Here is a 72,089-nt window from a genome sequence, read left to right on the forward strand (position 1 = left end):
GTGCTCAGTATCGAAGGATTTTTATTAAAGAATTATAAAAGCTAAAATGATATCAACTATATATCATTTAACGTATTGCATGTGCACGCACGTGCATGCACATGCAAGTAATCATGGCATGTTGTCCAAACCTTTAACATATCTTTATATCGTGAGAATAAAAAAAAAAATCATAGAAAACATAGATGTTATCGTTTTTCAAATATATTGGTCATTTTATGTATTGTGCGCGCGCACGTGCATGCATGTCCTTCATTCAATTTTTTGCAGTAGCATAATGTAGGAATCCATCATGCCTATTCATATTCTAAATTTCATCCTGTTTGGTAGAGAAGCAAAAAAGTTATAGGCGTTTAAAGTTTCAGCCAATCAAATTGCAGCACATGTGCATGCTCATGCTTTTATGATAATTTTAATATATCATGCTATAGATCTTCATAATGTATGATTATATTCAAAATTTCAAAGGATTTTATCCAGAAATAAGAAAAATGTTGAAATTTAAATTTAAATTAAACTCCGTTTGGGGAACATAATTATAGTTTTTCTTATTTAAAATACTACTCATTTTTAAAATTCATTTACCACATACATGTAGGAAAAAAAAAATAATGTGATTTAAACTATTACAAGTATTACAAGTATACATACTATTACTGATTGATGACGTTTCCTTTTCCTGTTGTAATCTCGACACTGTTGATTTAAACTCTTTTAGTATATCAGATTTCACAGTTGATAGTCCCTCTACAATTTCTGACGAATGAGAAATGACATTTCATTTTCAATTATAAAATAATACATGTAAATGCGTAAAAAATAAGAATAAATGACATGCACTGATCAAAAAAAAAAAAAAGGAGGAGGACTGTATCCACTCAGCTCCTGCTATTCGTGAATTATATATAAAAATAGTAAAACATGTAAAATATATCTTTTGAGTCCTTCTTTTCAACAATCTTTGGTTGCACTCTCCCTGCCGACTGCCTAAAATGATTTTTGTTTGTTTCTAGCATTCCAGGACACTGTAGTATTTTTTTAAAATTAATCTTATCAGGCCAACGTTGAAATTTTCGGGGAGGGAAAAAATATTTTCCAATCTACACAAAGTCGGAAGGGGAAAAACATAAATTTATAAATTTTAAAGATTGTCTGATGATCGTCTCCTAAAAATCACGGACCTCAATTTTGCTGACAGGAGTAGTCATACCGTTTAATAAATTGACCCACCCACCCCCCTTCCGAAATGGGTTTTTGCTACGTTTGGGAATAAGGTTTTAATGAAAAAGTTTCTTGGTTAGATATTGTGAATTAGAATAAACATCCGTACCCCCCCTCCCTCCACACACAAACCCTCACCCTCACACACACCACCGGTTGCTTTAAAGAAGACGTCGGTTTCTAGATAAACAGTATTTCATTGTTGTCTTTAAAGAAATGTAAAAATGTAAATTTATATAGATACAACAGATCCACTAACTCATAATTTTAAAGTCAATCAATAAAATTTGATTTTACTTGTGTTATCAAGGAAGTAAGAAACGATAGTAAAAAGGAAAACTAACCTGTTAATCTGGCTTCTAAAATTGACTGTCTTTCCTCTACATTTTCCAGTCTTACTAAAATTTCACAAGAGGCATAATTTTTTAGATATAATTCATCTAAAGCCATAAATTATGTACTATGTTACATTACGGCAGGGGATGCTTACTCATCCATGACACCTGATTCCATGCACCTCTGACGTTTTGGAAGTTCGTATTTGCCCTGCTCCTATTTTAATTTCTTCCATGGACTTTTGATCGTGAATACTGTTCGTTATCTCCATATATTTCATATGTTGAAATTGATCAACGTTTCCACGTGCAACCACATGAGACTGAGTAATAAAATGAAATCCCTCCTTGATGATAAATTAATTCATATAATATTACATTCTATTCTATTCATATTCTAGGAACCATCATTACAACAAAAAAAGGGGTACGAAAATAAAAAATTTTAATTATTTTCATTAAAGATAAAAAAAAATATTATTACAAAATAAGAGGAATTTAAGAGTGAAACACAAAATATTTGATTTGGATGTAGTCTTTATAAAAAAAAATACATTTCTGAATATAACCACTTTATTTTGTGTTATTGACGTGTTATATGTTAATCAGATTTCCATTTTAAATATTTGACGCTCACATTATCTTTAACCTACCTCTTTTAGCCTTTGCTTCCTCTGTCAATGTAAAAAAAAGAGATATACAAATTTAATTATATATCTGTCTATAGTTGAGATAATTAACATATTTTATTTTTATCCACTTTCCATATAATTATATAAAAAGGAGTATTAAAAATCATATATTTACCTTCAACCAGATCAATTCTCTCTGAAAATTAAAGGAAAGTCAAAATCAATGAATTAAAGGAAATTTTTTTTTTCTCCATTTAAGACAATACTTGATGGTCACATTTTGAAAGGTCTATTTATTATTCTTACCTCGTTTAACCTTCAATTCCCCTAAAAAGATATAAAATAGGATGTAAGTCAATATTAACAAAAAATAAAGCAAACATTTTCCTATATCTGTATGTAAAAGTAATTTTTAAAACTCTGTTGTTACGTGTAATGAATCAAGAACAAAATCAACAACAACAATGAAATTATTATGATTAAATTAGGAAATAGAATTTATCATTTTATTTACCTGAACATCTCCTAATTTGGGCCACATATTCCTTTGATTTGGTCGGGTTCAAATCACAGTCATATAAATGGTCTATTCCTCTCTCATATCTATCGCTACCGGTGACTTCCTTCTCAATCTCTACAACAGACGTCCTTAACTCTCTCCAGTAATCTTCAAACTCTACGTCATCAACAATACCATTGGTAGAGTGTCCAGAGATGGAATTTCGTAAGATACGGATCCTTTCTATGCATGCAGCCAAAGAAAAGTCCGATGGACGAGGTTGATTTCCCCAACCAGCAATATGTGTCGGAATGTTGCACAAATTACGCAAGATCTTGTAGAGTAATGATAAATCCAGATCTCTGGATCTTATTGGCGGAACACTACTGGAAGATAGATGTGGAGGATACAGCAAGTCCCTTTCCTGTGCATTTAATTTTCCAAGTTTTGATCTATTTTGGTCCAGTTCCGTTCTTAGTTTGACTGGCTTTATAAAATGAGTGAGAATATCTCTCATGACGTCACCACAGATTGTCACCAAGAACTGACAGAGTCGTGCGAAATTTTCTGTTGATTTCTTTGGGTCAAAGTTCAACACTGAGGGGCTAGGTGCATCTCCCATGATCCAACGTTTTCTTTGATACTTCGATCTCTGAAATATAGTTTAACTTAAAAGTTTTTCTTTTTTCACAATTTCAAGAATACCTTTTAAACTTTCAGTCATACAAAATAGAAACTATAATAAAGCCATTGATACATGGTATTAATATGAATCTATCTTTATATATGTGTATCAATTTTTGTGGTAAATGAAAAAAGTCATTGAAAAATCAAATGAAAGGATCACTTCATGTAATCAAAAATAATACCCTTTCATTAAAAAATACGTTTATAGAGCCAAAATAGCCTAAACATACACATAAAATTCTAATCGTTCAAACACTTATCATCTGAATTTGGCAGACATTCCGAGTCAAGAAGACACTAAGCTTTTAATTATCACTTGACAACTAGGACACATGTATTATACAAGGATGTTACATTTCTTAAACAAACAATTGAATAATTTAAAGACGATAAGATATTGCAGCTATCAATCTTGAGGCATTTGATCGTATAGGAAGTACTCATCTCTTATACGATGTTCTGAGGAAATGATGCTGATATTACCAGGATACAAAAAATATATTTAATCATTAATTCAAGACCATGAAAAAAATTATGGTAGTGCGTATTTAACCTCTGTTAAAAACAGATTCATAGCGATGTTTAATTTAATTTAGTTTATTTCCAACGATACAATACGATATATTAAGTTAAAAAAAATTAAAACGGTTATATTTTAGAATGGACAAATTGAGTACTTACATGTACAATATTGAATACTTTAAGTAACATTTGGGAAATTCATACCTCCATTGATTTCTGGGTGTTTCCAAACAAAGAAATGGGGTTTCTACTTTTGATCCACTCGGGACCTCTGATCGATATCATTTATTTGATGTAGGATATTGAAATAAGCCGAGGTTATTAAATCGGGGGTTTGCTTTCCATATATATGAAGGGGGAATGCTTTGCTTTTTTTTATTTTATTTATTTATTTTTTTTTTGTGTTAATGTTCTTGTTCATTTATCTTTTCATGCGTCTAAGGTTTTTTGTTTGATGAGCTATAATAAGCGCAAATAGGACAATTACTAAAGCGAATCATTTTTAGAATCAAACAAAAAGGTTTTCTTCGGAGGTCGTGTGTATCCAATGTGTCAGTTTTGGTAATCATTTCACGACTTATTATTGTAATTAACAATTCTTTAAGTATCTTATCATCGCATATTTGAATTTAAATGTACACCCGAGCTCCCGTGTTTCTGTCATTTAAAAATAAAAATTCTTTTTCCTTTTGATCGGAAAAGTCCATTATAAAATTAAATGGACCAAACACAGTAACAAGTGCTTTTTAAAATATGGTTAATGATATTTTGATTAGACAGATGCAGATATTGTTTAAATATTTTCAAAACATTTTTGATTTCTTAGAGAATATACACTGACAAATGAAAGCGTCAAATCGGAAAACTTTTAAATTTGTTTTTAAATTTATAAGGATTGAAATATTTGTCAAGGAAGAAGAGGTTAAAGTGATATGCCTTACGTATTGTGCTTAAAATTTCTTCAAATCATCACTCTCAAGGATGAGCGGAGCTTCAACAAATGTCTAAAGGAGTATATATGATAAGAGCCAATTTTGGCCCCCTAAAAATCAACATTTTAGAATGACATTCAGACATGTATAATTGATATTTATTTTGTAGAGGAGATTATATTAGAAATATTTCCAATATATTTTTCACATATATATACACTCACTAGCTGTAAATGACATTAGAAATAATGCTATTTTTGCTATATAGCAAAAAAAACCCCCAAAAATATGCCCTTTTCTTGATGTTTTTTCTTACGGGAAACATAGAGCGCAGTGTAGAACATACATAATTTTTCTGTCACTAATTAGTATTGGATAGATACATCTTTGGTAAAAATATAAATCTTGATCTAGACTGCGCTCTATATTTTCTGGAAGAAAAACTGTATGAAAATAAGCAGTTTTATACAAAATATGCTTAAATGGCGGGAAAATGTTATTTTTATGATGTCATATTTCTAAAATAACGGCATTTTGATCAAAATGAAAATGACCAATAAAGGTCGCATATATAGCTGTACAAATTAAAGCTATATATAAAGTAAAATTAAGATATTAATTTTAAGGGGCCAATTGAGACACTTACCATATATAGCTATGATATACAATCAAAAACACATAAAGAATATGTATAAGTAAATGATTTTTATAAATTTGTTAGATAAAATACCTTTACCTGTTCTTGATGTAGTGTATGTTTCACACTAACATTTGATTTTTGCCGACGTCCCTGAGTCAAACAGGGGCAAATCTCCCCCATATTATTTGACAAATAGAACACTTGTTGGATATAATCTTTCCATTTACAGCAAATACACAATTCAAGTCATATTTTGAATACGAAAACAAAAATTCCTGTTGTCAATTTGTGACATTTTATCACGTGGTAGATAAAGTCAACAGCTCTACAGGGGAAATAATGCTGATATTATTGTGGTTTAGAACTTGTTATTTTATTTTTAATTCAAAACCATGAAAGAATTGTTAATAAAAATCGCTTCAGTTCAAAATTGATTCATCGCCATGTTAGATATTTGCGGGCATTTTTGGTCTGATATGCTCGAAAAATCTGCCAAATGTTAAATATATTGATTACTATTACAAAAAAAAAATTATTTAGCATAATGCTAAATAACTATTACATTTTAAATAAACGAACGGAATACTTACAATATTGAATAATTTGAAACCAAATTCAAGTATTTCATGCCATCATTTACCTTGATTTTTTTATGCTTCCAAATATAGAAAGGGGGATTATTATTACTTTCGGTCCATTCGGCACATCTCGGAAGATTTTATGTAATATTAATTAGGGTACCCGAGGCAGCCAAGGAGACCGAAATATGATCGATCTGAGTTTTGTTTCCAAATATAGCAATTGGGAATTCCACTGCTTTCAATCGGTCGGGTGGTTGTGTTCGCAAGTGGCATAGCTGTTCATTAAAATTTTTCATGCGTATTAAATGATTTATCAGAGCTACTTAAGCTTAATTGTCTGCAGCTATTTTAGATTAAGGTTTAGTTCAATTTTTCTCTTAATTTTTTCAAAATACTTTAGTTTTCGGAACTTATATTGAACTAGTTTTTTTAAATTACTTAATACGCTCCATCTTGGCATCACTTCTTGTACATATTACGCAATGATTCTAAATAAACATCTAATCAATATATTTATTAATGCTGTCATTCAAGAATTATTAATTAGATAAAATTATTAATGAAATCAACGACTTTTCAATTCTATGTGCACTATCACGGCACTTCTTACTCACGCACAAGTAGATTCAAGGCTGCTGAGACACGCAATAAAATGACAAGCAAACTTAAAAAAAGAACAACCTTGATTTTTTATCTTTACAAACTTGATTAACATTTCATAATAGGCTGAGTGGAACTGTTTATGATAAAGAAAATACAACTGAAGCAGTTTATATATTATCATTTTTTTTTAACTTTGCAATGTTTTTTATTTTTTCTTAGTGATGAAAAAAAAAGTAAATCTTGTTGTATTGATACTTGTGAGCTTAAGTGCATATCCAATTTTAATTTGTCATGAAATCTGTTTTTTTATTTCTGTGTGTTGACCTCAAAACACGTACTTGCTGTATCTTCACCATGGCACCATCAGAGTTTTGACGTCATATGATGTCATAGATGACGTCAAAATTTCATTTTTTTTTAAATATTCCCTGAATGGACAGAAATTGACTGCCTATGTGATGAAAACTAATTTGGTCATTAATAATAATGAATTGTGTAGAGGACTGCTGGTACGTTGTTTATATCTCAGTTCAGTGAAGGGCCCGAGTGTTACTGTATTATTAGGTTGATAAACACGATCATCATGTAATAAACCAATACTCCATACTTCTCTGGTTTTGTTGTTCTTTGATGGTTTTTATTTTAGCTAAATGTTTTCATTGAACATTTTGAAAAATATTCTATAAAAACAGCGTGCTTAGTTTGGTGAGAAATCAAAAGGATGTACACTATGTGACGAACCAATAGTAGGCCTTTCAACTAATTTTTCAAGTTGCACATATGGTAAAAAACATTATATAGATAGATTTATACTTTATAGGTACATAAAATTATCAAAAAAGATAATAACTTATGCATACATTTAATTACACCATTAAAAAGTTTAATTATTTATAATTGACTACTTCGATGCTGTGTTTAAGGACAGGTAACTCAGGTGTGAAAAATGACCAACTAAGTGCCGATTTATGAGTTATCGTTTATAGGAATTACATATAGGCTGCTTCAGCATTGGTATTGTTATATAAATAAAAGGGTTCCTTACATTGTTTTGTACACAAAAAGTTTTGACCAAGAGAAAGAGAATGCCTTCACTCTACCTGAAATAACAGGGTCAAATGAATGGGGAACAGACTATATTCAATAGTTTTAACTCTCTTTGACGATTATTATGAAGAAGAAAATTTAATGTCATGTTTTTTGTGTTCGCGCTTTTTCGCTTCCTGTGTAAATATATATATTTTTACAAGTAAATGCAACAATGGATCATCTTATTTGTGTTACTAAGCACGACGGGGAACGACCAAGTATAAAAATTTAATTAGGTTAGAACTGAGAAGGAGGGTATATTTCACTTTTTATTTTAATTAAAAATTTTATTTATATGCAGTAAAACGGTGTCCCTAACAATACAGTAAATAAGTTTAACATTGGTGCTAAATTTTAAAACCACTGGATTCTGCTGAGAGCAAAGAAACACATGGGAAATGCTAAAAACTGCCTTGCGTGTAAACAGTTAGATACCCGAGCCTGCTCTAAACAAGTTTCGGCAGTGAGTTATCGTTCATAAAACCGACCCCTAGCGGCAGTTGAAAGGCCTACCAATAGGTATTGTACTGAACAATATAAAAAAGCACATTGTTGAGGATGGAATTTAACCGAAAAAAAAATTACCTTTAGCTATGAATGTTGACTGACAAGATCACTATTTCGCATCGTTTGACATCCATTGCTGAATGCATTTTTGTAAGATTGAGTATGAGTATATTGAATTCTTCCATTACACCAGCATAGCTGACTACTCCGAGAGATATTACGTGAAACAGTAAAACAGTGATCTACATTTTAGGTCACTTGAATCACAAAGGTATTCTACTGCTATCTCTTAGTTACGTTTCAAAAAATTTTAATCAGTATATAACATCAAGGAGAGATACGTACAAAATTAGGAATTTCATGGTCTACACCCTCTCGGGTCTTAGGGATGGGACAGAAAATCTTGAAAAAAAAATTTACTCCCGGTCTCCAAGCAGACAAACTGTTGGCTTTGATTTGAATAGCCACTGAGTCCTCGCAAAACTTATATTATTGTCACAGGGACAGAGGTTCTGGTGCTAGGGCGGGACTTGGTTGAACATATATACTAAAAATGTATGATTTTTTGATCATCTCTGATCCTCTGTATTTAGATAATAGAGAGAGCAAACAATTAGACAAGATATCTAATTAAAAGGAGCAAGGATGCTTCTTAAAATGATTTAGTTCGAGGCCCCTGTAATAGAGTGAAATAAATTAATTCTTTGAAAATCTTCTCTGCATGTTCCTGCATGGGTATAAACCTAAAGAACCAAGTTTAGGAATATGATAAGCAAGGACGATCCTTCCAAAATTGTTAAATTTATGACCACGGCAATATTTTTACTGTTCGTTATCTCCATATGTTTTATAGTGAATATCAATAAATTGACCTCACCTGCCCCTGGGCCGATAAACTAAGAAACATGGTTATAAAGAACAAGCATCGGTTTTTCTTACAAAATTGGAAACATTTGGCCCTAGAGTCAAGAGTTGAGTAGGTGGGACTCTTTTTATATTTTACAAAAATGCATTAATGCTTCGACAATCTTCTCCTTAACAATAAAGAAACAGACTAATCTATGTGCATAGTAATGAAGAACAAAGGTGCGTCTTCCAGAATTCTGAAGTGTGTGGCCTCAAGATCAGGAGTTCCTGAGGCTGTACTGATTTTGAAGTAAAAAAGTAATTTTTTATATTTACCTGCTTCTGGGTATTAAATAAACAGAATAAATGATAAATTGGGGTGAGAAAAAAGGCTTTTTACTTCAAAAAATGTGAATTTCATGATCTTTAGTTTAAAAAAGGAACCAAATTTAAAGTTGGAATATCAAACTCATGTGACATTCAAGGTCTGGAAGGCCTCGTGTTGAATTGTGCAAGTAAATATTTTCAAATTGTATAAAATGCATTTTTGGACACTGTGCAGCTCAATTAGGACTAAGCATTCATCCTTGTCATGAGCCTTAACGAAAAAGTAGGTCACAACGTCCTACTTTTGGAATGCCTTGACTACATTTAAATATTTCGGGTACTAAGTGGCTTAAAGGTTACCATGAATACTTTTTTTAATCTCTTTGTTGCATCTTGATAGTTAGGACAATAAGAGGATTAAAACTACTTATTTTTAGTTGACTCAATTGATTGAAAACAAAAAGAAGGTCTCACTTTTGGATTAAGGTAATATCTAAAAGAAAAAATCAGATGTTACGAATTTTGAAATCATCCATCCTTGTCATAAGATGTACCTTGGATTTTTTTCTAGTAAAAATCTGAATTTGAAAAAAAATGTAAATGTTAAAATATTTTCGTTTGTTATTTAGTTTAAAAATAATTTTTTTCGTACAACAAGTATATTTACTTTCAAAGTGTATTCAACAACGAGAAAATATTAAAAAAAACCGTTACATGTACTTCGACAATGGGCAAAATTTATAGAGTTTTGCAGCACAAATAGACTGGTTATAAACGACCGGTGTTCGACAAAACATGATAAGTAGATAATCATTTGTTTAGGAGCAATTTTTATATTTCAGTCTTAATTAATAAAGAATTATTACATGTAATATGTATTCTCTTCAAGAAATAAAGACTCTTCAAAATCTAAGAATGAAAACTAAAAGAAGTTTTAAAATTCTTGTTGAATTTATTTTGATCAAATAAAAAGCTTATTACCCATATATGTATTTAAAAGTGAACAATTATACAAGTAAACGGAGTCAACAAAATAGAAACATCAAAAGATCTTTAAATAGTGTTGATAAAGTTATTTTGTTCAAATAATACGCTCATTATTCAAACATGTATACTACAAAAATATGCAAAATATACAAGTAAACAGAGTTTACCAACAGAAATATCAAAGGGGATACAGGATACATCTAAATAGAAAGATATCAATTCAGTTATAAAATGGTATTAAATGACTTAACCTTAGTGATCTGTTCATACAAAAAAAAAACAGGCAACAGAAAAGCATAGAAAAAAAAATCATACATCAATTGAAAGCATGCAATGCTACAACCTAATATCAGAAAAAAAACTATGTTAAGGTATTAGGGGTGTAATAGCCCTGGCCTTGCGTATGACTAAATTAAGCATAGTTATAATGAACAACACTTTCGGCAATATTTCCCTTAGTTTCATGCAATTTTGTCCATACATATTTCTTATGTGCTCATTTATGTAACTGTACCCTCTTGCCAGTGGTGCACCCTTAATGGACAAAGGGCAGAGATGTAATTTTTCTAGTTAGTAAGAGAACAGTTTAATGTTTCATGTATTCAACTGTTACAATAAGCCCTAGGATTGTAGACATTCATTTTTTTTAGTTCAAAGTCATCATATATGATATATGAATACTTTTAATCGAGAGAACTTGTCTATTTTCAGTGACAATTTTAGCAATTACTGTTATAAAACCGTTTATAATATTCTGCCAAAGAAAAATATGGTAGGAATGATCAATAAGAAAACATTGTAAATTTTGTGTGACATGTATTTGTGATAATATAACATCAAAAAAGAATTAATCTATCCACAATATTTTTATATATTCTACAACAGAGTGATGTACCCCCTAAAAATGTAAGCCATTATTTTTTTGTTCATGGTATAGGGTAGGTTGTAATGAATGAACTAATGAGCTTGATCATATATAAACAAAAGATGATTGTCATACTCAACTCAATTCACTTTAGACTCATTTGTTCAGAAAATTGACCTCTTCTCACAGTGACCTTGACCTTGACTAGTGTTTGCAAAATAACCTACATTTTTTCAGTTCCCATGTGTATAAAATTCTTTATAGTTTATATTTATTTTACAAAGAAGGCTAAAATATACCTGACCAATCGTGAAACACTGATCAAAGGGTTTTAAAAACAATATTGGGCCTCACATATATGATAAAATAATAAAATATGTATAGCAGGGATGGGGTAATCGTAATCAGTAATCGTAATCAGCTGTTATCGATTAAAGTTTGTCAAGTAATCATGAGTAATCAGTAATCACCCATTTTTCTGATTACAAGTAATCGTAATTTAATCGATTACTCTGAAAAAAGTCCTGTAATCATGATTACTTTTCGATTACTTTATGATTACAATTATTAAATAAGAATTCAAGAAATAATAAATAATTTAGATGATATTCAGTGAGCAAAAGTTATTACATGTATAAAAATTATAAACTATTTTTTGCTAGATGTCTTCTTCTAATGCTTATAATCAGGTCCATTGTCCAGACAATGAGTAAATTCTGTCAGTTCCTAGCTATATTCATTTATGTTTCAAAATACTCTAGCAGCAGAGCAATTCGCCATATGGACTTGATAAATATTATTAAACTGGATGAAAATTACTACAGGATCATTTTAAAGTTTGATTTTTTTGGTTTCAATCAATAAACACGTGTGAAATACAAAAGTTTGTTTTTCCTTTAAATTTTTTTTTAATAAACATGTTTTTTTTAAATATCAAATATTCCTTTATTGAGATGTGTATTCTAAAAATCACTTTGTTTGATTTTCTGTGTACATACAAAGATATGTGAATTAATTAGTAATAAAACACTGGTATACTAAAGTTTGGTCAGGTTGGCTTATAACAATTACATGTATTGAATTATCCATGCCCTCCCAGTCAGTGTGTTAATTCTTGTAAAAACATCTAGTAATTGGCAGCTTAATTGAAAAGATCATCACTCATCAAGAAAGTGAATTACTTGTGTTACAGTTCTTTATCGAATCCCTTTAACTATAATTATGTCCAGTTTGATACATCAATTCTTTTTATTTCTATCTCAACAATAACACAGATATTAACTAGTATTAAAGATAGAAAACATTAACTTGATAAATCTTATGCATCTATATTACATGTAAGAAATGTATCACCAAACTTTTCTGTACCTAAAATATAAATGATACTTAAAAAGAGAAGACTGAATTAAAAACATTCTGTTGTTCATGAACATTAAACAAAAAAAAATTAATGTAATCTAAAGTAATCATAAGTAATCATGATTACATGGAGGAAAAGTAATCAGATGTAATTGATTACTTTAAAAAATGTCTGTAATCAGCTTGTAATCGATTACTTTTAAAATCCAAAGTAATTGTAATTTAATCGATTTCTTTTGAAAGCAATCGACCCCATCCCTGATGTATAGATATATATGTTAAATACCCCCCCCCCCCTTTTCCGACGCGGCTAAACTCATGCAAAAAATAAATAAATAAAAATCCCATACACATATAATTCACCCTGACCTTACCCAGAATAAATTATTTGTTCTCAAAACTGATATTATTTTTTGTTAAAGGTCTAAACATATAATTACATATTTTTACTGGTCGATCTATTTTGATCATCTCAGATATTTAACGTATGATAACATGGATAATTGAACTTGACATTAATGTATGTAGCATGATTAATGACGTTATATTTCCAAAATTGTATCCCTTTATGCCATATTCTTTTATGATCTATCACAGTCATAAACTCGATTAATATTTCGGCAAGTTTAAAAACTTTTTGGAAACATTGAATTTTTAGGGCAGGATAAAGCTATAGAACCATAACTTATATACATACGATTACTGATTGATGACGTATCCTTTTCCTGTTGTAATCTTTGCCCTATTGACTTCAATCCTTTCAGCATATCAGATTTAACAGTGGTTAGACCCTCTACTATTTCTGATGAGTAGCAAGTAGAGACAACGAAATTTCTTTTTAATCAGAAAATAATTATTACATAAAATATAAGAATTCATGACATGCATGGATCTAGAAAAAACTGGAGAACCGTATTCACTCCGCCCCTGGTATTAGTGAATTACATGTATATTATTTATGAAAATAATAAAACATGAATAATACATTTATAATTATTAAAGCCATTTTCGGAAAAAAAATCTTTGATTGCCCTGATCAATCGACCGACTGACTAAAATAATCCGACTTAAAGTTCTTTTTTTTACATTCCAAGACATTATAGCAACATTCCAGGACACAGAAACATTTTTTAAAAAAAAATTAATTCCTCTTATCACGTGAACAAATATGTTGAATTGTATAGAAAAGAATATTTTCCAATCTACCTTCTTACCCAACAAGTTTATCTTAAGTCGGGAGAGGGCAAACAAACAAAATTTTAAAGATTGTCTGATCCTCGTCCCCTTAAAATCGCGGAACCCTGTTTTACTGAGAGGAAGGGATATACCATTCAATTAATTGTTTGGAAAGGGGTTTAATACAAAAATACGTACAGCCTTACCGTCGTCATCAACTGTTACATAAAGATAATCAAGTGTTCAGGTATTCTAATTTCTTTGTCGACACCAACATCACTGAGAAGATATAACCTTGAGAGCTGTGAGGTTTCAGAGGAAAAAAGATGACACCACGTGCACCTGCTGAAGTCATTTAAAATTAAAACCAGTTTAGGTACATCAATGAATTTCAAACTAGATATTAGCATTTTATCTTCCATCTATATAATAACCACAAATCATAATTTGTTTTTTTTTCAGCTCACCTGAGCCGAAGGCTAAGTGAGCTTTTTCTTATCAAAATTTCTCCGTTATCTGTCGTCGTCAGTAGTATAAGGCGCCGCGCTGGGGGGTTCAACTGAGTGTACTTTTGACCCCCAGAGATCCTGGATAGGGGCGTCAACTAAGTACAGTTCTGGGTGGGGATAGGGAGGTCGTGAGTACAGTCTTTGGGGAATAGGGGTTGAATTTCTCCTTAGATGAACACGTAGACGTTACGTCATTCACAGCAAGCCTCTGTATTTTCTAAAAACGGAAAAAAAAACAATGAAAATAAAGGATTTATTCAGAGTAATAAATAACATGCAGAATTACTTTTTCTTCTTCTGTTCCTTTTCAGTCTGGGGAAGTTTCCTCTTCTGGCCATGGGTGCTGGGAAGCTCTCTGTGTTCCTGATAGGTGGTATGGTGTCCTGGGGTCTTGTGTACCTGAGACTTTTTCTCCAGTTTTTCTACTTCTTTCACTAACTGTATGGTATGGTGTCCTGGGGTCTTGTGTACCTGAGACTTTTTCTCCAGTTTTTCTACTTCTTTCACTAACTGGTCTGCCTCCTAGATTACGAATCTCTTTCATCACTTCTTTTCTTAATTCACTGACATCATTATGAATTCCTTGCATGATATTAACCATTTCATCTAAGAAACCGCATATCAAGCTTCTTTCATCTACTTCCATGAGATCTTGTGTTTCTGGCCGGTACGGCCTCTTTTGTATTTTCCTCTGCCATATTTTTTTTACGTCTTTCTAGTTCAAAGTGCTAGCTAAAAGTGAACCTAGATTTCCAGCTCTGGTTTTTATACGATTTGGTTGTTTAGGGTCGTGTGCATAAATAAGTTGTACTTACGTTTGAACGTACTGTGATCACCTATCTACTCTTTATATGGGTGTTTTGTTAGTGGGGGTTAGGGTTAGTGGGGGTTAGTTTTATTCTTAATCCTAGGAAATGTAATATTGTGTATAAATGGACAATATTCAAACTATAATCCAGAAAATTCAAAGTGGAAATGTTCGAAAGCAAAACATATACACAGTATATTGACAGTCCGTGCTGTTGTGTTGAGTACACCCGGTGAATCGTAAACATCAACAAGAGAGCTCGTGTCCTGTTTATAAAAACTGTGTACGTTTCATGGGTGTGATAAATTTGATAAACTCTGTACACAACACGTAGCTCGGAAAGACAATACGTGTGAAGGAGTTTGCTTTCTAACATTTCTACTCTTAATTTCGTATATTAAAGAAAAATATTACAACTTTAATCCAGAAAAATAATTATACCAGTATAATTATTTTTCTGGATTAAAGTTTTAATTTTTTTCTTTAATACACAACAATTTTGCCACTTATCCTTAGTATTAAAAAATAAAACTAAAATTTGTGAGAGTGCATGGATTTGTCAATCAAACCCGTTAAACAATTTGAAGTTTCAATAATTGAATAAAAAATAAATTTTTTAATATATTTTTAAGTGAAATGCGTTTAAAATATACTATTTGCATATCCACTGCTCTCTCCCACTATGAACATGTAGCCATCAACTGCGTTTACAGGACTATAGACGCAACTGCTTCTGCTATGAGTGCAATTGCTCTTTCTCACTCGTGTAGAACAATCTCTACTACAGTTATATACCGTGTTGAGAAGTATATATATGAAATGTTTCGTACAAGGACTAAATATAAGTTTTTAATAATATCTTTTGAAAAAAAGGAATTCAGAACAATTTAAAATTGCTGTTTGATATCTTTAAAAATTTAATTTTGGTCAATGTATTTAATTGTAATATAAAAGTTTTTAAAAATTGAATAGAACTCCATATTTCTATTTTTCCGTATCATGCATACTTGTACAAACAAAGAACGATAACTCTTCACACTTGGGTAATAACATTCAGAAAGAGAAAATTTCTTTAACTAAGCCTAGTAGATCTATATCTATTTCAAGAAAAAATAAATAGAAAAAGTACCAAAAAAAAAAATCACAAAGCATACTGGAGTAATAATCATTATAAAAGCATTCTCATTTTTATCATAGTGTAAAATTATTGATTTTTGTCAGAGGATTTCAATAACGTTGATCGATGACGTCACGACTGCATCAAAAGAAAAGATAAGAGAATGTGATGACGGTGCTGCTTGTATCCAGATAACTGTTTGAGAGGGAAATACTTTATAAATTGTGATTTATTAGAGAAAAGGAGTATTGATCAGGTGTACTGATTTTAAAGCCGTGTGGTTTTCTTTACTGAAGACATAAGAAGCTGCGTCCTTATATAAGTCAGGATTTCCTCTGATATTCTTGACAACATCAAAGAATGCAAATATAAGTAATAAACAACGATTATTTAGTAAATAACGTTGTTTATTTCTTAATAAGCTGTGATATTATACAGAAAATATTAACTTCAAATCCGTTTCCATGCACCTTTAACGTACGACGTATTATATATTGTACAGATCAAGGTTTACATTTGTCAATCTGTCAATTTGAACAGCTTGTTTGAACATCGTTTATTGTTTTGATATTACAACAAAAGGATTGGACACAAGTTCTTAAAAACTTAGAACGTCCTCTTCTTTATAACAATTAATAACACAAAGTATTGTTTAAATTTATTCACACAGGAACCAAAGGTAAATAAGATTATCTAACATAGGTAATGCATGTACATAATTGAATTAATGTAGAATGGACAAACAAATATAAATACATTACTCAAAAACGACCAGATATCTTGAAAAACAATTGCACATTTAAAAATAAACTTTCATTTTCAAAAATACTGATCAAATTAGAACAATTCTTATGACAAGATAATCTTTTGCTCATTCAATATACATGTATAATAATATCAAGTGGTTTACCTGGGTATTGCTTTGAACAAACTTTAATTATATCTTCATGTCTTCATACATGCAAACGCAATAAAATGAAAAATCCTACTTTGTGAAAGAAAATCGACTAAAGAGAAAGCCAACCTCAGCTGAATTGTGTGTCAAATTACAAAATGATTATCATATTGACAGATTTAAAACATTTATTTCAAATTGAAATATTCATAAATGATCAAAACAATAAGTTGTATACAGTTAATATTGCAAAGCTTGAGAAATCGAATTTAAGTTATTATTTTTCAAACGTAATTACAACCAATATACAAAGATATACAAAGATTTCCATCTCCATATATTGTTATATATATGAACCAAAAATGAATATAACATTTGTCAAATTACTAAATACTGATCAGTCACATGATTGCAATATATGCAAATATTCGTTTCAAATTGATGTACAACATTACTAGGTGATATTAATTTTGTGTCAAGGTTATTACATAAAATGTAAAAAAAAAGTCATTTACAAATAATAGATCTAGTTCATACATGTAAGCGTTGAGTCATTCTAATGAATATTCATTGTAATGAGACGATTTTAGTCTTGAATGGAGACTTTGAATCAAAATAATTAAAGGCAAGGACATGTTAAGTCACAATAAACAACTCAATAAACTATATACATGTACCTATCTTCTCATATCACATGTACCAGGGATTTCAAAACGATTTTTTATCAACTATATCTGTGATAGAATACAGTGAATTTGCCTTAGAGAGTAATAACAGAAATTTTATCCAACTTGGCCCTTTCAGGAGTAAAATCAAGATATTAAAATATATCCAATGATTCAACGAATATTTTGTTCTAGGGATAATCTACATCTCATTGCCTGTTCAACATAAAAGTTAACAAATTGTTCATATTAAAGACTTGGTCTGCAGTTAGTTCTCCCGAAAGAATCTTTACCAGCATGTTTAGAAAATTTTTTGGAGTAAAAAATTCTTCAAAACTCAGTCTTGGCGGATCTGAAGGATATGTGAAAAAAATACATCCAACGTCTTGAAGGGAAAACACTGTTTTTTCTGTGTATATAATAATTAGTATTGCGAAACGTGCCCCTTTCCTTAGTAGCTCCACAATCATTTTTCCATGACATTTAGCAGATGCAATCATTAGTGGGGTCACATTTGAATCATCAGGCATGTTAACATTAGCGTCATTTTCCAGTAAAATGTTAATGAGTTCATCACTTTCTGCCCACAAGGCGTACCAAAGAGCAGATCGACCTTCTTCGTCTTGCACGTTTATATCTGAAATAACCGTGATCAGCATTTTTGCAATTAATGTTTGACCCTCGAGACAGGCTATCAGAAATGCCGAATCAAGTTGAAAAATGCTGGTATTTTCAATAGGCCCTGATATTACAAGATAGTCTACGATATCATGATAACCTCTTGCTGCTGCAATATATAATGGATCAATATTTTCAATGTTTGAAATTATATCTGAACCTGCGTCAATAAGCATTTTTACTATATATTCGTGACCATTTTCAGAAGCTAGTAATAGAGCATTTTCCCTTCTTTTATTCAACAAATTGATATCTGCGTTATGACTTATTAAAAAGCTGACAACGTCATTATGACCTTCACCAGCCGCAAGTATAAGAGGAGTGTTCTGGTTCATGGTATATTCATTTATATTACATCCCTGCTGATACAGTAGAGACACCGTTTTTATTTTTCCATTTTTTGCAGCGATAGTAAGAGGAGTAAGACCATTTCCATCACTGATGTTAAACTCTGCTTTTTTGTGCAAGAGCAGCGTGGTAATATCTTCATGGCCTTGGGAGGCAGAAAGCCATATTACGTTTCTCATATTAGCATCACGACTATTTACATTTGATCCCCTATCAAGCAAAAGTTCTGTTAAGTTAATATGATTTTGAAGAACTGCTTGCATTAAAGGGGTTTCCCCAGTTATGTTGCATTTATTGACATCGGCTCCAAGATTAATTAACTCATTTGTTACCATATAATGTCCGTTAGAAGCAGCGCGGAAAATAGGTGTCTCAAGACTTTTGTTAACATGACTGACATTTGCTCCACTTTCAAATAAAATTTTTACAACATTCAAATGACCATTTTGAGCTGCATAGTGAAGTGCCGTATTTAACATCTGATCAATTTGATCAATGAAAGATATTTTTGAGAGAAGTTTAAAGTAATATACGCTATGACGTGCGCCATTATCAAATACGGCTGGAAATGATATATTTTGTTTACCAATAAAAGTTACGAAAATACTGTAAATCACACCATTTAAATAAAATGCGTTATTGAGTTATCAAATTATAATTATTAATTTTCCTGCAAGGAAAGAAATAGCTATTTTTAAATAAACCCACCACGTGACGCCGTCGCTACTTTTAGATTGATAAACAAACACGGCGTTGAGAAAACGAGGTAAGCCCTTTGAGATACAACTCACTTTTGACATGGATGGCGTGTTACTATTAATTTAACTTACCTTCAAATGTAATCAGTATCAACCATCTATACTCTGTTATGACGCATATTAACCTTTTATTAATAATCGTTGTCAAAATGCAACATACCTCATTGTCTGTGATTTCCCGTGGACAGACGTGTCTATATTTAGGCCTACTGTTTACGCACTTCCTTTATCAATATTCATGAAAAGACTGGATTCTTAATTGCAGATATTGCTTTATTGTACTGTTATTACAACGATTTATATAGTTAAATTTTGTTAAAATATTATTTTTTTATTTCACTTCATGTGTTTCAAATCATTTAGTCGTTTTTTCACATACAAATCGACATTCATACGGCGTATATTACTTTAACAACATCAATATGTCCATTTGCTGCAGCGAACATTAATGGCGACATTCCCAAGTTATCAACGTCGTCTGGTTTCGCACCGTAATCTAAAAGGCATGTCACAGTTTCTATAACACCACTTATGCAAGCGTAATGTATTGGAGCATGTCCTGCTTCATTGTGATGATTTACAGAAGCATTTTGTTGAAGAAGCAGGCGTACAATATTTGTGTTTCCTTTTTGTGAAGCAAGCATTAGAGGACTGGTTGCATCGCCCATTAAATCGTTCACATTTCCATTCAAAAAATGTTTAAAAACATCCCTATCATTTATGAGTTCACAGGCACAGTGGAAAGCAGAAGCTCCAAATAAATTCGGAATAAATGTATTAGCACCATTATTAAAGAGGGTCTCAAGAGTATCGAAACCTTTCTGTCTTTCCGATTTTGACATGTCTTTATGGAAACTCGAGACCACCAAAGTCAAAGGAGTGCGTCCTATTCCATCAATGGTATTTACAGGAAATTTATTGTCCAGTAAAAAAGCAGTCATCTCATTGTGATGTAAGAGAGATGCTATATGTAGTGCATTTAATCCGACTAAGTTTCTACAATTCCATTTTTGATATAAAATATCCTCCCCCATAAATTCTAAGAGCAAACGTGCAACTTCTACAGACCCATTCAAACATGCTGCTAAAAAAATTTTGTTTGATATAATGTGCTTTCCATTCTCTATTCTCTTCACACGTTCTATTAGGGCCTTAACAATTTTCTTGTCACCATAGATTATACAGCTTAATAAAGGTGACACTTCTTCAGCAAGTAGGGCTAAATTATTTTTCAGTGTCTGAGTAACAGATAGTTTTTCTTTGAGTTCTTGTATTAAACAAATTTCCTTTGAAGAAGATGCCTGAAGTTTATACTTCTCAAATACTTGATCCGACCTTCTGAGAGAAAAATAAAATGGAGAAGAAGGATTTTTTGAAAGATTGTGTGCTTCATCCGAAAAGACTTTTAGAACACTTAAGACATCTTTTATTAAAGAATGCACACGTTTGCGCATATAAGGTTTCATCATGTTCATCAATAAATTGAGACATCTACAAAATTGAAAAAAAATCTCAAGGGCTTGTTCCGCGTGAAAATTTTGAATGCAATATAAAAAATAATTGTTACGTTCTGTTTCACTACTTGCATCCAGTAAAGTATTATTACCCCACCTCTGATGATTTTTAAGCGGTTAGCTTCGCTAGCCGCTTTATGGCATGTGTCGGCAACCGGAAACCTCTATAAGGCGCTACCTATGAGCAAAAAATTGCAGCTTTTCCGATCTTTGGCGGAAATACCCGAAAGTCTACGCTGAATTATCTGGGGTTACATGCAGAAATACAGGGGCAAACTTTGCAGTGAAGAGGAGAAAAAATAGTTCTACAATATGGTTAATAAACCAAAAGATATATGATTAGTTATGTTAAAAACTGCGAAAGTATTGCAAAACAAAACAAGAAAAAATCTAGTTTATATTTGATTTTGGATCATTTTTTGTGTTCATCTATGATATACGTAACGGATGCGAACGCGTAGTAATACATTATTTACTAACAAGATAGCGTGGATAGATGACGTACTTGTACGAAAGAACGAAAGATACCTTCAGGTAATATTGTTTGCTTATACTTGCTACTACGGTTCATTGCTTTATCATAATAGACTTGCTTGTCAAAGCTGAGAACTAATTATATATTATTTAGGTACATTTTGCGTACTATACAGCTGCTTTAGTTAGTGTTTTAGTCCTTAGCTATTATTTAGGCCTACATGATAATCCAATTACAAGTAGACTTAGTAGGACTGAACATATATAATTGAACAAATTCTTATCAAATTAGTTATTGCAGTGCTATATTTTGTTTATTATTTATTTTTGCATTAATTGTTGCAATTCAATTGGATCCTTCTCTCTGAAAAGTTCATTTAATTCCCCACCCCGCAAAAACTTTCGTGTTTTTGCTAATTAGCCTAGAACAAAAGTGTACAATTTGTATACTGAAATATCGTGTAATTATCAATTGTCTTTATCTACATTAGTTCATCTTTGCTGTCTTTAGCTATTAGTTACATGATTATCCAATTGCAAGCAAACTTAGTAGGACTGAACATATATAATTGAACAAATTCTTATCAAATCAGTGATTGCAATGTTATATTTTGTTTATTTTTTGCATTGATTGTTGCAAATTAATTGGTTCCATCTCTCTGAAAAGTTAACATATAATTCCTTACCTTGCAAGAACTGTTTCCTCTTTTGCTAATTAGCATTTTATCAGAGAATTAAAATAGGTTTATTATTTGAAGTAAGTACTTCCGTTTTGTAATCTTATATATAATAAAGTTTAGTCATCTTTGAAAATTGATATACACAGATCATGTAATTATTTGTTATCATGGGGGTTTGAGATATCTTTACTAAATTCTTGTTCATGTGTGATACATATCTTCATTACGGAAAAACTTACTTCTGAAAAATCCAGCAGGGGGTATTTTGTCCCGTTTGGACAGTTCTAGTTTGTATAAGTTTGATTTGCATTAGTTTACTTCTCAGGAATTTACTGCAAATTAAACTAGTCGTGTGAACTGTGAATTAATTTCTAAGAATTTATCAAATTTAAATTGCACTAAAATTTGACTCCAAGTAATTTTCATCTTTGAAATATATCTACACCTGGACATGTTCTGCATATTACTTCCCCATGCCAATTTCAATGCATGCATGCTAACCGCTTCCCAGTACTTTCAGTACTTTGATTCTACGAAATCCTGGCTTACGATTGGTTGAAGACTGTCACGTGAAGGCAGTGGATTACTTATACACATCTATACACGGTCGATGTATCACGTCACAAACACAAACGTGACGTCATAATAGGCACAGTATAAGCGTGATGAAGCATTTAGCAGAGAAAACCATTTATAAACTACAGATAAAACGTAAATGTTTCATCGGTGGGGTAAATTCGTTACATAGTCTTTTAGTGACAGAGTATGGGATGATACCTGGTTAGTAAATTTCATACCTGACTCAGCTCCGCCTCGCCAGGTATGAAATTTACTAACCAGGTATCATCCCATACCATGTCACTAAAAGACTATGTAACTAATAATACTCGTGATACTTAATTCTGTGACTTGTACACCAGGTTGTAGAAGATATTGTTGACCATCATTTCTTTGAATCGAAATTGCTTTGATATTTTTCATGAAACTTCTTACAATTGCAGATCCATCTGGCTCGCCTCTAACAATCTCAATTATCTGGAAAAATTCAGCAAATATTGAAACCAACTTTGTATTCATTTCAGTTGGATCTGTACATGGAATTTCATCGAACATACTACCCAGACCTGTTTCATTTAAAGCTCTTTTCACTAAATCAGTGAACCTTTCAATAGATTCTTCTGTACTTTCCTCATTGCCAAGAATGCCAATTTTAGAACAGTTTACTTCATCAAGTTGAATATTTCTTCTGCTCTCGATCGATGAACTTTGGATGTCTTTCAGGCTTTTAATAGCTTTTTCTTTTTCAGGTGATAACACAGGGTGTGCCTGACCTTTTAAGTTAATACAATTTTCTAAAGATCTCTGAAGGTCTGGAAAAGCTGCAGATAAGGCCTTAAAGACAAAATTAAGATAGTGTTGTTGTCGATAAGTGGTGGTCAAGAACATTCTTTGAAAGTGATTGTCGTCCATGGTCAAAATTCGATTTATGAAGATATTTCGAATTTTATAATGTTCAAATGCTGGACACAAGAATACCTCTGTAAAATCTTCTCCCATTTCCGTTAAAATTCTATCCACCAGCGAGTCAGCGTATTCCTCAGGTAAAGTTATTGAAAGGTCATCTTCTTTTTACTTAAGGTTTGAAATTTTATGAAAACTCTCTTTCTAAGTACAAACAGTGGGCAAATCTTTATGAGGTAATCAGGAAAATCTTGTGCAAATGTATATGCGGCAACATCCATGATAAAATCGTGATAAAATAAAAAGTTCCCTCCTTCTATTTTAAATAAAACATTCACCAAACCATTTAATTTTTCACAAATTAATCTTTTTGGTGTTTTATAATCAACACAACACACCTCACAAGCTTCTTTAAAGATGTCCGATCTAACATTAGACAAATTTCTTTTTTCAAGAATCCCGCTGGTAGAAAGTAAATGAAATGAGGCTCAAGTATGCTAATCTATCGTTATCCTTAAAATAAGCGATTTCATTAGATATAACTGATGTCGGCTCTGTAAAAAAATTACTTCCTTTTTGCTCATACTTTTCATTACGGCCAAACAAGGAACATAACAGTGGAAAATAATGTTCAGTATTTAATATGCGTTCTCTTTCCTCCAGTGAAAGATGATATATTCCCGAAAAATGCTTCATTAGTATGCACTTTTTTTCTTCTCTGCACAGACGGAATTTCTCATGAAGGGGACATAGATTTGTTTTCAACAATTGCATACATTTTTTATCGTTTAGTATCGCTACCCTTGTGGTTACAAGTAATTTTAGTCGATTGCTTTCAAGATACTTTTCAACAATATTTTCTAATGATATCCATTTACTTAAGAGTATATCATTGATAGACTCCTTTCCAGGAGGGTCGTGTAAAACATACATTTGGTTAACAGGCACATTTGTATCAACCAGCTTATAAAATTCTTCAATGTCGTTTATAGGTATGATCATCCATCCTCGGTCTTTATATTTCAAAGCAATATACTGAGCCATTGCAGATTTTCCACAACCAGAGGGCCCAACTATGGTTACAATGGATTTTGAATCTACCAGTCTTTCGGTATATTTACAGCCACTCGTCTCATAATATTTTTCATCTTCCTCCTTCCATGTGGAAATGATGAATGACTTTCTGTTTAATTCTTCAAAAAAGTGAAAAATATATATTTCAATTCGTTATTTGTGGTGAATACTGAATATGTCTTCCTCCACTATGCTACTACTGCAGAATTACATAGGTATTGATATGGTTTTGATAATTATGATTTTATACATATTATGTGATTTAAAGTAACATGTCCCTACATGATATAGATTTTCCCTCTTGAAAAAAATTAATAAAAAATTTTCAAGGATTCTTTTCGTTTCTTTTAGTGATATTAGATTTTTATTCCAAGGGAAAACAAGCAAAGTCAAAGAATTGTGGTCCCCCGCTTTCGGTTTCTTTGTGGATGAGATGTTATTTTTTATGACATATATATGAACATCCTATCATATGTCATTTATTTAGAAATTATCATTGAAGTTGATTTTTTTTGAAGGATGAAAAACCTAATCCTGACTGTTAAGAAGTCATGGCCAAAGTAAAAAAATTGTTTTAAAAGTAGGTCAACTCCAAGGCTAAGATCAAAAGGTCAAATTTATTTGTATTCAATGAAAGATTTTCTCACAAGGATTACATAAGTGAAGTATGAAAACCCTAGCCCTTACTTTTCAAAAGTTATGGTCAAGGTTAAAGTTTTTTCATGTGTACGTAAATCTCTAAGGTCAAGGTCAAAAGGTCAAAGTTGTTGATATCCAATAAAAGGACTTGCCACAAAGAATACATATATGAAATATAAAGTCCTAGTATCCACCGATTTTTTAAAAAAAATAATTTAAACTACAATGTAAAGGTCAAAGGATCAAAGTTGTTGGTATCCAATAAAAAGTCTTCTCAAAAGGATTACATATGTGAAGTACGAAAGCCCTAGCATTCACCGTTCAAAAGATATGGTCAAGGTTAAAGTTTTTTCATAAGTACGTAAATCTCCAAGGTCAAAAGGTCAAGTTTGTTGGTATCCAATGAAATGTCTTGCCAGAAGAGATACATATGTGAGATATAAAAGTCCTAGTATCTACTGTTAAAAAGTTGTGACCAAGTTTAAAGTTTTTTAAAAGTAGTTAAAACTCAGGGTCAAGGTCAAAGGGTAAAAATTATTGGTATTCAAATAAAGGTCTTCTCACAAGTATTACATATGTGAAGTACGAAAGCCTTAGTTCTCACCGTTCAAAAGTATGGTCAAGGTTAAAGTTTTTTCATAATTACGTAAATCTCCAAGGTCAAGGTCAAAAGGTCAAGGTTGTTGTCATCCAATGAAAGTTCTTGCTACAAACAATATATATGTGAAATATGAAAGTCCTAGTACCTACTTATCAAAAGTTATGGCCAAAGTAAAAGTTTGGAATTTTTGTGTAAAAGTGGGTCAAACTCCAAGGTCAAGGTCAAAAGGTCAAATTTGGTGGTACCCAAAGAAAGGTCTTGTCACAAGGAATACACATGTGAAATATGAAAGTCATAGCTCCACTAAATCAAAAGTTATTGGCAAGGTTAAAGTTTTTGTGACGGACAGACAGACTGACAGACGGACAGACTGACGGACAGACGAATGAGATTTAATGTCCCCTCGCTTTGGCGAAAGCGGGGGACAAAAATTAAATGAGAAAAGATGTCCTTAACAACAAGCAGTAATTAACTACTCAAAGGAAGATTCTATAGCTGCAGATAGAAGAAAACTGAGGGAAGAAAATTAGAATAAATTTATAAGATTCATTATCAACAATATAAAAAATATGCTGTATCAGATGTAATTGAAATAACTCATAATTTGCGTTCTGTAGACGTATCTGTAGGTTTTGGGACCTTCTTTTACTTGTCCATTTTACGCTGCAAACTTTTTATTGTATTGCATCCTTATCTAAAATGTCTTTCAGAACTTTGTCACTCAAACTTAGATGTCCATAGGCACTCGGTTTCATGAAGGTGTGTTTTGTGCATTACGTATGTAACTAGGTGTGCCTACATACATTCATTTAAAAAGAAAAAAAATATCGCTGAAATGTTCGCATTCTAAAAATGTCATTATTGTATCAAAGAATCTTGAAAGCACGACAGTTGCCTTCTTCTTTTTCAGGGTGTGTCTCTTTTCGAATCAATATCTTCCACTTTTCATACGGGTGTCGGGTGAAAACTAGTTTCATAATGATTGACTCACTCTTTTCAATTATCTGCCCAATTGGACTCGCCGTGTAAAAATTGCAGCAAACCACAAAATTTCTTTATATCTATCATTGAAACTGAAAGTAATGGAAGTGACATTTTCTGGCTGCCTTAAATGTAGAAGTAACCCGTAATTGCATGGGAAATTTTGAGAGGTAAGAAATCAAATCTACACTGAACATACTGTAAACCAACTTTTATTGGCGTACTAGAAATTTTCGCGAAGTTCGCGAGAGCCTCATCATCGCAAATATTTCTGGCTGCGAACTAGCCCTTAAAGTCTCTGTGTTTATTAAAAACAAATTTAAAAAAGGTGAGATCGCAAAAACTAATCGTCGCGAACTAGTTTTACTCCATTCAATCGCGAAATAAAGTCGTCGCAGATAAAAGTTGGTTTATGTAGTTTAAAACAAAGATGTGTCTGTAAAACACCTATGCCCACGTACGGCAACATAGTGAAGATTAAATTTTTTTTAAAGCAAATTTAATATATTTGTACCCAAAGTAGCGTCTCCTAACTGGAAATGCATTTGTGGTATATGAAAGCCCTATCACCATCTGTTCCCAAGTAATGGCCAGTTTAAAATTTTTTCATTAGAACAGAATTCTTCAAAATGAAGGCCAGAAGGTCAGAATTATTGGTATCAAATATAAAAAGTCTTACCACAAAGAATACATATGTGAAGTATGGAAGCCCTTGCCATAACCGTTAGAAATTATTGCAAAGGATACTGTTTTCTTCATAAGTCCCGAAATCTCTAAGATCAAGGTCCAAAGGTTAAGGGCAATGGTACCCGATAAAAGGTCTTGTCATAATGAATTATACATATGTGTAGTATGGAAGCCTTAGTTCTAACCGTTCAAATGTTTTTGTCAAGGTTAATTTTCTTATCATAAGTCCGGAAATATCCAAGGTCAAGGTAAAAAGTTCAAAGTTATTGGTATCTAATAAACGGTCTTCCCACAAAAAATACATATGTGTAGTATGAAAGCCTTAGCTCTAACTGTTCAATAGTTATTGCCAAGGTTAAAGTTTCGCATAAGTCCGGAAATCGCCAAGGTCAAGGTCAAAGGGTCAAAGTTATAGGTATCTTATAAACGGTCTTGCCTCAAAGAATAAATATGTAAGGTACGGAAGCCCTAGCCTTAACCGTTCAAAAGATATGGCCAAGGTTAAAAATTTTAAAAAATAGGTCAAACTCCAAGGTCAAAAAGTCAAAGGCCTTAGTAGCAAATGAAAGGTCTTGTCACAAGGATTGAATAAATAAAGTATGAAAGCACTAGTCTAGCTCTTATCCTTTTAAATATATGGTCAATGTTTTTTTTGAAAGTAGGTCATACTCCAAGGTCAAGGGGTCAAAGTTCTTGATATCCCTTGAAGGGTCTTCTTAAAGAATTACATATGTGAAATACGACATCTCTAGCCCTTACTGTCAAAAAGTTTTAGCCAAGGTTAAAGTTATTTCTTAAGAACGGAAATCTTCAAAGTCAAGCTAAAAAGGCCAAGGTTGGTGGTATCCAATAAAATGTCTTGCCACAAAAAATATATATGTGAAGTTTAAATGTATTGTTCAAAAGATATGACCAAAGGAAAAGTTTTGGTCAAAGTCCAAGGTCAAGGTCATAAGGTTAAATTTTGTGGTACCCAAAGAAAGGTCTTGTCACAAGGAATGCACATCTTAAATATGAAAATCATAGCTCCATAACATCAAAAGTTTTAGGCAAGGTTAAAGTTTATGCGGACAAACAGACAAACAGAGAGACAGACAAAGATACAGACAGACGGACAGACACGACCAAAATTATATATCTCCGAAACTTCGTTTACGGGGGCATAAAAGCTACACCCGACAACTGTATTTTTAGCTCACCTGAGTCGAATGCTCCAGTGAGCTTTTCCGATCAAAATATGTCCCTTGTCTGTCGTCGACGTCATTGTTGTTGTTGTTTGCGTTGGCGTCGTTGTAAAAATTTCACATTTTCATCTTTTCAAGAACCACTGGGTCAATTTCAACCAAACTTGCTAAAAAGTATCCTTGGGTAAAGGGAATTCAAACTTGTATAAATGAAGAACCAAACCTTCTTCCAAGGTGAGATGATTGTGAATTAGTGAAAAAAAACAAGATGTGTTTGTGAAACACAGATGCCCCCGTATGGTAACATAGCGAAGGTTAAGCTTTCTCAAATGCAGATCAAATATGTTGGTATCTAAAGTAAGGCCTTTTCACAAAAATACAAATGTGAAATTATATCCCTAGGACCACCTGTTGAAAGGTTATAACGTTTTTTAAAGGTATCACAAACTCAGGGGTCAAGGTCAAAGGGTCAAGGTTGATGGTTTATAAAAAAGGCCTTGTCTCAAAAATTACATTTGGGAAGTATAAAAGCATTGGTCCTTACCGTTCAATAGTTATGGCCAAGAGCCCACAGAATGTGACAGAAGTTAAAAAGAAATATGACGTAAAAAGGACAAGAGAATTTCTAAACAAGTGGAAGGAGGGGCGGCCTTGGCTGCAATACGACGAGGTGAAAAAGACCATGACTTGTACTTACTGCATACACGTGAAAAACAAAAACAAATTCACAACTGGATCTGAAAACTTCTGTATCGATGCTGTTGTGGCCCATGAGTTGTCTAAACCTCATATATACGCTGCATCAGTTTCTACAAGGGCATCAGTTGAAAATTCGGACGCCGCTAAAGCGCTTCGACAACTGAAGAGTCACGAGTATAAAAATTTGAGTATTCTGTTCCGGAACGCCCATGCCGTGGCAAAAAAACATCTTTCATTTAAAACGTACCCTTGGTTATGCAAGCTAGTAAAAGTTTATTTATTTGTAAATTTTCTTTTGTTTTTTCACACAATTTTTATCAAAATTATATATTAAAATTCAAGATTATTCTCAACTTCCCCTTTAATATATTAAAATTCAAGGTTATCCCAATTTCCCTCTAATTTGTTTCATTTAAAACAACCTGTTTTTTACAATGTCTATATAAATAATACTCTAAAAGGGCTCTGTAAATCCTCGGAGGATTGTTACGTCATGCTGTAAATAATGACGTCATATCAACAGAGAAAGACGCTGTCAAATCGCCATGATGAAAATCAACAGAGAAGATAACAGAAGAATTAAGGTAAGTTCCTTAGCTAAGATTATAGGATTAGTGTTAGATATATTACTAAACTTATATATTACACGCACACTTTTTTGTTTATACATTAGAAAATAGAAAAATACATATCTACCGGAAATGGCGAGGACAGGTTTGTCGTGCTAGAATGAATGGCCAATTCATTACCGAAACAAACCTGCTTGGAGTTTGGGACTAGCACCTGATGAGAGTTCCCTTTCAAAATTACTGGCATTTTAGCCGACATCTTTTGGCCTTTTGGCATCTTTTAAAATTATAATTATGCTATAGCACAAACCAAAATTTCTAAATTCAATTTGGCTTAACTCCTTCCTGATCATTTTCTTTATTACATTTTTGATTTTTGTTCACATATACGCACACACAAATAATTTGTTATATTCAAAAATGTATGTACTTATCTGTTTGCTAATAATTATAATTAATGCCTAGGTTATATTCCAGTATGCTTTTATCTTTGTAAGTACTATTGCTAATTTTAAAACATTATCTAATATTTTATTTTTAATCGGTATATGCAGCAATTTTATACTATATTTCAAGCTAAATAAAAACAATCTAGCAAAACGAAATCCCCCCCCCCCTTCTTCCTTGTATCATTTTAAAGCTAAATTTTGATACACTTACACACCTTCCAAATAATTATTTAATCCCCCTATCTCATTTTTATTAAATGTAATAGTTTATGTTCAGCAATTTTTAAACAAATTCAACCCCTTTTTGTTGCTTTTTGCAATTTTTCTCACCTCATCTTTATTTTCTCTTTATATTATGTTGACATTTAACTCCATGTATGATCGGCCACCAAAAAATGATTGTAGCAACACGGTGGTTATTTATTTATTTATCATTTATTTATTTTTAAAAAATAATTAGTAGATGCACTACGTATGTCTACACGATCATACAGAGGCCTGTTTTCCTTATGAGAACAGAGAATAGACGAAATTCGTCTATTGAGGCTGGTAGCACTAGGTGTAAAAAAGAAAATGTATATTTTCTTATCACCAATTAAAGATTTATCATACTAAGATAAATCAGATATATATATATACTGAATACAAACATGAACTAACTTCCAAGGTGATTCACTGGGTGTGACAGTTACTCAGACCTATGACTTACTCTTAGACGGCCTTATTTATTTGTAAATTTTCTTTTGTTTTTTCACACAATTTTTATCAAAATTATATATTAAAATTCAAGATTAATCTCAATTTTCCCTTTAATATATTAAAATTCAAGGTTATCCCAATTTCCCTCTAATTTGTTTCATTTAAAACAACCTGTTTTTTACAATGTCTATATAAATAATACTCTAAAAGGGCTCTGTAAATCCTCGGAGGATTGTTACGTCATGCTGTAAATAATGACGTCATATCAACAGAGAAAGACGCTGTCAAATCGCCATGATGAAAATCAACAGAGAAGATAACAGAAGAATTAAGGTAAGTTTCTTAGCTAAGATTATAGGATTAGTGTTAGATATATTACTAAACTTATATATTACACGCACACTTTTTTGTTTATACATTAGAAAAGAGAAAAATACATATCCACCGGAAATGGCGAGGACAGGTTTGTCGTGCTAGAATGAATGGCCAATTCATTACCGAAACAAACCTGCTTGGAGTTTGGGACTAGCACCTGATGAGAGTTCCCTTTCAAAATTACTGGCATTTTAGCCGACATCTTTTGGCCTTTTGGCATCTTTTAAAATTATAATTATGCTATAGCACAAACCAAAATTTCTAAATTCAATTTGGCTTAACTCCTTCCTGATCATTTTCTTTATTACATTTTTGATTTTTGTTCACATATACGCACACACAAATAATTTGTTATATTCAAAAATGTATGTACTTATCTGTTTGCTAATAATTATAATTAGTGCCTAGGTTATATTCCAGTATGCTTTAATCTTTGTAAGTACTATTGCTAATTTTAAAACATTATCTAATATTTTATTTTTAATCGGTATATGCAGCAATTTTATACTATATTTCAAGCTAAATAAAAACAATCTAACAAAACGAAATCCCCCCTTCTTCCTTGATACACTTACACGCCTTCCAAATAATTATTTAATCCCCCTATCTCATTTTTATTAAATGTAATAGTTTATGTTCAGCAATTTTTAAACAAATTCAACCCCTTTTTGTTGCTATTTGCAATTTTTCTCACCTCATCTTTATTTTCTCTTTATATTATGTTGACATTTAACTCCATGTATGATCGGCCACAAAAAAATGATTGTAGCAACACGGTGGTTTATTTATTTATTTATCATTTATTTATTTTTAAAAAATAATTAGTAGATGTACTACGTATGTCTACACGATCATACAGAGGCCTGTTTTCCTTATGAGAACAGAGAATAGACGAAATCCGTCTATTGAGGCTGGTAGCACTAGGTGTAAAAAAAGAAAACGTATATTTTCTTATCACCAATTAAAGATTTATCATACTAAGATAAATCAGATATATATATATATATATATATATACTGAATACAGATGATCAGAAAAGTTCACTTGAGCTTTAATCTTAACTGGGCGATAAGAAATAATCTCACTCATACATCGGGATAATATTCCAAACTCTTGGAAATTTTACAAGAAATTGGACCGTCAAATAACGAAACACTCTCACATTAATATCAAATCGCCAGATAAAAACTTTTTTTTTAGTTTTTTAGTGTAATGGGCTTGCTGTGCTCGTTTGAATACAACCTTTTAGGCCTATGCGGTAATAATGAAGTTTTCATGCAGAGTTAAACTTCAAAACTAAGGGAAATCCTTTAACGTGGGAATAAAATGTTCTCTTTACTGAAAAATAATTTACATTTGTAACTATCAAGAGGCCCATGGGTCACATCGCTCACCTGAGCAATGTTTCTAGGAAAAAAGCAGAAATCAGTTTGCTATTGAAAAAGTTCATCCCCAAAATGTCCCAAACAATCATTAAGGGTCTGGGGAGAGGGTGTGATTTGAACGAACTTGAATTTACACTAAGGATCACAGGATGAAATTACACCATTCAGTCGCCTGAGTGGTAACTGAATGCCCACTGAATGATCACTTAAAGGTCACTGAAAATACCTTTCCCGTGACTTTTCCGTCATTATTCAGACACCATTCAGTCGACTGAATGGCACATGCATTTCAGAGACGTTTCATTTATCATTTCGTTGCATCTTCTTATTGAATCGAATAATCGGCTTATATTTTAACTTAATTTTTTTTACTTTAGCCTGGTATAATAGCATTAAATAATTTTTTCTTATTTCAAGTCAAAAATGGGGAAAAATTAATGCAAAAAAAAAAACAACTCTTGTTCAAGACCAGAATCGAGCCCTGGTTTCAGCGGATGTGATGCCTATATTTCTCCAAAATGACTGAATTTCATTGCTAATGCTGAAGATTCTCAAAATAAAGAAAATAAAAGAGCTGCAGATGCAAATGTACACTTTATAACGACTCATCAGGCTCATGTGTTTCACTAGCATAAATGACAGTTTCTTGACCGGAAGTCCAAGAGTTGTTACACTACGCCAAGTTACATGTAGAGAAAATTCGACCGCAGTATCTGAAAAACATGCATTTAGAAATGCCCAAGAATATTCATTTCGCTCAGATTAAGACATAAATAAACCTAATGCATGGTAGAAATCGGGCTGCATTTGTTGTATATGGCGGACTAGTACGTTCTAATTAAATGGTCGGAAGGGGGAATGTTTAAAGAGTTACCGGGTATTTGTTTCTTTCTAAGGTCTAAAAATACATTAAATTTTTAAATGAGGCATTAATTTTTTGTAAATTTACTTTTTACAAAGATAAATTCATTTTTAATGTTATCATTAAACTTTAGAAGGTTACCCATAACTCTTAAAACATCCCCCTTCTTGCTATCAGTCATTTAAAATATAGGCATAACATCCGGTAAATAAAGAAGGATTTTTTCCCGGGATTTTAGTACAATACTTTTGATTAACAGCTTCAAAACCTTAAGAACCCAAAATATTGTTAGAATTTTATTAAAAATGCAAAATTTTGAATTCTCTTAAGAGGGCTTAAAAGCAACTTCCGGTATAGTCCGAAAAATCTGACGTTTTCCTGGCTTTTTTACGATTTTGATATTTTACATGCCAGGAAAAGTCAGAACCGGTGCCATTACGTAAACTGGGGAATCGCTTCCTCCAACCGGAGGCGGCATTCTCGAGTTGATTTTAGATACTTGCAAACTGAATTAAATTTCAAAGTTAATAGTTACCAATGGTACAATACTTAAAGAACTTACCAATATAGTTCTTATGGTTCATTTATGGAATCAATAGTCCGTTGAAAAAGGTTTGATCACACTGTCGAGATTTTTCTTCTTTTCGTGCATTTTAAAATCTTGCATGTCTTGCTACGAAATGTGGAGCGATATTTTCTTTTCATTAATATTGGTGAGTACTAGAGGCATTGTGATTTTGATAAATTCTGATTTCGGCATTTAGTTCGGTTCACAAGTATCGAAAATCAACTCCAGCTGAAGACGGCGAAATTTCCAGTTTTCGTAATGGCGCCGGTTCTGACGTTTTCCTGGCATGTAAAATATCAAAATCGTAAAAAAGCCAGGAAAACATCAGATTTTTCGGACTACTTCCGGTAATGGAAGGAAATTCATTCAACCGTTAAATAACTGATTTGGCAAAGTAAAAGATGTCTTTTTTGGTACATAGTTATAACCCGTATATAATTTTCACCCTAAAATTAAGGTGTTTATTGAGCATATAACGATTTTTGTTAGACCTTTTACAATTGTGAATAACTGTTTAAGCAGAGTGTTAAGCGAGGAGTTTTGCATATATAGCGTGGCCGTTGAGAGCATAAAATTAAATATCGCTAAAAAATTAATTGCGCTTTAAATGTAAAAGTGTCTTTAGTGAGAATTTTAAAAGCGCTAATATTAATACATACTATACTCGCTTAAAATAAAATACCAATTTTGTTTTTTTAAGGACAGATCGGTTTTTTTTAGAGTATCGTTAAAATGTCCACTTACATGTATACTGGGTATATAATTCTAAACTACACGTGAAAAGTGTAACATTTTCAATAAGCCAAAAAATTGATCGTTGACCGCAGAGTGAGCTGTTGGACCTGTCAATGAGAAGATACGTCACAAGGTGGGAGGGGACAGCTAAATCTTTTTTGCATTCGCTGGAGTTCCACAGAACTGCAGTACTGTTTTACAAAGTTTACATTACGATATATCAAAATACAAAGTAAAAGGTATAACACAACTTTTTTTTTATTGTGTTCTGGGGCAAAATGCATTTCGTTGACCTCTCGAACCAAACTGGTTTCGTGTTTAGGTCCGACGAAACGCTTGTTGCCCTCGAACTCAGTCATCAGGTCTAAGAATTAGTAAATAAAATATAAATTTTGACTTGGCATTTTGGTCAAAGCAGAACCATGTTGCATTTCTCATTTTGAAATGTATTTATGCTGAAATAAAAAGTATATCATTTAATTTAAACGTACTGTATATTGTACAGTGTGATGTATTCCGGATCTTTTGTATCTTTCGTTAACAGTTTTCATATGAGAATGTACTGCGCATGAATATGGAATAAAGTAGTTCCGTTATGGCTGACCCACGTGTTGAATGGTGATTTTTGCAACACAACATTTTGGCGACGAGGACGGTACTTTAGAGTCGACACACATACAGATTGATACAGTATGGGTGAAGAAGAAAACGCTGCACAAATAATACAGGTCAGATCAATCGGTAAGATTGGATCATTCGACGAATCACTCGAGACATGGGATGTTTACACAGAACGGGTCGACCTCTATTTTAAGGCAAACGGGGTTTCTGAAGATTTATTAGTGCCGTCATTCTTAGCTGTTATAGGACCTAAAACGTACGGGCTATTAAAGAACATTGTTGCACCTACTAAGCCTGCAAATCTCACTTACCAACAGATTCTTGAACATTTGAATAGACATCTGTGTCCAAAGCCCTCCGTTATTGCGGAGCGATTCAGATTCCACAAACGAGAACAACGGTCAAGTGAAGGTGTGTTGTCTTATGTGGCGGAACTCAGAAAACTGTCCATACATTGCAATTTTGGAGAGACTCTCAATGACACTATACGAGACCGGTTTGTGTGTGGTATTAACAGCGAATCTGTCCAGAAAAAGTTACTTGCTGAGCCAGCACTAACACTAGATACTGCAGTGAAAATTGCGCACGCAATGGAGACCGCAGGACGAGACGCGACAGAGCTTCGAGAGCAAAGAAACACTGGAACAGTTCACAAGGTAAATCTTAATGGTAGGCCTAGCCAGAAATCAAAATCTCGATTCTCAGCAAAACCGCAGTCACAGAAGATGCCAGCCCCAGCACAACGTACACACAAGGACTGCTGGAGATGTGGTGGCGAACACAGCGTCATGAACTGTAAACATATAAACAGTATTTGTCGTTACTGTTCGAAGAAAGTTCACATAGAGAGAGCATGTTTAAAGAAAAAGAAGGATGCAGAGAGAAGGACTGGGAAAAAGGTGAACTTCCTAAATGACAATGACGAGCATGATGAACATCAGTTTGAACCTATGTTACATGTGCATACTGTTAACAATATGAACAAAGTTGACCCAATCATCCTAAAGCTGAGGATCAAAGGACAACCTATTAACATGGAGCTAGATACTGGATCGTCTGTATCTATCATACCTGAATCGTTCTATAAACAAAATCTCAGTGACGTACCACTTCAGGGGACCAAAATAAAACTCAAGACTTTTACAGGTGAGAATATTAGTCCTCTAGGCACAGTGCATGTACCAGTGACATTGAATCAGCAACAGGGAAACATGGATCTAGTAGTAGTGAGACAAAATGGACCCGCACTCTTTGGTCGAGATGGACTATCACAGTTTAAAGTGAACTGGCATGAAGTGAAAGTGTTTAAGCTACAACAGACTACACAGAAAACTGACACTATGTTAAAGGAAATTCTCGACAAACATCAAGCCGTTTTCAGATCCGAGATTGGAAAACTGGAAGGAATTACAGCTTCATTGTACCTGGAAGATAGTGCTCAACCAAAATTCTGCAAGGCTAGACCCGTACCTTATTCCCTAAAGCCAAAAGTCGAGGAAGAACTGAAACGTTTGGAAAAAGAGGGCATAATCAAGTCAGTTACTCACAGTAAATGGGCCTCACCTGTTGTTCCTGTAGTGAAGAAAAATGGTCAAGTGTGTGTGGAGACTACAAGGTAACCATCAATCCAGTGATGAAGGTGGACCAGTATCCGTTACCTCGAATTCAGGATATATTTGCGTCACTAGCAGGAGGAAGGAAGTTTTCTAAGATAGACTTGACACAAGCCTACAACCAGATGCAAGTAGATGAGTCGTCCAGAGAACTAATGACAATCAATACACACAAGGGCTTATTCCAGTACACACGTCTACAGTTTGGTGTTGCTGCTGCCCCAGCTATATGGCAACGTGCCATGGACCAAGTGTTACAAGGGATACCGTTTACATCATGTGTCTTAGATGACATGATCATAACCGGGAAAACAGATGAAGAGCACCTTGCGAACCTTGATGCAGTTTTAGAACGATTAGAAAAGTTTGGTCTACAGGCTAACATGGACAAGTGCGACTTCTTTAAAGAACAAGTGTCATACTGTGGTCACATGATATCAGAGGAAGGACTGAAGAAGTCACCAGACAAGGTCAACGCTGTACTTAATGCGCCAAGACCAGAGAACTTACAGCAACTCATTCTTAGGCTTAGTTAATTACTACCGTTCATTCTTACCAAACCTGTCAACAGTCCTGGGTCCACTGAATGAACTTCTGCAGGGAGATAAAACATGGAAATGGACAAAACAGTGTGAGCAGGCCTTCACAGAAGTTAAGGAAATGGTGACGTCAGAACAAGTTCTTTGTCATTATGACCCAAACAAGCCAGTCAAGCTAGCCTGCGATGCTTCTCCGTATGGAATTGGTAGTGTTCTTTCCCATGTAATGGATGATGGAACTGAACGACCAATAGCATTTGCTTCCAGATCACTTAACAAGGCTGAAAAAGCATACTCTCAAATTGACAAGGAATCCTTAGCTTTGTATTGGGGAGTAGTTAAATTTCATACTTACCTGTATGGACGTCGTTTCACATTAGTCACAGACCACAAGCCGTTGGTTAGCATCCTGAACCCTAGTGCCGGAATACCTGCCATGACAGCTGCACGACTGCAGAGGTATGCGCTATATCTGGCTGGACATACTTACGACATAGAATACAGAAACACCAAATCTCATTGTAATGCTGATGGACTTAGCAGACTACCACTTTCAGTGACAGCATCAGATTATGAAGACACAGCAACAGTATTTTACAATACTCAAATGGATCAACTACCTGTTACTAGTGCACAAGTCAAGCTTGGAACTCAAAGAGATAATGTCTTATCACATGTATTGGACTGTGTTTCCAAGGGACACAATGACTTACCTGCAGATGACGAGAGATTTCGTCTTTACAGTTACAGATTTAAGGAACTTACCTGTCACCAGAATTGCTTGATGTGGGGAAATCGTGTTGTTGTACCAGAAAAACTAAGAGACAGAGTTTTACAAGATTTACATGAGGGTCACATTGGGATCGTCAAAATGAAGTCTATCGCAAGATCATATGTGTGGTGGCCTAAAATTGATCAAGATATCGAAAACTTGTGTTCCGGTTGCGGTGGTTGCCAGCAACATAGCAACATGCCAAAAGCTGCTCCAGTGCATCCCTGGGATTGGCCGAAGGAACCCTGGGACCGCCTACACATAGACTTTGCCGGGCCATTCATGAACTCTATGTTCTTACTCATCGTAGATGCACATTCTAAATGGCTGGAGATCTTTCCAATGAAATCAACAACAGCAACACTTACCATTGAGAAATTGAGAATTTTATTTTCACAACTTGGACTTCCGAAGGTGATAGTGTCAGATAACGGACCCCAGTTCATTTCGGAGGAATTTCAGTTATTTCTTGCACAAAACGGCATCAAGCATATTACCTCTGCGCCGTATCACCCTCGTACGAATGGGCAAGCAGAGCGACTTGTTCAAGTATTCAAACAGGCAATGAAGAGCGCTAAGGGAGACCAAACATCAATGCAACAAAAGCTGAGCACATTTTTATTCAAATACCGTACTACACCACATTCGTTAACGAACGAATCACCTGCAAAGCTGCTGTTGGGAAGAAACTTGCGAACAAGGTTGGACATCATTAAACCAAACTTAAATGATACGGTATTGTCAGGACAAGACCAGATGAAACTTTCCATACGCTCTAATGTTAGAGAATTTAAGGAAGGAGAGAAGGTTATGGCCAGAGATTACAGGAAGGCAGAACGCAGTTGGATACCTGGTGAGATACACTCACGTACCGGACCGCTTTCTTACACAGTTGACACAGGACTTGGCACTCTATGGCGACGTCATGCTGATCAGCTTCGTAGTGGAACTAGCGACACCAATTCGGAACCAAATATTGAAATTCCGGATGTCAGACCGACCGTTCCTACAACAATGCGTACTCCGAAAGGAAAAGATGCGATTTCACAAGCTGTCTCGAAAACTCCTGTAGTGTCCAAGGAACCGTCCGTGACAGAGCCGACTCCAAATGTTAGACGCTATCCGCAAAGAGAGAGACGAGCTCCAAAGAAACTGAATTTGTGAATATTATGCTGATTACACAGTGTTTGGAGCATAATAATCTCCATGTAATCAGTAAGAACCAGAGGTTCTTTTCTATTATCAGTATTTGTTGTTAAAGTGCAAATGTGTTCATTAGTTCTAGTCATATAGTCATTCTAGTCATTTTATGATATTGTTTTCTTTAAGCTAAATAGCTTTTCATGATATTAAAAGCCAGGAACATTATCAGTGACTTTCAAAAAGAAATTGACTCTTGAATAAGTAAAAAAATATGTTACAATTTTATTACTGAATAGTGACTGTAAAATCTTGAAAAATGTGTACATCTTAAATGAAGGGGAGGAATGTGATGTATTCCGGATCTTTTGTATCTTTCGTTAACAGTTTTCATATTAGAATGTACTGCGCATGAATATGGAATAAAGTACTCCGTTTTGGCTGACCCACGTGTTGAATGGTGATTTTTGCAACACAACATACAGATCAAGGTTTTCATATCCGTAAATGTGAACAGTTCTTATGTCGACAGAATAATCTTTTGCTCATTCAATAAATAGAGGATATCTACATGTATATCGTGTTATTTGATATTGGTTTTATCAAACGAGTTGAAAAGGTGTATATATTCGCGAGGCTTGCCGAGCGAATATACATCATTTCAACGAGTTGGATAAAGCCGATATCAAATCACACAATTATAGATGTTCAATTTATCTCATACGACTTTCGTTTAAACAATATACAGAGACTACATAAATGATTGCTAATTCAAATTGATGATGTATAACTTTTATAACGTAACACTGTTGATGTTGACATGCCTCGGAAGAAAGTAGATCGTGTTCAAAATTTAGAATTTTTGCTATCTCCGTCTTTGAAAACATTATGTGACAATTGCTGGAGCTTTACATCAAACGAACTTCTGAATGAAAGTAGTAAGGACCATGGGATCGTGAAAATTTACTCTTTGGACGATGCCAGTACAAAACGTGTTAGGCAAGGTTAGGGGTCGATTTATTTTTTTATCCATGATAAGTTACACCTACATTACTACTATAGGTAGGCATACGTAGTAAAATATTTTTAAAAAGTTGAAGATTTTAAAGGAATCTCATAACAACAACTTAACTGCTAGGCCTTACTTTCTCCGAGAACAATTTAAAGGAATGTGCGGAAAGGGGGGGGGGGGAGGTTAACATACGTCTGCAAGTAGTCTTGATAAAATAAGACACTTCTTTGACATGTACGAGTCTTTTTCTTGCTTTTAACGACATTGTGCTCTTTATCATTCATATTATAAGGGCAAGGATTTTTACAAAATTTTAATAAAAGTTTCAATAAAATAAAATCTCGAAGCAAGGGATCGTGTCAAAACCGGAAGTGCTATTGATAAAGCATCTACCCGTGGATAAAGCATACACTGTAGGTTTATCCAATGCCTGTATCATCCACACGTATGAGATAAATAGAGAATAATTCATACCTTTTCCCATATCACATCCTGTATCAGCCCGAGACACAAATATCAGCCAGAGGGCAGAAGGGAAAGGGTATTTTTTTATTATGTTTATTACATACCTAGTAATAAAGTACAGTACACATTAAGTTGAGAAGAAGAAAAGTAAATAATCATGCACGACCTCTTACAGGTACACGACGTATTGTCTCATGCAGTTTAGGTTTGTTTCTACTTCTATTTAAATTGTGCCCGATCCGTAATTTGAAAATAATTTTTGATTTGTCATTTAGATTATCCTTACATTAAAAGTTAAAATAAAGAGAAAGTGTATCCCCAGAATATGTACATGTATATGAGCACAATAACTGTTTTTTTTTTTTGTTTGATTTACTACGGGTGTAATATTGATCCGTATCAGCCCTGCAAATCCATATCAGCCGTGAAAATCCGTATCTGCCCTGTAGGGCTGATACGGCTATTGTGACGACAGGCATATCGCATATGCATAAATCCTGTATTTGTTACTAAGTATGTAATAAATAATAATACCAAGAGGTATACCTGGATATTGCTTTGAACTAACTTTAATGATATTTAAATGTTTTCATAAGAACGCAATAAAATGAAAAATCGTACTTTATTGAAAGAAAAAGCAAATCTCAGCTGAATTGTGTGTCATATTACAAAATGATTGTCATAGTGGCAGATTTTAAAACATTTATTTCAAATACAAATATTCATAAATAATAAAATTTATAAATTGTTTACAGTTAATATCGCACGGCTTGAAAATCGAATTTAAGTTATTACTAAACGTAATTTTAAACAATATACAAAGATTTCCATTTCCCCTTTACTGTTATATACCAAAAATGAATTTAAAATTTGTCAAATTACTTAATACTGATCAGTCGCATGATTGCGATACATAGGAAAATATGCGTTTAAATTTATGTACCACATTACTAGGTGATATTACTTTTGTGTAAAGGTTATGACATAAAATGTAAAAAAAAAATGTCATAAAATACATCTGGCTCATAAACGTAGAGACCTTAAAATTATTCAAATGAATATTCTTTTAATGAAACGATTTTAGTCTTGAATGGAGACATTGAATCTAAATAATGGAAGACACGTACATGTTAAGACACAATAAATAACTAAATATACTATATACCTATCTTCTCATGTCATATGTATCGAGGGTTTCAGAACAATTTTTTATCAACCATGTCTTGATAGATGTACAGTGAATATGTCTTAAAGAGTAACAACTGGCATTTTATCCAAATTTGCCCTCCCTTTAGTACGTATTTAAAATCAAAGATATAATGAATATTGGGTTCTAGGGATAATCTACATCTCATTGCCTGTTTAACATAGAAATTGACATATTGTTTATATTAAAGACCTGGTCTGCAGGTAGTTCTCCCGAAAGAATCTTTACCAGATTGGTTGAAAAATTTTTAAAATTCAAAAAATCTTCGAGAATTGGTCTTGGTGGATCTGAAGTATATGTATAAAATATACATTCAACGTCTCGAAGGGAAAAAACTGTTTTTTCTGTATATATAATAATGAGTATTGCGAAACGTGCCCCTTTTCTAAGTAGCTCCACAATGATTTTTCCATGGCGTTTTTCGGATGCAATCATTAGTGGGGTCTTATTCAATTTATCAGGCATATTAACATTAGCGTCATTATCCAGTAATACGTTGACGAGATCTTCACTTTCTCCCAACACGGCGAACCAAAGAGCAGATCGACCCTTTTCATCTTGCACGTTGATATCTGAAATAATCGTGATCAGCATTTTTGCAGTTGACGTTCGACCTTCACGACAGGCTACCAAAAGTGCCAAATCAACTCGAAAAATGATGGTATTTTCAATAGGCCCAGAAATTACAAGATAGTCTACGATATTATGATACCCATTTGCTGCTGCAATATATAATGGATCAATATTTTCACAGTTTGGAGTTATATCTGAAGATGCATCAATAAGAATTTTTACTATATATTCATGGCCATTTGCAGAAGCTTGTAACAGAGCATTTTCCCTTCTCTTATTCAGCAAATTGATATCTGCATCATGACTTATTAAAAAGCTGACAACATCATTATGACCTTCACTAGCCGCAAGTATAAGAGGAGTGTCATGGTTCTTGGTATATTCATTTATATTACACCCTAGCTGATGCAGTAGAGACACAGTTTTTATTTTTCCATTCTTTGCAGCGATAGTAAGAGGAGTAAGACCATTTCCATCACTGATGTTAAACTCTGCTTTTTTATGTAAAAGCAACGTGGTAATATCTTCATGACCTTGGGAGGCAGAAAACCATATTGCATTTCTCATATTAGCATCACGAATATTAACATTTGATCCCCGATCTAGCAAAAGTTCTGTTAAGTTTATATGATTTTGAAGAACTGCTTGCATTAAAGGGGTTTTCCCAGATATGTTGCATTTATTGACATCGGCTCCCAGATTAATTAACTCATTTGTAACCATATAATGTCCGTTAGAAGCAGCGAAGAAAATAGGTGTATCAAGATTTTTGTTATCATGATTGACATTTGCTCCTCGTTCGAATAAAATTTTAACAACATTCAAATGACCATGTTTAGCTGCATAGTGAAGTGCCGTATTCAACATCTGATCAATTTGATCAATGAAAGATATTTTTGAAAGAAGTTGAACAACATCAATATGCCCATTTGCTGCAGCCAACATTAATGGCGACATTCCCAAGTTATCAACATCGTCTGGTTTCGCACCATAATCTAAAAGGCATGTTACAGTTTCTATTACACCACTAATGCAAGCATAATGTATTGGAGCATGTCCTGCTTCATTGTGATGATTTACAGAAGCATTTTGTTGAAGTAGCAGGCGCACAATATTTGTGTTTCCCTTTTTTGAAGCAAGCATTAAAGGACTGGTTGCATCGTCCATTAAATCGTTCACATTTTCATTTAAAAAATGTTTAAAAACATCCATATCATCTATGAGTTCACAGGCACAGTGGAAAGCAGAAGCTCCAAATAAATTCCGAATTAATGTATTAGCACCATTATTAAAGAGGGTCTCAAGAGTATCGAAACCTCTCTGTCTTTCCCATTGTGACATGTCTTTATGGAAACTCGAGATCGCATAAATCAAAGGAGTACGACCTATTCCATCAATTGTATTAACAGGAAATTTTTTGTCCAGTAAAAAAGCAGTCATCTCACTGTGATGTAAGAGAGATGCTATATGTAGTGCATTTAATCCGATTAAGGTACTGCAATTCCATTTTTGATATAAAATATCCTCCCCTTTTAATTCTAAGAGCAAATGTGCGATTTCTACAGACCCATTCAAACATGCTGCTAAAAATATTTTGTTTGATATAATGTCCTTTCCATTTTCTATTCTCTTTACACGTTCTATAATGGCCTCGACAATTTTCTTGTCACCATATATTATACAGCTTAGTAAAGGTGATACTTCTTCAGCAAGTAGGGCTAAATTATTTTTCAGTGTCTGAGTAACAGATAAGTTTTCTTTGAGTTCTCTTATTAGACAAATTTCCTTTGAAGAAGATGCCTGAAGTTTATACTTCTCAATCATTTGTTCCGACTTTCTGAAAGAAGAATGAAACGGAGAAGAAGGATTTTTGAGAAGATTGCGTGTTCCATTTGAAATGACGTTTTGGACAAATAAACAATTTTTTATTAAAGACTGCATACGTTTGCGCATATTAGGTGTCATCATATTCATCGATAAATTGACACATCTACAAAATTGAAAAAAAATTTCAACAGCTTGTTCCACTTGAAAATTTTGAATGCAATGGAAAAAATAATTGTCACGCTCTGTTCCACTACTTGCATTCAGTAAAGTATTAAGACTTGTGATACTTAATTTTGTGACTTGTACACTAGGTGGTAGAAGATATTGTTGACCATCAGTTCTTTGAATCAAAATTGCTTTAATATTCTTCATGAAACTTCTTAAAATTGCAAATCCATCTGGATCATCCATAAGAATCACCATAAGCTGGCCAAATTCAGCAAATATTGACACCAACTTTGTTTTCATTTCTTTTGGATCTGTACATGGAATTTCATCGAAAATACTACACAGACCTGATTCATTTAAAAGGGTTTTCACTAAATCAGTGAACTGTTCAGTAGATTCTTCTGCACCCCCTTCACTGCCAAGAATACCAATTTTAGAACAGTTTACTTCATCAAATTGAATATTTTTTCTGCTCTCGATCGATGAACTTTGAATGTCTTTCAGACTTTCAATTGCCTTTTCTTTTTCGGGTGTTAATATAGGGTTTGCCTGTTCTTTTAAGTTAATATGATTTTGTAAAGATCTCTGAAGGTCTGGGAATGCTGCAGAGACGGTCTTTAAGACAAAAGTAAGATAGTTTTGTTGTCGATAAGTGGTGGTCAAGAACATTCTTTGAAAGTGATTGTCGTCCATGGTCAAAATTCGATTTATGAAGATATTTCGTATTTTATAATTTTCAAATGCTGGACACAAGAAGACCTCTGTAAAATTTTCTCCCATTTCCGTTAAAATTCTATCCACCAGCGCGTCAGCGTATTCCTCAGGTAAACTTATTGAAAGGTCATCTTTTTTTCTTAAGGTTTGAAATTTGATAAAAACTCTCTTTCTAAGTACAGGCAGTGGGCAGATCTTTATGAGGAAATCTGGAAAATCTGATGCAAATGTATAAGCTGCAACATCCATGATAAAATCGTGATAGAATAAAAAGTTCCCTCCTACTATTTTAACTAAAACATTCACCAAACTATCTAATTTTTCACAAATTAATCTTTTTGGTGTATTATAATCAACACCACACAACTCACAAGCTTCTTTAAAGATGTCCGACCTCACATTAGACAAATTTCTTTTTTCAAGAATCCCACTGGTAGAAAGTAATAGAATGAGGCTCAAGTATGCTAATCTATCGTTATCTTTAAAATAAGCGATTTCCTTAGATATAACTGATGTCGGCTCTGTAAAAAATTTACTTCCTTTTTGCTCATACTTTTCATTACGCCCAAACAAGGAACATAACAGTGGAAAATAATGTTCAGTATTTAATATGCGTTCTCTCTCCTCTGATGAAAGATGATATATTCCCGTAAAATGCTTCATTAGTATGCACTTTTTTTCTTCTTTGCAAAGAGGGAATTTCTCATGAAGAGGAACTAGATTTGTTTTCAACAATTTTATACATTTTTTATCGTTTAGTATCGCTACCCTTGTCGTTACAAGTAATTTTAGTCGATTGCTTTCAAGATACTTTTCAACAATATTTTCTAATGATATCCATTTACTTAAGAGTATATCATTGATAGACTCCTTTCCAAGAGGGTCGTGTAATACATACATTTGGTTAACAGGCACATTTGTATCAACCAGCTTATAAAATTCTTCAATGTCGCTTATAGGTATGATCATCCATCCTCGGTCTTTATATTTCAAAGCAATATGCTGAGCCATTGCAGATTTTCCACAACCTGAGGGCCCAACTATGGTTACAATGGATTTTGAATCTACGAGTCTTTCGGTATATTTACAGCCACTCGTCTCGTAATATTTATCATCTTCCTCCTTCCACGTGGAAATGATGAATGATTTTCTGTTTAATTCTTCAAAAAAAGTGAAAAAATATATATTTCAATTTGTAATTTGTGGTGAATACTGAATAGGTCTTCCTCCACTATGATGCTATTGCAGAATTACATAGGTATTAATATGGTTTTGATAATTATGCTTATATACATATTATGCGCTTTAAAGTAACCTGTCCCTACATGATATACATTTTCCCTCTTGAAAATAAAAATAAAATATTCAAGGATTCTTTTCATCCTTTTAGTGATATTAGATTTTTATTCCAAGGGAAAAAAATTAAATGAGACAAGATGTCCTGAACAACGAGCAGTAATTAACTACTCAAAGGAAGATTGTATAGCTGCAGATAGAAAAAAACTGAGGGAAGAAAATTAGAATAAATTTTTAAGATTCATTATCAACAATTAAAAAAAAATATGCTGTATCAGATGTAATTGAAATAACTCATAATTTGCGTTCTGTAGACGTATCTGTAGGTTTTGGGACCTTCTTTTACTTGAGAAGTTTACGCTGCAAACTTTTTATTGTATTGTATCTTTATCTGAAACGTCTTTCAGAACTTTGTCACTCAAACTTAGATGTCCATAGGCACTCGGCTTCATGAAGGTGTGTTTTGTGCATTACGTGTGTAACTAGATGTTACATACATACATTCATTTAAGAAGAAAAAAAATATCGCTGAAATGTTCGCGTTTTAAAAATGTCATTATTGTATCAAAGAATCTTGAAAGCACGACAGTTGCCTTCTTCTTTTTCAGGGTGTGTCTCTTTTCGAATCAATATCTTCCACTTTTCATACGGGTGTCGTGTGAAAACTAGTTTCAAAATGATTGACTCACTCTTTTCAATCATCTGCCCAATTGGACTCGCCGTGTAAAAATTGCATCAAACCACAAAAATTCTTCATATCTATCATTGAAACTGAAAGTAATGGAAGTGACGTTTTCTAGACACCTTAAATGTAGAATTAACCCGGAATTACATGGAAAATTTTGAGAGGAAGGAAATCAAATCTACACTGAACATACTGTAAACCAACTTTTATTCGCGTACTAGAAATTTTTGCGAAGTTCGCGAGAGCCTCATCATCGCGAATATTTCTCGCTGCGAACCAGTCCTTAAAGTCTCTGTGTTTATTAGAAACAGATTAAAAAAAGGTTAAATCGCAAAAATTAATCGTCGCGAACCAGTTTTACTCCATTCAATCGCGAAATAAAGTCGTCGCAAATAAAAGTTGGTTTATGTAGTTTAAAACAAAGATGTGTTTGTAAAACACCGATGCCCACGTACGGCAACATAGTGAAGATTAAACTTTTCTATATGCAAATTTAATATATTTGTACCCAAAGTAGCGTCTCCTAACTGGAAATGCATTTGTGGTATATGAAAGCCCTATCACAATCTTTTCCCAAGTAATGGCCAGGTTAAAATATTTTCATTAGTACAGAATTCTTCAAAATCAGAAGGTCAGAATTATTGGTATATAATATAAAAGGTCTTGCCACAAAGAATACATATGTGAAGTATGGAAGCCCTTACCATAACCGTAAGAAATTATTGCGAAGGATACTGTTTTCATAAGTTCTGAAATCTCTAAGATTAAAGGTCAAGGGCAATGGTATCCGATAAAAGATCTTCAAAAGTTATTGTCAAGAATAATTTTCTTTTCATAAGTCCGGAAATCTCCAAGGTAAAGGTAAAAAGGTCAAAGTTGTTGGTATCTAATAAACGGTCTTTCCACCAAAATACACATGTGTAGTATGAAAGCCCTAGCTCTAACTGTTCAATAGTTATTGCCAAGGTTAAAGTTTCGCATAAGTCCGGAAATCGCCAAGGTCAAGGTCAAAGGGTCAAAGTTATAGGTAACTTATAAACGGTCTTGCCTCAAAAAATGAATATATAAGGTACGGAAGCCCTAGCCTTAACCGTTCGAAAGACATGGCCAAGGTTAAAAATTTTAAAAAGTAGGTCAAACTCCAAGGTCAAAAAGTCAAAGGCCTTAATAGCAAATGAAAGATCTTGTCACAAGGATTGAAGAAATAAAGTATGAAAGCACTAGTCTAGCTCTAACCCTTTTAAATATATGGTCAAGGTTTTTTTTTTAAAGTAGGTCATACTCCAAGATGAAGGGGTCAAAGTTCTTGATATCCCTTGAAGGGTCTTCTTAAAAGAATGTGAAATGCGACAGCTCTAGCCCTTACTGTCAAAATGTTATAGCCAAGGTTAAAGTTTTTTCTTAAGTACGGAAATCTTCAAAGTCAAGCTCAAAAGGCCAAGGTTGGTGGTATCCAATAAAATGTCTTGCCACAAAAAATATATATGTGAAGTTTAAATGTTCTGGTATATACTGTTCAAAAGATATGGCCAAAGGAAAAGTTACGATTTTTTGTATAAACGTGGGTCAAACTCCAAGGTCAACGTCATAAGGTCAAACTTTGTGGTACCTAAAGAAAGGTCTTGTCACAAGGAATGTACATGTTAAATACGTAAATCACAGCTCCATAATATCAAAAGTTATAGGCAAAGTTAAAGTTTATGCGGACAAACAGACAAACAGAGAGACAGACAAAGAGACAGACAGACGGACGGACACGACCAAAATTATATACCCCCGAAACTTCGTTTACGGGGGCATAAAAGCAACACCTGACAACTGTATTTTTAGCTCACCTAAGTCGAATGCTCAAGCAGAGACATATAAAACCAGAGATTCGCAACTTCTTATAAGAGCTTCAAAATAACCACGAACTCTCGCGTGCCCCGAGATAACGCGAGAGTGAGAATCCAGTCCAGGCGCCATCTTGAAATTTTTATTGACCGAGAGATAAGATATCGCTTTTTAAGTACCACCCGCTGTTCATGCAAGCAAATCAATTAAGTTTATTGTTTTTTTGACACCAAAGATGATAACGGCCTCATTTACCGGTACATTGGGTGTCAAAAACATGCAAACAATGGATTAATTGGCCACGCGTCCCCGCCTCTGGAGCTCACGGCTTATGTAAACATTGCTACGGTTTGTTTTCTTTGGTTGTTCATTGACCCGTGCACATATGTAGATGTCAAAGGTGATTAAATCATTCAGACTAATAGTGTTTGTAGTATTTGAGTGCGATAAATCATGCATTTTCGAAAATAAACTTCACATTTAGATTATTATGGCCCATTTTTAGATAAGAATGTGCTAATTTAATAATTCATAAAACTTCTAAAATATGCATTTTTTCCCATTGAAAGTTATCAATACATTAAAATTAATGTATGTAGCAATGTATTTGGCTAGTTTTTCATAGATTTTATTTTCAGGAAAAAAATATATATGTTGACCTTTTTGGGTGTCCTATGTGTGAACGGAGACATTTGAGCAAATTTAATAATACGTAAAACTTCCAAAATATGCATTTTTTCTCATCGAAAGGCATAAATACATTAAAATTAATGTATGTAGCAATGTATTTGGCTACTTTTTCAAAGATTGATCCTCAGAAAAGACAAATATACATTGACATTTTTTGGTGTCTAGTGTGAAAACAACAAAAATATGTGTAAATTTATTAATTCCTAAAACTTCTAAATAATGCATTTTTTGTCATGGAAAGTTATAAACACATTGAAATTAATGTATGTAGCAATGTATTTGGCTAATTTTCTATAGATTTGGACCTTAGAAAAGATAAATATACATGGACCTTTTGGGGTGTCCAATGTGTAAAAACAACAAAAATCACCATTATCTTTATCTAAAAATTTCCATGAATTGTTTGTCAATTTGGCAAATTAAATATATATACAGTATCTTTGTTTATCTGTTTTCATGGAATCAGAGATTCATTGGTTTTTTTTTATTAATGGGGTTGTAAGACAATAGTAATCTCACGATGACACGACACATTTTGATGATTTCACTGTCCCCAAATAATTGGTACATGGGATTCTCAAGGCTCGTCAGGAATGCTGGCTGGAAAATGGTCTCTATGGCATGGGCATCTAAGGGGTTGCCTTGTTTTGTAGGGCTTTATTTACCTACCTCAGGTAGCTTTATTTAGCTATTTCAAGGTAAGTTTTCAAAAGTTTTCTTTTTATAAAAAAGAGACAAAAAGTCGCAATTTAATGACTATATTGATTGTTATACTAGGGAAGCTAAAAAAAAACAAAAACAAACAATCCAAGTTCAAGTTCAGGTCAAAGCAGAGATAGTTTATACATACTCAAGTATACTCCAGTAGCTAGGTTTGGACAATTCAGAGTAAAACATGTAATTCCATTGTTTGGTTAACTGTCCTCTCGGCGAGGCAGGCCCGAATATGATTACTTTACATTGTGCTGAATAATTACTGATCACTGCATCAAAATGATATTCTCTGCACATCATGAGAAAAATGCTTTTTTACAGAAATAAATCAATTTGGTAGCTAAATAAACCTACCTCAGGTAGGTAAATAAATCTATGTAGGTAAATCAAGCTACGTATCTAAATCTAGTGATTGTTCCAGGCCTGATTAATACAGGGAGAAAATACATAACATCAACACTAGTTTCAAAGCAATTTAAATCGTAAAATAAATACGAATTGGTTTCCTAAATGCCGAATTATATTTCTTTAGCATTAAAAACATAAAAACATAAAAAAGACTGTTTATCGCCTTCTTAAGTCAAAACATTAATTAAAAAGGTTTTGTTTACATCGTCGGTAGCCTTCATTTTAAATCTCGCTCAGTCCGAGATTTGCAAAATTGTAAACAATAGGCCCCGCGAGATTACGCGAGATTTCGGAGAGTTGCGAATCTCTGGTTTTATATGTCTCTGGCTCAAGTGAGCTTTTCTGATCAAAATTTATCGGTTGTCTGTCGTCGTCGTCATTGTTGTTGTTGTTAGCGTTGGCGTCGTTGTAAAAGTTTCACATTTTCATCTTCTTTTCAAGAACCACTGGGTCGATTTCAACCAAACTTGCTTAAAAGTATCCTTGGGTTAAGGGGATTCAAGTTTGTATAAATGAAGGACCAAGCCTTCTTCCAAGGTGAGGTGAATGTGAAAAAACAAGATGTGTTTGTGAAACACAGATGCCTCCGTATGGTAACATAGCGAAGGGTAAGTTTTCTCAAATGCAGATCAAATATGTTGGTATCTAAAGTAAAGCCTTTTCACAAGAAATACAGATGTGATATTATATCTCTAGGACCACCTGTTCAAAGGTTATGACCAAGGTCTCCAAAGTCAAGGTCAAAAGGTCAAAAATATTGATTTCAAATGAAATGTCTTATCATTAAGAATTAATATTTGAAATAAGAAATTCCTAGTATCTACAGTTTAAAAATTAGGGCCGAATTCAAAATTTACATTTTTTGTTGTAAAAATTGGTCAAACTCCAAGGTCAAAGGGTCAAGGTTCTTTATTTTAAATGAGAGGTCTTGTCACAAGAAATAAATATGTGAAGTATTAAAGCCCTAGTCCTAACCTTTCAAAAATTATGTTCAAGGTAGTATTTTAAAAGTAGGTCAAACTCCAAGGTCAAGGTCAAAGGGTCAAACTTCTTGGTATCCAATGAAGCGTCTTATTAAAAGAATTTCATATGTGAAGCATAAAATCCCTAGCCTTTGTCGATCAAAGGACATTGTCAAGGTTAAGGTTTTTTCATAAGTACGGAATCTCCAAGGTGAAGGTCAAAAGGTCAAAGTTGTTGGCATCCAATGAAACGTCTTGCCACAAAAACATATACGTGAAATATTTAAGACCCGGTATCTACTGTTCTTAAGATACGGCCAAAGTAAAAGTTAAGAATTTTTGTGTAATGGTGGGTCATACTCCAAGGTCAAGGTCAAAAGTCAAATTTGGTGGTATCCAAAGAAAGGTCTTGTCACAAGGAATACCCATGTGAAATATGAAATCATAGATCTACTAAATCAAAAGTTTTGGGCATGATTAAAGTTTTCCAGATTAACAAACAGACAGAGACAGCTAGACAGACAGACGGACGGACACGACAAAAACTATATACCCCTGAAACCTTCCTTTACGGGTGCAAAAAAAATTTTACATAGGAATATATAGGAAAAATCTTTCAAAATCTTCTTCACCAGAACCTTTATGCTAGGAAAGATGAACCTCATATGGAAGCATCCTCAGGTAGAGTAGATTCAAGTTTGTCCACATTATGACCCCGGGGGTAGGGCGGGGCCACAATAGCTGATTTAAGTTTAAAATAGGAATATATAGAATTTTTTTAACAAATCTTCTCCAGAACCATTGGGCCAGGAATAATGAAACACTTGTGGACGCATCCCCAGGCAGTGTAGATACAAGTTGTTCAAATTATGACTCAGGGACTCGGGTGTGGCAACAATTAGGGATCAAAGTTTTGCATAAGATATACAAAATAAATCTTCTCAAAAACATAAAGTTTTGATTAGTCAAATCCACATGTAAGCATCTGCAATAAGTGAGGATGTAAATATATTCAAATAATGTCTCAAGGTGTGTGTGTGTGTCGAGGAGGGGGGGGGGGGGCGAGGGGTCACAATGGGAGATCAATGAAAAATCTTTTAAAATTTCTTTTCAAGTATGGTTAAATTATACACGTATGCTTTATTGATATAGTGACATTTTCGAGCAATGGAAAATTTATCCCCCTCCCCTAACAAGTAATTTTTTCAATACTGAGCTGATATTTGTTTTTAACTAGCCCATGTGAGCGATGTGGCCCATGGATCTCTTGGTTTTACTGTCATACATTCCTTCTTTTTATGTACAGTTACAGTAATATCACATTTTTAAATAATGCAAATTTAAGCGGTTTTGTTTATTTATTAATATTTTTATTTTGATAAGTGTATGCAAACAGACCTAAAAATATATATTAAAAAAAAAATACCGACAGAGGTGAAATGTACGAAAATACAAAGAATTTTCTGAATACAAAAATCTATAGAAAACTTATCCTGTACCTAGAAAATTTAGTGGGTCTCTAGAGTCAAGCTTTCTAAATTTTTAGATTAATTATATGTACTTTCAAGTCGGTTATTCTTTTTATTTGAAATATCAATTATGAGATATGAATAGCTGAAAAAAAAAGTGTCTTGATAATGTAAGCAAAATCAGGTTAGTTCCCCGAATTAATAGCTAGAAATACTATATATCAAAAACAAATGAAATTAAAATATGTCAGGGTTTTAACTCATTTTATGACCCGCCTATAATGTACTACTTCATGCTGATTCCCACTGAGTCTAACGATTTAAAGGTTTAGATGCGCATTTTACGTATGTGTGCCAAACTTGTTTGTAAGGTAAATTATGTATAATATCATCAAAATTAATGATCCATCAAATCTATTATAACAGTAATGTGAACATGTTTTGTTGTTTACAAATCAACCAAAGTTATATATAATTCCAAACATTTACCTTGAAAAAATACATCCCCACCATAGCTCATAGTACTGTCATATGTAATCAAAACCTCGCGATGCTTAATTTTATCCAAACTCTAAAAAAAGAAAAGAAACATACATAATATACTATAAGGATAAAGAAATATATTCTATCATAATTTTTGCCAGGATTAAAGAAATGCTGATGAAATTACTCTCCAAAAATAATCAAATCTATCAAATCTGTACAATTAAAATGAATAATTAAATTTAAAAGAATGAAATACTTATTTTGACAACATCCATGTGTCGTCTTTCACAAACTAAACACTGTGAAAATTGCCTTAGTTGTTGATAAATGCAGGTTTTATACATTTAACTAACAGTTTACAAAAAAGTTTGTAAATATTGTGTTGAAAAACATCAGTAACATCCTTTTAGCAAAACTTTTCCCAAGTAAAATAAAATTGGAAATAGAAAGAATCCTTCATTAATATAAAAAAATATTAATAGAATTACAACGATAACAATAATGAAAATAAGTATTACCGTAAAATATTTTTCCATTTGCTCTCTTTGGTCCATCCTTTTGCAAATTTCTTCACAGCCTTTCCATATAATTGAGAATTCCTGATCTTCTATTTCATTTTTAGGCAAATGTGCATGCCATTTATTTCGTATCTTACTCATTTCTGTCATATCATCCATAAACAATTTATCTTTGGTTCCTGGGTCAATTTTCCTGAAAAAAAAAATGCAATTATCAGTAGTATAAATTTAATAGTTTTCCGGAGAGAGCTAAGTGGAAACTATAAGGCACTTTTCTTCATTCATTCATTCTTTCTTTCCTCCATATGGTGATAATGGTATATAAAATATAAATCAACACATAATGTCAAAAGTATTACATGTATTTAAGGAACCACTGTAGGAAATGTGAGATAGTTTATACATTAAGGGCTTCATCCGTTTTGTAAATTATTCCACTTTCCAATTATCTACCAATTCTACAGACACCGTGAGAGTATTGATATCAAGTACATTTACATGTGCATTAATAATGCAATTCATTTTGGATTCATAAGGGTTAACTGTATGAACTTAAAGATTTTCAATATTAAGCCGTAAAATTAAGAGTAAGCTACAGTACCTCAAAAGTTTGTACAAAAAAGAGAAATCGATTTCCTCGTAGGAATTGCTTAGAGTGGCCTTTTTTATTAATCTTGTTTCATCTTCTGACAGGCACATCTGTTTACATTTCTTCCTACTCATTTCATTAAGTTTGGTTTGAAGATGTGTAGGTGGAATTCTTCTCGTCAACTCATTCCTCAAACATACTGCGAACACTTCCTTCACGGCGTCTCCAACTCTAACACAATTGGCTCTTCTGCTAACATCAGACATGCTGCACTTCTCCTACCAATCAGGTTGATTTATTGCCTATTACGAAAAAAATATATTAAAGTATTTCTTTATTCTCACTATGTCATAACATTTAGTAAAAGTGGAAAAAACACTACCTTTTTCCAAGATGTGATTTTTAACTACATTGGTTTTAAAGGGACCGACAGGGTTTTCATTGCACAATACTTCGCACATTATTTTAAAATATTAAAACAATTATCCAGCTGATTGGTAGATTGACGTCGTAACAGTATGTTTCTGACGTTATGATAAGCTAATAAAGGCTCGTGAAAAATAAGCAATAAAATATTATTAAAAAAATATTAAATATGCGCACTTAAAACTTTTATTTTCTTTATGAATCCTTGTCTGAGATGGGGAAGCTTATTGACTCTATCGAGCAAAAGTTAGCTGATATCACATCAATAAAGAGCGATGTATTCTGTACCAGAAAATGTTTGTGTTCAATCCCCCCTCCCTCGATTCTTGATATAACCATACACTGTCCTAACAAAGTTGTGTGGATTAAGATGCCTTCTAAAGTTCGTGGAGTATTCAAGAAAATTAAGTTGTCAGGAGAAGTGTTAACTGGATCAAAGTAAAGTATGGCTTCGGTCTATTGGTACGAAAGCTTCACTACTGGACGAAAAAAGTGCTGAGAATCCCAAATTTTACTGATAATGTTTGATAATTACTGATACGGTGCTGTCCTTGCTGATAATTACTGATATTTACTGTTATTATTACTGTTGTTGCTGATAATTTTAGTTGTTGCTGATAAATACTGATAATTACTGTCGTCTTTTACTGTGGAGTCTGATGAATACTGATAAATACTGTTGAGGTACTGTCGCTGCTGAGAATTACTGATAATTACTGTTGAGGTACTGTCGCTGCTGAGATTTACTGATAATTACTGTGGTCATTGTTTTTAACCTGGGAATGGAGTAAAATAGCCTGAGAAATGATTATTTGTTTTTTTTTTAATTATTTAACAAATTCATTACATTCAATTATAAAATAAATTATTCTAAATAAAAAAAGTCACGTTTTATTAATTTGTTTTCAGTTTTCAGCTATTAATTTCATTATAATTATTTTTAGACCATAATGTTAACATAAGCTTTCATAAATGTTTATGTTTTTTCTTTAAATTTCTCCTTACACGTAGATGTCATTATCCGAGGAAAATTATTATGTTGTATTTGCAGTGGTTTTTCTTCCCAAGTACTTTTTTAAAAAGTTTAATTTTTGTTCATAAAGGTTAAAAAAATCTCATCTCATATTTTTTCTTACATCTATGTGTACTGTCATCAAAAGCTTTTTGTGGGTATTTTTAATACTTCAATACAGTCAATGGTTGTAAATATCAATTTATTTAACCGTGTGGAGAACTGAAAATGCATGAGCACGTCAAGTTGAAAACACCCTCCCCCCTTTTCCATTTACTTTTAAATTGAGCTCTCATTTTAACAAGACAGTATTAAATATTTGTCATAAAATCTAGTCTTAAAGCGTACACTTTGTTATTTTATAGAAGAATGTGACAGGGTTAAATAATTAAATTGAAGCATCTTTATTTTATATATATATATATATTATGTAGACAGTGCGCTCTAGTTCTCCGAAGTCCTCCCTGCGAATTTTATATCATTGTGTCGCTTTCTCTCTCTCTCTCTCTTAAATTATTTGTTAAGGCTTAAGTATTGTACACTACATGAAATAAATCTTATGCAGTGTGATTTTCAGTCAATGAAATACACGTATTTCTTTACATGCTTTAGGCTAATTCTTTTTTCATTGTATTCAGTTTTAAGTCTATGGGCATATGCCTTCTAATATTATGCGCCACTCATTAAACATGTTATATGCGGTCAGTCAGTTAAAAAAAAATAAATCATAACTTGAATTAACTTTTTCCATTAATGCAAACTTTGTGCTTGTTGTTCTGGAACATACATGTCAACCACGTGTAAACGTTCTACTTTCGTTTTAGAATCGGGTCAATTATTAGTACATTCTGCCATAGGGATATCGTTACGGCTTGCGTTTTTGTAAAATTAGAATTTTGTGCAGAGATTATAATTTTTTTTTTAATTCCATTTTTGTCCGAGACCTTTGTATAAACGAACAGTACAGACTTGGTGCTTATTAATATGATTTTACTTGATTGTAGCACAAAAAGGAGGGGGTGAAATACTGTTTAAAATTAAGTGATAGCCGATAGGGCAAGGTCTGTTCTTTAGTTGTGTGTTTTAAAAGTCATGCAAGTTATGATATTAATTTATACTTATCGAATTTTTTATATGCATGAGAAAAATTATTTTAGAGAATCAATTGCAATGAACCATACGAAATTCAGAACTGAAGTAACTATAACATTTATTCATGAGTGCGATACACAACGTCATGTTTCTGACACAGTCATGTATTTAAGTTTTTTTCTCGGATTAAGCGGAGTGGAGTTTCCCTGCATCTGAATTGTGAACAATTAATGCTAATATTATTTCAAAAAAGTGCTTCACTAAACAATCTTTCTCTTTATATCTTTATGATTGTATATTTTGCACACTTTTTTTTTTTTTATTAAAAAGCGAAGTCAGTTTCTCGTCTACGTATTTACCGGTCCCATACCATCGTTAGCAGAGATTCAGAATTGAAAATACATGTGACCACCTCCCCCGGGATATTCTTATATCTGATAAACAAAATATACTCCCCGGCCTAAATTCCCTTACTTCGCATTTATAGCAACCTACAATTTTTTTGGTTTAGTTTCTTATTCACGCATGCCTTTTAGACCTACTGTTATGTATAAAATCACCTACATTTTATATGTTTTTGTGGTCTATGTATACTAATGTACAACGGTAAAAAGATTCAAATAAATGATTGATTGATTGAAGAAATATGCGTAAAACTAAAAAATGAAATTAAATACTGAAGAAAGATAGATCTTTTAGAATTGAAATAATAATTAAAATAAGTCTGTACAACGTACTTGATGTACATGTATATATCTTTTTTTATTATTATAGTACCAAAGTGTTCTATTCTAAATATTTTTTCTATCAATTTTATTCCTCATCAAATTCAATATTACGGAATTTTTTTTCGTGCGACCATAAACTGTAAGATTGTTCCAAAGTAGCGAGTACATGTACAGTGTAGGTAGTTTGTTTATTGATAACACCGGTAGCCGCAGACGAAGAACAATAGGTAATTAGTGCCCATTGTTACGCTGACCACTACAATTTGCATGGAATATACAAATTGTACCCCGTTCTACCCGGCGCTGAAGACATGTACACAATACAGCCAAATAACAGGTCGATCACCGATTTCTGATCAATTGAAATCAATTTAAAGGTGTTTTTCTTTTAACTTTTTACCATGCAAAATTAAAATCGATCAATTTGATCATATACTAATAGTAACATATTGAATTAAGTCTCATTTCAGTTCTTATTTTCCATTCCATAAAATCAAATAAAAAAAAATTAATGATATTTCAAAACTGATTAAATAGAAAATGATTTTGTATTTAAATTTTGAGAGACAAACTAAACACATGTACCTTTGCACTAGGGATTCTTAACCTCTAATTTTTAATCAGCTCGCCCCATTTGCCGGTTGCACATGCATACATTGTGTACTTGTACATATGTACATGTGGAGGAGTTTAATTCTTGGACGATCTACAAACGTCTACATAACATTAAAATAAATGAATAAATAAATAAATTATTAATTAAAATCAGTGCCCACAGATTAAACATATTCAAACCTGTTTTCACCTCTTAGTTACCTTTTAAAAGGGATACAATTTCTCATTTTCGAGCAAATTTTCAAATATTTCGACAAAAAGACACCAGAAAACTGAACATTTAACAAGATAAATATAATTGTTTTCGAGAAAAAAGGCCTTCAAAAACAAAATGTTGTCTGAACTCGACCAATTGACCTAGCGAAAACGGAACAAATCCAACTTTTCTAACCTGCAGGAAACTTTTTTTATCCCGATTTTCTTTCCATCCATTAAGAACTTTTTTCTTATTATCAAAAAAAAAAAAGATCACCGATCTCCCTACATAATTTTCTTGGAGTCGGGAAAGGCGGCGATGGATCTTTTTAAGATAGCATAATTTTCTTTTTATTTACAGTTTATTTTTCATCAAGATCTTATGCAAAAGTAAAATTCCATTTTTTTTTCTGCAGTTAATTTTTTTTTATTAATTCTATTTCTATATATTCATTCTATTAATTATTCATTTGATTATTGTCAATATTTACACAAACGTAATGTAGAAATTGAGATCAGCATACATACATGTACATACAGTCATGTAATTTTGTCACAAGCAGAACATTTAAAGAAATATGAAAATTTTGTCATGATAATTCAAGTAAAAGAAAGTAATAATTGAAGGTTTTTATATATAGCCCTCTGTTTTATTTTAAACCAATTACCAGGTTAAAAACAATGACCACAGTAATTATCAGTAAATCTCAGCATCGACAGTACCTCAACAGTAATTATCAGCAATTCTCAGCAACGACAGTACCTCAACAGTATTTATCAGACTCAACAGTAAAAGGCAACAGTAATTATCAGTATTTATCAGAAACAACAAAAAATATCAGCAACAACAGTAATAATAACAGTAAATATCAGTATTTATCAGCAACAACAGCACAGTATCAGTAATTATTAAACTTTATCAGTAAAATTTGGGATTCTCAGCACTTTTTGCGTCCAGTAGTGCTTGCACTTGATAGGAATCACAAGGAATCTGCAGGTGATCTTTTATCGCACAATTATACAATTTTTCTCATCAAAAATATGTGATTTCAGATGATAGAGTTTGAAAATTTCCTTGCTTATGTTTTGAATTACCTTTCTACCAGAAAAGACAACAAAAAGACAACAAATCCATTTGGTCACACTAGAGAAAGCTACATATCTGATAAGATTTATTTTTTTCCCAATTTGCATAAGGTTTAGGAAAACAAAATAGTCTTTAGTATAAAGGATTCGCTCTAAACACTGCACACTAAAGAGCTCTATTTATTGGATTGTTTTATGCAGTTAGAGTGATCTGTCCTTAGATGTAAAATTAAAGAATTTGTTATTCACCGTTAATTACATAACTTATAATAAATAAAAATATTTTTAGCATTATATAAGACCAAGAGTAAGAAATTCAATTTATTATTTTCATTAATTTTCCCAACATAAGTAAACAACAGTGTTCTCTGTACATAAATAGTCCATTGTCTTAGAACATTTTTTCTGCGCAAATAAGGCACGTACCTTATGTTCTAAAGGAATGAAAAAGTCTCAAAATGCATATCTTTATATGATATATTTTTTCTCCGAGTCCAAAAAAAAAAAAGAGTTTCCGTTAGTGTTTAGAGCTTCCTTAACATTTAAACATGAACGGTTGTGCCTTGAGATGTAGAAAAGACAGCATTCTGAAGACTAAACATAAGTCATTTAAAGCTGGAATAAAAGTGATTTATGGTGGACAATAGCTTTGGAACACGGTCAAACTTGAGAAAAAACTTGAAAACTCTTAAGTCGAGCTTGTTTTAACTATTATCAGAAAAAATAAAACTTTCTTAGCCTTCGAAAAAACATAATACATTGTCTCCCCCCACCACCCATTATGAAAAAAAATGTTACTGTTCTCTGTGTTTGTGGGAGAGAGTGAGGGGGAAAGAGTGAGTGGATGGTTGAAGATTGAATGTTATACGAAAATAATATTGGTTTAAAGGTACTTGGACACAGATTTGATGTTAATATTTTCTCATTTTTTCTGTATAATATCACGAATTATATATTTTAATAGCATTTCACACAAAAATTAATTAAAAATCTTATTTCATTTAAAAGTTATTAAAACTTTAATTTTTTGGCGGGTTTGATTGACACATGCTTGCACTTTCACAAATTTTAACTTTATTCTTAATCCTTAGGAAAAGTGGCAATTTTGATATGTTTTAATGAGAAATATTAAAACTTTTATCAAGAAAAATAATTTTATTAAGAGTAGAAATGTTAGAAAGCAAAACACCTTCACAAGTATCGTTATTCCGAACTAAGAGATGCGTACAGAGTTTAGCAAATCGAGCACACTCGTGTTATGTACACAGTTTTTGTAAACAGGGCTCGTTTCTGTTATTGTTTATATTTAGAATTCACCGGTTGCGTTCAATCGTCACAGTCTGCTTACCACAAATGCACGGACTGACAATATATTGTGTGTTTGTTTTGCTTTCGAACGTGTCTACTTTGAATTTTCTGGATTATAGTGTTAATATTTTTCATTTATACAAAACGAGATTGCCACTTTTCCTAAGGATGAAGAATAAAATTAAATTTGTGAGAGTGCAAGGATATGTCAATCAAACCCGCCGAAAAATTTGAAATTTCAATATCTTTTAAACGAAATAAGATTTTCAATTAATTTTTGTGTGAAATGCTATTAAAATATATAGGTCGTGATATTATAGAGAAAATAATAACTTCAAATCTGTGTCCAAGTACCTTTAAACGTTCTGTGCTAAGTGAAGAAGTAGGCTGTAGTTCTTCGAGATCTAGTACTATTTATGAGTACCCTCTTCCAGCTCTAGCTGTTCTAATACTAGTATAGCATATCGTATATCGATGTGTTATTGTTCATTCACCAATAGAATGCACGTGGAACATTTCTAGCCCTGTAGTTATTCCTTTAAAATTGTTTTGGCGATAAATTTAGCTTTTCCAGAGCTTCAGAAAAAAATCAGTTAATACACTTCACTCATTTTAGCTCATATGAATAGATTGTTGAGGGGAAGCAATATATGATAGCTGAACAAAAAAATGGCTTTAAGTTGCGTAACAAATACACAGTATCCACTAAACGCCAGGCAGTACGTGATACATGTATAAAGATAGGCAGATAAAGTGATAGTTTCACATTACTAAGTTCATTTAGATGGGATGGATATCGATGATCTTGGTTGTTTGCTGCAATAGTATGAATTGGCCAATGCAGAAATATTTCCGAAATTTAAATTACATGTATAACTTTCAGCAGCCCATTCATTCAGTTGTAGAATAGTGAGAAGGGGAGGAAAAACACCATTCTGCTGTGTATGGATATTAGCAAATTTTAAATTCTGAACAATTCTTTATTTTATTCAAAACGACTCAGAATTAAGCAGTTTGACTTTTTGTTTTATAAAAATTGAGTGTTCGCCATTCTAAATAGCGATTTTGAGCTTATTGACACAATTTTCAATATTAAAAGACAAAATTTTGCAAATTAAAGTGATAATATTTTTGTTCTATTATCAATTTCATAGTTGCATTACGCTCAGTAAGATTGACACATCCTTTCTCCTATTTAAACGACATTAAGAAATAATTAGAAAAATGGATATCCACCATTTTGAATCGCCATGTTGAATGCTTTCAGTAGTGTTATATAAAGAAAAACATTTGCAAATGTAAATATTGGTATTTAAAGATATAATATACATATACTAGAAAGTTTAGAAAATGGATAGAAACATGTAAACATGAACAAAAATAAAATGTATTTATTTTGTAATGATGTACCTGTTATTTTGATTAAATTCTACCATCGATGACGTCATATGTGTACATCAGGTAACTTGGGAATTGATCATGTCATGTAAAGAAAATTTGGCTAGGGCGGCATGTAAAAAGATACGTGAAATGGAGTTTGAAAGCAAATATGGTAAATATTATGTGAAATTCATATGGAGTTCAGTTAATTAAATAGGTATGCTTATTAATTTTTATACATTATATTCTTCTTCGAAGACATTTAGTTATTCCGGTCGGCCTTTCTTCTGTCATTCGTGACAAGAATAATGCAACAGAACAACGATAAGCTGGATATTTTAAAACATAAGATTTATAAAGATGGGAAGTTTGCCTTCTAAAATATTTTGAAAGAGCTGCTAGAGCTAGAATCCAGAGTTAAGAATGGTTTTAAGAAACATCTCGGTTCATTTGTAGAAAATTCAAAACATCTGGTAAGATTTCGTTCAAATAGAGAACACCAAATGTAACGAACGAATATCTGTTTTATGAACAGTAAACTTGTTTACTTTGTGATTACCTGTGTAACTGACGAAATGTACGGACGAATCACACGTATATAAAAATAGAAATTATTTGTCAATTTGATAGTTAAAATCGCTTTGGTGTTCCATGAACCAGTATGATATAAGTATATGCATATGTTCAGATGTGTATTTATTGATTCATTTTAATTGACTTAATAAATGAAAATTGATCCATATTACATTAAAGCATTGGCAGACCAGAGGGGGGTTCCGGGGGTTTGACCCCCCCCTTTATTTTTTGTACAGAGAGAGATAATAGCTTTTCTGTAATATAAATATTTATACGTCTAATCATTTGGAAAATAAAAAAAAATTGCTGTCCTTTCTGCTCGCTAGATCTGTAGATTTTGCGTATTTTCTTTCCTCCGTGTACTTTCACAACTCCGTCTAAGGGCTCCAAACATGCCAGGAAGATCCCAGCGAACTTTTCCTTTACCATTTTTGGACCATCTTCAGAAGTAACTAACTTTTAGAAGTATGCATAAATATTTTTAATCAATATAAAAAATGCTAAAATTCCCGCAGAAGGAGGGGTGTCACTTTTGCGTGAATAATCTTTTGCTGCAATTTTAAATAATATTTTGTTTTGGAAGCTCCCTCCACATCTTTTGTTGTCAGAAAATATGCAGATTCAAGACTGCAAGTAATGTACCGAACAGAAAAGTGACACGAAGCCCTCCTCTACCCCTCCCAAGTTTAAAGCGTGCAAAGTTTTTGGAGCTCCTCTTCTTATAAATGAAGCTACGGACTTGAAGTGGCCATGGTGTGATTCTATGCATGGTGTTGGGTCCACCCACCTGCCCACCCCCCCCCCCCCCCCCAACTCCTTAAAAAATTGCTGGGTCCGCCTATGTTCAGGAAGGCCTTTGTTTATTACGATAATGTCTTAGATATAGCACGCCAAATTCACAAAAAAATGAGCTATACATAGTTTCACAATTGTTAAACTAGGTTTATCGACTGTAAGCTATATAGTTTACAAACCGTGAACTATAGTTAACAATTCGACAACAATAGTTTGCATCTGTAAAACTATATTTAACGATTGTTAACTATAGTTTACGAATGCTAATCTAAGTTTATCTGTCTGTAATAATGCGTTAACAATAAATTTTGTTGATAAACATAGATTCACGTTTGTAAACTATAATTTACAATCGTAAACTTTAGTTAAGAGTTGTTTAATATAGTTTCACAAATCGTGAAACTATATTTTTCAGATCGTTAACTATAATTAAGAGTTGTAAACCATAGTTAACAAATCGTGAAACTGTATTTATCAGATAATCTATGTTTTGCAATCGCTAATGATTGTTTTCGGTGTTAAGTATAGTTTACGGTTGTGAAACATAGATTATTACGTTTACTATAGTTTACAGATGCAGAATATAGATTAAGTTGTTAACTATAGTTTACAGTCCGTAAACTATAGTTTACAACCAATGAACCTAGTTTATCGACTGTGAAACTATGTTTATCTCATTTTTGTGAATTTGGCATGCAATATGTATATTTTACAATTCTGAATACGACGCTTTGCAAGAGCTGAGCACAATTTAACAATAGATGCAAGTTCCCATCTAGTGTGTCGAAATAAGGAACCGGACATACCCTAACAAAAAAATACTATAGTAAACTAAATTAAACTATAGTAAACTATAGTTTACTATAGTAAATCAAAGTTCCAAAGTTTTCACCATAGTAACTCAAAGTTCCAAAGTTTTTACTATAGTAAATCAAAGTTCCAAAGTTTTCGCCATAGTAAATCAAAGTTCCAAAGTTATTACTATGGTAAATCAAAGTTTCATAGTTTTTACTATAGTAAATCAAAGTACTAAAGTTTTTGTATTTTGTTTTATTAAGTTTTTTTTATTATTATTAGTCTGTTTTAAGGGGGGTGGTATTGGTTTGTTCAGGCTGCTTTTGTTGTTCATCTTAATTTAATTATACAAAGTAATTAATTTAAATTCAACGTTTGCATTTAACAGTAGAAAAATTATCTGAAGTTAAGGAACCAAATATTTTGATTCTAAATGACGGAATTCTTCTCTTATAATATTTTTCCCCACAAATAATAATAAATATTGCTTATTTATCGGTGCAAGAGAGAATCTTTACATTAAAATTCATTTCTTGTGTTTCGTTGTTTTAGGGGACAGGTCATATATTTAAAACGTTCTCTGAAACTTATGTGAATCGTATTCTTGATTTTTCTTAAAATGTACTGAATGGGAAGCAGAAACATAATTCCAAAAGTTTTAAAGTACTTTATCAAAGTTCCAAAGTTTATACCATAGTTATTCAAAGTTCCAAAGTTTTTACCATCGTAAATCAATGTTCCAAAGTTTTCACTATAGTAAATCAAAGTTCCAAAGATATTACTATAGTAAATCAAAGTTTCAAAGTTTTCACCATAGTAAATCAAAGTTCCAAAATTTTAACTTTGGTACTATACTAAACTTTAGTAAACTATAGTTAACTATAGCTTACTCTAGTATTTTTTGTTAGGGTAAATATAATAAGCGGATATTGGTCGTACATATCTAACTCAGAAGTGTAGAAAAGATGTTCTAGGAGTTAAACTGTCTGAATATTTATTCAGCGGCGGTTCAAGGAATTTCAAAACGTGGGGGGGGGGGGGGGGCAGTAGAAGACTGGGAAGTCTGGGGCTGCATTAACGCCCCCAGTGGGTCCAGGACAAAGCCCTGGTGGGGATCCAGCGGCGCAATCTAGTGGCGAAGCCCCCAGGAAACCGAGGAGCTCTATAACAAATAAGAGGTGTTTCCTATTGATTTTAAGATAATACAAATACAATTAAAAATCAAAAGGGTGGGGGGGCACGCCCGGCGCCCCGGTGCTGGATCCGCCTTTGAAATAATTACAAAATAAATATCAAGCAAGTGATGGTATTTATAAACTAGTAATAGGGTTAATATGGTCGAGATACGTTCGTTCGTTGCGTGTTTGGGATTTTTAATGCGTGAAATAATTATTTTACTGACAGGACAGTGGGATTCTAACAGCACTTTTTAGTTGAAATAGATGTTTTTCAACTATATTTTTACTCAAATAAATTATTAAACTCCGGAAGTATTGTTTTTCTGTTATCTTTTTTATAAAGGAACATTTTCCTATTAATAGAAGGCACGTGATGCCGTGGTGGTGTTGTACGACTTTGCGGTAAACACTCTTTTATCTTTATGCAATATTTAATAATAGCTTACCTTTATCTGAGGTTTAGGTAAATAATAAAACTCAATTTTCTTTAAAAAGTCTAAATCTCCCAAGAAATGATTCATATGCTTAATTAACATACCCGCGAAGCACGACTGCATACTCGAATAAACATTCATTTAAAATTGTAAAAAGTGTTCTGGATTTATTGCTTAAAAATCATTCAACTGAATTGAGAAATAAAGAATTTAATCGATAACTTCAAACGTTTATGTCGTACGTGTAAACAGTGTAATGCACGTTCTAACCTTGTGGTTACACGTAGGATTTGACGTCGTGATGTCGAAGAACACAATAATTAATGACGTCACCTGAAGTTCATCGCAGCACGTGTAACTCTCTAATAACGCACATTTGCTTACTTTTTCTAAACAACTGATGTCATAAAATCTCAAACCCAAACTAAAACAACTTGTTATAAACATGTTTTACATAAACTGATGTTTTAAACAGTGTTGAAAAACAGAAATTTTCTTATTCTGGGTCGAAACGAATAAGTACTTATGCATCAGAGTTGGTGATAAAATTTCTCATCTACATTTAAAAAATTCCACTTATTGTAAAAGCTATGGTTTTAAAAAAAATCATAGTTACGCAAAATTTGTTTAAAGCCTTTTACATGAAAAAAAAAAAAAAACAACACTTGTGTGACCTTCAACTCGACATTTAGATATACTGACGACGTATTGTCAATTAAAGATGGTAACTTCCGTTCCTACGTTGATACGGTATATCCCGGTGAGCTTGAGATAAAAGATACCACAAAGTCTGACACATGTGAGATTTCTGGGGCACATGGCATTTCATGTGTACAGTAGTGACAATCGAATGTTTTGAACAATTTTATGATGAAAGTAAAATGTGTTGCCAAGAATTGAACTCCAAATAGTACATTATCAAATAAAGAAAGTTTAAATTATTTTATCAGCTTTAAAATGTGACGATTTTCAATGAAAATTTTATGTGAAGAGCATCGTTAAAAATGTAACATTTTAAGATTAGCTCCTCTCAAAAATTAATTAAGCTGGTACAGCGATTGTTTTGCAATGTATTCCACAAGGATTTTGTACTTATCTGTCCTTATAAATTCTACAATGATCGATTTTGTATTGTATTCAATAGCATATTTGTCCCTATCCTACAGACATTTCTTTCCTCCAGTTGAGTAATCGCGATATCAAGTATTCACGACGGATTTTTACGGTATTTTCCAATAATTACGAGGGGCGTTCAATAAATAATGTCATGGGGGCTCGGAAAGAAACAAAAAACGCTTTTCTATTATTAGTCTTAATTATTTAACTAAAATATTCTCTTTCAATTAAAACGCATATATGTAACATTTTCATTCCATTTCTAATTGTTTTTCAAACACATTTTTGAGTATGACCCTTCATATACTGGAATATGGCAGACCATATGATTTCCTGTACTTGTTTTTCTCTTTCTGATAGATGTTTTTCTAAGTTTGGGAAATGAAACTAATCAAAGGTTGAAAGATCTGGCAAATTTTGTTGGTGTGACAAAACAATTACTTTCTGTTTATCCCCAAAACTCTTTTACTCTTCATGACCTTGGGGTTTGGTCGCCGTCATGAAGACATTTAATGTAGTGTATTCCTCATTCTGTTTCCTTCCTCTCATAAACCTTTCAATATTTTTGCAAAAAATTGTTTTCTAGACTCCTCCAGATATTTGAACTTCCTCCCCGAATATGGATTTGAAGAACAAGACCGCTAATATTTCAGAAAATAACATATAAAACTGTTTTATGCTCCTGCAATTCTTTGCTCTTCTTAGGCCTTTGCAATTTTGTCAAGTGCATTTTATTGTAAGTTTGTTTTGAGGGATTAAAGCAAAATCGATTCAAGTTTCATTATCTTTTAGAATTTCACACAAACGTGGATAAATACATTTTTTGATTTTTTAAAAGAATTGTTTGGATATTCCTACACGCTGTCGTTTTCACTCATTCTTCAAAATATAGGGTGACCTTTGAGTATAAAACTTTTTACTATAAAATAATAATTTAAAACAGTATGAACTATCCCCAAAATGATTGTTATCAATTTTGCTATGTGTCTTCCTTATTGACAAGGAGGGTACCCATTTTTTATGCCCATTATATAATTTTTGTTTATTGAAATCTACATGTTCACCTGTCTATAAAACAGGCATTGGTTGCTGTAACTTTCCCATATTTCAGTTGGTATATTTTTGGAATATTAACAGTTTTTACAGCTGCTTTAATAAAGCGTTTAATTTTACTCTAGTTTACTGATTCTTCACTATTCATTTTTAATGCAGTGTCTCGAATAGCTCTTGTTTTCCAGCTTCCCACGATGAAATATTGCGATGAAAAGTGGTCACACAAACTGTTATCAATTCATTAAAGATTCAATAATGAGAGAAAGTCAAGCTTTATGTCATATGACTACTTTGTTGTATGTCATGGAGCTAATGACATTATTTATTGAACGTCCCTCGTACAAGGAACACACGGTGGGTATGACCGATCGGCAGGAGATGCTCACTCCTCCATGTCATCTGATCGCAGTTCTGATGTTTTGGAGGTCCGCGTTTTACTCTGCTCCTATTTTGAAATGTTTTATAGATTTTGGGGTTAAATACCTTAAGTTCGTTATATCCATATCCTTCATTAATTCGACACGGAAGAAATGTTCTAATACATGTACATGTACAAACAATTTTTAAAACGATGTAAGTTATTGATGAAGCAGGAATATCAGCAGTCTCGTTTAACATAATCATATAGTAAGTTCCATGATCGTTACAATCACCTTGTCAGCAGATATTTTATCATTAAGTCAATAGCTGACTGACTTTATTCATACTAATTGTTAGGCCATTATTAGCATAATAAGTTGTCCTCGGTTTTTTCCCATTATTTCCTGATCATGACAAGGAGCACAAGGCGGATGTGACAGGTCGGCAGAGGATGCTCACTCCTCCATGGCACCTCATCTCACTTCTGTTGTTTTGGAGGTCCTTTTTTATCTGCTTCTATTTTGTAATGTTAATGGACTCAAAAACTGTTCATTATCTCCTCATATTTCATGCTACAACATAGTTTTACCCTCTACACATATAAACACTTTTTTTTTTTAAAATTTTAATTATTTCCCTGTATATTCCAGTATCAAACATTGATCCCCCTTGAGGCCCTATCCTACACCGGAAGTCATGCTTTAAAAAAGTTATATGATATATACAATAATTATTAGTCATACTCCATATCAGTATGACTAATGGTATGGTGCTTGGTTCTTCATTTGTTTTAGACTACGTCTTACACTACTTTTTCGATATGAAAACATAAAAAGATTTTTTCAATATATTCATATATAACACTGTTTTCATATTGTGGTATTGTTAGCAATCATAAAACTACATATTATGTACCCGAGGATGCTTTCATATAGATAGAACATACTGTGGTACTGTTGTTCTTTAAAAGAAAATTTTGGTACATTTTCCTACGTAACAGTTTGATCCCCCATTGTAACCCCGCTCTAACTCCAGGGGTCACACTTTGAACAAATTTGACCGAACATTATTTAACAAATGATCCACATATGTTTCATCTATTCTGGTCCGATTGTTTATGATGTATTTTACATCAGATCGAACACATTATTCAGGTTGAACGCAACAACCAGTATGTGATAGATCTTGCAAACATTTTTTTTTCAAAATAAAGTCAGCATTTTTTCTATTGTTACAAAATTTCTACCAGACTGCATACGTGCATGTATGTGGGACGGTGCCTTTAACGCCTCAATGTATCTTAAACATGGTGACATCTTACTTGAAGTTTTAAAATGATTGGTTGCATTTTGTTTTACTTCAGTACGATTAGATACATGTAGAACAAGAACGAGTGATGATCTTTCTGAATCCTAGAGGAAAATACTTTAACTTTTCCTTATTTAAATTTATGCCCTATCAAATCTAAAAGTTATTGATATCTACAATACCTTTTTCCAACATGAACTACATGTACTCATATCCTAACAAAAATTGTTATGGAACATTTTTTCCAAGATGCCAAAACATTTGGCATTTGAAACAATGAAAGGTCCTTCCCTATGAAAACAAACTTTTTTGATTATTTTAAAAACAATTCAAATGGAATGGAAGTAATTACTTGCAATAATTAAAGCAAAATAACCCTAACATTACCCAAAAATGTTTTAATCGTTATTAAAAAGCTTAATAAACAAACTATATTTAATATAATTATTTTACAGGACACTAAAAGCTCGGTATGTGAAGAAATGAAAAAATGTGTTAATTTCAAGAATTCCCTTCTTAGGTATATTCAGACTGGGTCTTGAATATATAGTAGATTGTAACGCATTTAACTTGAACCTAATTTACCTTAGAGTTCTTTTATTAATATGTGAATCACCCTTAAGAAGAATGTTTACATTCGATTGTGTTCAATGACTAGTAATAAGAGTACGGCGAAACTTGAATTCGGCATATAAAGTACATTTAAGGTAAAACAACCGCCGAACTTCTCAAGGCAAGAAAGGGGACTATCTTTATTCTGATTTAAAACTTTACTCTGCAGGGAATATATAATGAAAATGAGCATTAACTGTGGAAAAAAAGTTTTAAAAATTCGGAAGATAAATGTGAGATGCAATGAAAAGTATGTCAATTGTTGGAAAAACACTTGCATATATTCATACATACATAGATTTGCTGAAATATAATTGGCTAATGATCAATTTACCGAATTTCTCTTACATATCATTCCGAATAGGCATAATGATCTAACTATATAACGGAACTCCAATTAATGAAATTTAAAAAAAAAAATGATTGTTTCAGACACCAGCATCATTCATCCAAACCCATAAGAAAACTAATTTAGATAGTCACTTTCAATCAATCAC

At 32.7% G+C, this 72,089-nt stretch overlaps 6 protein-coding genes across 6 annotated transcripts in view; 2 read left to right on the forward strand and 4 right to left on the reverse strand.

The window, feature by feature from the left end:
* The window catches only part of LOC134277128 (uncharacterized), a 7,141-nt gene extending 1,023 nt beyond the window's left edge, over positions 1-6,118 (reverse strand). The window contains exons 1-7 of the mRNA XM_062759417.1: positions 6,059-6,118; positions 2,703-3,339; positions 2,495-2,515; positions 2,364-2,384; positions 2,210-2,230; positions 1,566-1,619; positions 652-756 (exon numbers count right to left, since the gene is read on the reverse strand). Of these exons, the coding sequence (XP_062615401.1) occupies positions 652-756; positions 1,566-1,619; positions 2,210-2,230; positions 2,364-2,384; positions 2,495-2,515; positions 2,703-3,309 (829 nt within the window). The 5' untranslated portion in view covers positions 3,310-3,339; positions 6,059-6,118. The remainder of the gene's footprint in view (positions 1-651; positions 757-1,565; positions 1,620-2,209; positions 2,231-2,363; positions 2,385-2,494; positions 2,516-2,702; positions 3,340-6,058) is intronic.
* A 10,770-nt stretch (positions 6,119-16,888) lies between these two features.
* LOC134277109 (ankyrin repeat domain-containing protein 50-like) lies at positions 16,889-19,345 on the reverse strand. Its single transcript, XM_062759396.1, has one exon. The coding sequence runs from the start codon at positions 19,305-19,307 to the stop codon at positions 18,012-18,014; it is 1,296 nt and encodes a 431-aa protein (XP_062615380.1). The 5' UTR covers positions 19,308-19,345; the 3' UTR covers positions 16,889-18,011.
* A 630-nt stretch (positions 19,346-19,975) lies between these two features.
* On the reverse strand, positions 19,976-23,724 carry LOC134277138 (ankyrin repeat domain-containing protein 50-like). Its single transcript, XM_062759426.1, has 2 exons — positions 23,248-23,724; positions 19,976-20,824 (listed from the first exon to the last, which is right to left on the reverse strand). The coding sequence occupies exons 1-2, from the start codon at positions 23,722-23,724 to the stop codon at positions 19,976-19,978; spliced, it is 1,326 nt and encodes a 441-aa protein (XP_062615410.1).
* A 12,190-nt stretch (positions 23,725-35,914) lies between these two features.
* Positions 35,915-37,462, forward strand: LOC134277149 (uncharacterized). Its single transcript, XM_062759435.1, has one exon. The coding sequence runs from the start codon at positions 35,915-35,917 to the stop codon at positions 37,460-37,462; it is 1,548 nt and encodes a 515-aa protein (XP_062615419.1).
* Positions 37,463-38,116: 654 nt separating this feature from the next.
* LOC134277158 (uncharacterized protein K02A2.6-like) lies at positions 38,117-39,931 on the forward strand. The gene has a single exon (XM_062759445.1). It carries the CDS (start codon positions 38,117-38,119, stop codon positions 39,929-39,931), a length of 1,815 nt encoding a protein of 604 aa, XP_062615429.1.
* A 2,741-nt stretch (positions 39,932-42,672) lies between these two features.
* On the reverse strand, positions 42,673-55,789 carry LOC134277119 (uncharacterized). The gene is made up of 4 exons (XM_062759406.1): positions 55,536-55,789; positions 54,935-55,127; positions 54,420-54,501; positions 42,673-47,033 (listed from the first exon to the last, which is right to left on the reverse strand). The coding sequence occupies exons 1-4, from the start codon at positions 55,787-55,789 to the stop codon at positions 42,736-42,738; spliced, it is 4,827 nt and encodes a 1,608-aa protein (XP_062615390.1). The 3' UTR covers positions 42,673-42,735.
* Positions 55,790-72,089: the final 16,300 nt, after the last annotated feature.

This window comes from Saccostrea cucullata, unplaced genomic scaffold (genome assembly GCF_032062105.1).
Source record: "Saccostrea cucullata isolate Sc308-1 unplaced genomic scaffold, CSIRO_AGI_Scuc_v1 ctg4010, whole genome shotgun sequence".
NCBI lineage: Eukaryota > Metazoa > Mollusca > Bivalvia > Ostreida > Ostreidae > Saccostrea > Saccostrea cuccullata.

Bases quoted from the DNA above. Each gene is read 5' to 3' on its own strand.
- LOC134277109 (XM_062759396.1), bottom strand. From the start codon at position 19,307: ATGTTAAATACGGCACTTCACTATGCAGCTCAAAATGGTCATTTGAAT.
- LOC134277149 (XM_062759435.1), top strand. From the start codon at position 35,915: ATGGGTGAAGAAGAAAACGCTGCACAAATAATACAGGTCAGATCAATC.
- LOC134277119 (XM_062759406.1), bottom strand. From the start codon at position 55,789: ATGTCTGATGTTAGCAGAAGAGCCAATTGTGTTAGAGTTGGAGACGCC. The intron at 54,502-54,934 runs GTAATACTTATT...TTCTTTTTTTAG, and splicing joins AAATGGAAAAATATTTTACG to AGTTTGGATAAAATTAAGCA. The intron at 47,034-54,419 runs GTAAATGTTTGG...CTTTTTTTGAAG, and splicing joins TGGGGATGTATTTTTTCAAG to AATTAAACAGAAAATCATTC.
- LOC134277158 (XM_062759445.1), top strand. From the start codon at position 38,117: ATGGTGACGTCAGAACAAGTTCTTTGTCATTATGACCCAAACAAGCCA.
- LOC134277138 (XM_062759426.1), bottom strand. From the start codon at position 23,724: ATGGACGACAATCACTTTCAAAGAATGTTCTTGACCACCACTTATCGA. The intron at 20,825-23,247 runs GTAAGAAGTTTC...TCTGTTACTCAG, and splicing joins AGCCAGATGGATCTGCAATT to ACACTGAAAAATAATTTAGC.